Source organism: Prosopis cineraria, unplaced genomic scaffold (assembly GCF_029017545.1).
Source record: "Prosopis cineraria cultivar Desert tree isolate PC_DT_omini unplaced genomic scaffold, ASM2901754v1 PC12, whole genome shotgun sequence".
Classification (NCBI taxonomy): Eukaryota; Viridiplantae; Streptophyta; class Magnoliopsida; order Fabales; family Fabaceae; genus Prosopis; species Prosopis cineraria.
In genome coordinates, this window is record NW_026555343.1 from 41,869,269 (window position 1) to 41,941,357 (window position 72,089).

The 72,089-nt window shown below is 29.6% G+C and overlaps 2 protein-coding genes, 1 long non-coding RNA gene and 1 pseudogene across 3 annotated transcripts in view; 1 reads left to right on the forward strand and 3 right to left on the reverse strand.

Annotated features, from left to right (window-relative positions):
- The first annotated feature begins 2,574 nt into the window (after window positions 1-2,574).
- Window positions 2,575-6,335, forward strand: LOC129289370 (GRF1-interacting factor 2-like; annotated as a pseudogene).
- Window positions 6,336-17,095: 10,760 nt separating this feature from the next.
- Window positions 17,096-19,706, reverse strand: LOC129288951 (transcription factor MYC2-like). The gene has a single exon (XM_054925772.1). The coding sequence runs from the start codon at window positions 19,387-19,389 to the stop codon at window positions 18,052-18,054; it is 1,338 nt and encodes a 445-aa protein (XP_054781747.1). The 5' UTR covers window positions 19,390-19,706; the 3' UTR covers window positions 17,096-18,051.
- Window positions 19,707-60,446: 40,740 nt separating this feature from the next.
- Window positions 60,447-61,383, reverse strand: LOC129289533 (auxin-responsive protein SAUR32-like). Its single transcript, XM_054926307.1, has one exon. The coding sequence runs from the start codon at window positions 61,158-61,160 to the stop codon at window positions 60,822-60,824; it is 339 nt and encodes a 112-aa protein (XP_054782282.1). The 5' UTR covers window positions 61,161-61,383; the 3' UTR covers window positions 60,447-60,821.
- A 10,560-nt stretch (window positions 61,384-71,943) lies between these two features.
- Window positions 71,944-72,089, reverse strand: part of LOC129287709 (uncharacterized) — a 2,992-nt gene continuing 2,846 nt past the window's right edge. Inside the window, exon 2 of the long non-coding RNA XR_008587786.1 lies at window positions 71,944-72,089. This exon is cut by the window's right edge and continues 1,762 nt beyond it. This is a non-coding gene — a long non-coding RNA (uncharacterized LOC129287709).

A 72,089-nucleotide genomic window follows, 5' to 3' on the forward strand; every position in this document is an offset into this window, starting at 1 on the left:
TGAGAGGTGACGATGGCAGCTTTGTGCTATGCTAGGGTATTAATTTGAGAGCATTTTGAGTAAGATTCATTCTTGGATAAGTTTCCTATCCATCTCCTTCCTCTTCTATGCGAAATTTATAGAGTTTAGGTATGTTTGAGGTTTTATTTTGATTTTCTTATGTTGTAACCTAGCCCATTGTCTTAGCTAAGGTTTTGGAGAGTTAAATCAAGTTTTAAAATCTAGTCTCAAGGTTTTTATAATGATTTAAAATTTTTAGTTAGAATTTGGATGAACCCTAAGTAAAATTTGAGAGTTTGAAATAATGTGATAAATGAATGGTGTTATCAGTATGTTTGGGTGCTAAATGAAATTAATGGAATATATTAAAAGTATTGATGGTGTTAAATGGAATTTTTAGATATAGTGGGTACACAAAATTGGAGAAAAGGGATTAATTAGAGTGAGAATTGATGACTAAATGTTTAAACTTCTGGATTAAATCTAGTTGCACCCTGCTGTGCAAGCGGACACAAGCAGAGTTGGTAATGGACCACCGTAACCCTTTTGTGATAAAAGCATTAAGGTAACTAAATCATTAAACTTTTTATTATGTGTTAAATGGTTGTGTTGTTGCAAAAATTTATTCAACTATTAATTTTGAACTAGTATATTCTTAGTGAAAAATGATTATAAATTTAGAAAACTCTATGTGAAGTGGAATATATATTGCAAACATGAGATTTTGAAAGTTTTATGCTAATCCTATATATAGGTGCATAATATATGTAAGTGTATGATTGATGGATTGCCTTAGTTGTGTCAGCAGTGAATTAAACTAAGATTGACTTAATATAGTATAGGTCAACTCTAGATTACTCTTTCCAAAGAGCAATTTAAAGGTTATCTTAAGTTTTTTCGGAATTTAAAAACTCATGCAAAAAGATCTAAAAACTAAATGCTAGATTTTTACACTAAAATGCAAATGAGAAAATGCAATTTATGTCACTAAAACTATCTAAAAGGATGCTATACTAATGTCCACCTAAATGCTATTATGCAATGCATGAGTCCTAAATTATGATCAGGGGTTTGTGACAAGAAATGAAATGTAAATTAAAGAAATTATTAAACAACAAAAAGGATTAATTAATCCAAAAAGTAAAAAAAGTTTGATTTTTTCGGTAAAAAGGGACCAATTTAGGACTCATATGAAGTTGAATTTCCTAATCCAATTCAATTAGTTAGACTTAAGAGAAATGATAGGAGAGTAAAATTAATAAATTTAATACCCAAGTAAAGCAGGGAGGAAACCATAAATATAAAGTCTAACATAATTCACTAGAGAACTCATAGTGAATCAATGCTTATGATTATAAATTAGGCAAATTAAACAATTTAAAACCAATAATGATTAATCCAAAATAATTCTACAAATATGTTTAAATTATTCAATTGAATAATTAGACAAATTATCAACCTCAATTGAACAATCAAGAAGTAAAATGAACAATTTAAATTTGTAACAAACACAACAATGTAATTAAATCAACAATAAGAACTCAATCATAAATTTAATTAGCAAAGCAAGGGAAAACAAACATAAATTTTAGAAAATTATTTAACACAAAATCAATTCAAATATCAATTCAATCTAAGATTCAAAATATTAAGTCTAAAACTAGACTATACTCAAGCATTACAATTTAAAATTATTTTAAACTAAATAATCCTAAGCTCTTGAATTAAAAGATAAAAAAAAAAATCATTCTCCAATGGTCTTCAAGTGTAAATCTTAAGCTCTAGCTTCTTCAATGCTCATCCTAAGTTGTCTCCCAAGATAGCTTAAGCTCTCATAATTTTTGTTCTTCCTCCTTTCACCATTCTATCCATGGCCATGAAAGGATGATTAATGGAAATGAAGTATAATAAATGAATAATGATTTGTTGGTAAGAGCATATTGCTTTTACCAATAGTCATGGGTTGCACAGCCAGCATATGGAACTATAACATAAAAAATAAATTATATATACATAATATTATAAAAACATGAAACACACCATTTTAAAAAAATATGCAGTTTGGAGAAAATATTAGAGACGCACAAAGCGATGAGACAAAGCAATACAAGATCATTAATTTTTAAGTTAAAGACTTTTATAATCATAAAACTTATGTGAATCAACGTAAAATTATTTTTTTATGATAATTACTGTCACTTATTATGATGTAGTAAATAAATTATTGTAACAAATATGATGTGAATTCGAGTGTTGAAATCTTGAGACAAAAATGGAAGGTGGAAAATGATGAAGCAAAGGCTCATGTGTTAAAAAACAAAGTAAATATTTTCCTTTTAAAAGCTCTCCATTTGTAATGAGAAAACTTGAAAACAAATATGATAAGTCACACATTTCATTTTTCCTTTCACTTTTCATTCATTTTATTTTTTATTCTCATCCCATAAGAAAAATTATTTTTTCTTTTATTTTCTCCTCATATCTTTTTTCCTGCCATGTTTTCCCCAAATAAATAAAGAATAATTGAGGTACTCCTCCTCAGTAACGTTACTCGATTATAGTTTATTTCATGGTCTTGCTTGTCCTGTAAGTGTAATCCTTGGAACCGAGCCTCATCAACATCCCAAGGGTCATCAGAATCCTAAACAAATAATCTTTCCCGCATTGCTCAACTGCTCCCAAGTCCCAACCCAGGTTTTCTTCCCTATCTTTTCTCTAAAGTTATTGTCTTTCATTTTCTTCTGGTCTTTTTATCATCCATCTTAACATATTTGCATTTGATTTTGGGTAAAATTAGGGTTTTTATTCCCACTGCTTTTAGTGCAAACTGCTAGTCCAGAAGATGCAACAAACAACGCAAATTTTCCCTATGATGACTTCATTTCCACCCACAAACATAACTACTGAGCAGGTTCAAAAGGTATCCTTTTTAAGTACTGCAATAGTCCCTACTATCCCCTTCATAATTCCACAAGTGCCTGCAATGATAGCTGGGGAACATAACTTTGTATCAAAATGGAGGTTTTATGAGATAGGGATTGGTCCCACATCACTTTGCTTGTTAGTGTGCCATTCATTTAATCCGAAGCGTTTTCTTCAATTATCACTGAACTGGTGGTTATCATCATCATCACATCATCATCTTAATTTTAACATAAAAACATCGTGTGAATATAAAATAACAAACTCTATCTTTGCTGGCATTCGCATACACACCACGAACAATTTCATGGTATTTTATTGTTCTTTTGAAATTGAAAATGTTCACTTAACACTAGCAATAGCATTATAATAATGTGTAAGTGTTCAATGTGTGAGTGAAGTGTACATTTAGTGATGAAACATTTGATTGCTCTAATGGTCTATTAAAAAGAAAATTGATACGGAGCACTATTGGTAAATTAGATAAAGCATGTTGCGTATTCCTTTTAGCCTAAAACTTCTACACATATAAGCATGTTCCATATATATATATATATATATATATATTTTAATTTCATCTATCAGTAACTAATACTAGATCCATGCAATCAATATCAACAAGGGAGTCAACTGAGAAACGTCAAAACTACCAATTTTTTAGTTGGTCAGTAAGAAAAACCATTTTTGTTTTTGTTTTTTGGGTGCTATTTTGGGGAAAGAGGCACAAGCTGAAAATTTTCGAGGACAATTCCCTGTTTCAGGAGTTTTTCCATTCTCTGTTGTCTACCTAAGGGCTAAGTAGATGGACTTATGAATTTGTATATAAGATATTGGGGATAAAATATTGTTCTGGAGGTTTGTGATGAGAGTGGTGTTTGTCAATTAATTGATCCCTTGCACTGCAATAAAGAAAGAAAAAAAGCCACAAGAGATACTCTGTTTGACGTCACAGTTCTAATTCATGTATTCTCCGGCACTATTTACACCATGTTAATTTATCAGTTAGAAGTATGTATATTTTGGGATCTTTGAAAATCAAGCTAGTTTATGTAGGCTCTTTAATTGATATAGTTTTTGAATAATATTGGGATTTCTAATGTTTTTTCAAGTTTCTTGATGTAGGATGCCTTTGTGCGGGGATACATAAGATCAATAGAAAACGGTTGTTTGTGACTGTTTTTGTTAGTTGAGAAAAAATAGGTGACATTGTTCTCTTGGGGGTGTTAATCTCTTCACCTATTGCTTGATTGTAGCAAATAATTGAATTTTATTATGCTTGTTGAACGAATGGATTTGATATTAATTTAAGCCCTTAGATATTGAGCTGGTTTCTAAACACTTTCTATAAAGATATCTGTAATGAAATTGTCACATTTATTCTATGTTTTTCATATTGATTGATATGTTCCAACTTGAAGTTAATGATTCCTTATCCCTTTAACTATACCTTTTGTTTTTGTTTGTCAAAACAATCATTGCTTCAAACCATCAAAATGACATGATATATTTATGCTTGTTGAACGAATGGGATTTGATATTAATTTAGCCCTTAGATATTGAGCTGGTTTCTAAACACTTTCTATAAAGATATCTGTAATGAAATTGTCACATTTATTCTATGTTTTTCAGATTGATTGATATGTTCCACTTGAAGTTAATGATTTCCTTATCCCTTTAATTATACCTTTTGTTTTTGTTTGTCAAAACAATCATTGCTTCAACCCATCAAAATGACATGATATATTATGCCCAACTAGGCAGTGAATTTGTGTGATCTAAATGCCTGTGTGACAAAATGCAGTATCTTGATGAGAACAAGAAGCTGATTATGGCAATATTGGATATCAGAATCTTGAAAAACTTGCTGAATGTGCCCAGTAAGTGGATTCTCGGCTTTGTCTGAATGTTTTTATTCTCCAGACTTTCAATCTGCAATATTTTTGGCTATATGAATAGGGAGCACATTATCTTACCCTTCCCTGAGCCAAAACATTGTTTATATCTGTTAGTTTAAAATTTAGAAGCCTTGATCTAAAGGAGTTCTGGATTGAGCCTCCTGCCATGATTTTATGTTAAGATTTTGTCATTGTATTGAAAACAGGGATCTTTATATTTAGTGAGTTCAAGTTTTTCCCTCTTTTTTGTACTTTTTTTCTGTGTTAATCCTTTGTATGAAAGAACAGCGGTTTTGAAATTAGGAAAATTGTCCCATGGAGCAGTTGATGTTGTGTCATGTTATCTATGATAGATTCTATTCTATTCTATTCTAATATTCTATTTCTTAAACATGGTCCTCAGTTATTACTTGTTTTGATCTATTATAGATCATAGAAGTGTTTTTGCATGTATCTAGCATTGTTTCATGCAATGGTTCTCCAATATTTTGGGATCTCAGGTACCAAGCCCAGCTTCAGAAGAATTTAATGTATTTAGCTGCAATCGCCGATGCTTAACCTCAAACACTAGCCATGCCTCCACAGGTTCAATTTGAGCATATCCTGCATGATCATTAGTTTTGTTTTAGTGGTTTTTACATGCCAACGAGATCAATCTGTTTACTGAACACATTGGAGCGATTCAATTCTTCTGCTGTACTTCAAAAACATTGAAACATGGTTTATTTTGATTTGGCTCATACTTAAAAAAAATGATCGATTTGATTGGCTGTTTGGATTTGGTTTGATGTGATTGACTTAGATTGATTTCAAATGTCCCTAATGGATAGTAGCTAGTCATTTGGTAGTCTATCAGGTGCTGACAATCTCAGTTTTATTGCTTTGTCCAAACCCTCACAGATGGCACATCCAGCAATGCAACCGGGGTACCATATGCAACATCCTCAGGCCGCAGCAATGGCTCAATAGCAAGGTATTTTCTCCCCGAAGATGCCACTACAATTTGGTCCCCCGCATCAAATGCCGGATCCACAGCAGCAGCAGCAGCCGCATCCACAAGGCATTCAAGGGCAAATGGAATGAGACCCAGCAGGATCATTAACAGTATGCATCCAATGCAGGAGGCTGCTCTTGGAGGGGGCCCGCCTTCAAATGACTTACGTGGAGGCAGCAAGCAAGATGCTTCTCAGCCAAAGAGAGAATGGAATTGCTAAGCTTGGTGCTTTTGCAGTTTTGCTCTTGCACACTCACAGTACTGAACTTGGCAGTTTTATTCCCATTATTTTCTGGAGCGGTGTTCACTTGAGAGTGCAGTTTCCTGTTTTTTTTTTTTTTATTATGTTTTGGTTCATAGAGCTTGTTCATCCTCTACTCCTCAGATTTTAGCTTGGAGTTTTTGACGGAGGTTCTTCCTTGTCTTTCCTTAGTCTCTTCTTTTGTTAATGAAGTGATCATCTTATACGAACATGGGATTTCGATCTCACTGTTACACCCACCTTTGGTGTAATTGCTATTTAAACGTGCCTTGTATTGACTAGTTAGTTCCTTTTACCTGTTATTTTCTTTTCTTTCCCTTACGTTAGGTAGTGAAGTGGACGTCTTCTCCCCGTCACTGTTTCATGAATTTGATTAATCATAAATCAATAGATGAATCTTAAATATGAAAACATTGACAAATTATATTCGAACTCTATGCAAAGCATTTAATTTACATCTACAAATGTACGTTCCAGATATGTACAATAATTGCGAGAAAGATGGATACAAGAAATATCACTGTAGCAGTTGAGATAGGCGAGGTCTTCAGGTCTTCACTCAGGCCTTCAGAGATTGAGACGGATCAGCGATTAAAATTCCTAATGCTGTGTTGGTAAGTTCTGGGCCTCACTGTAGGTGGCGCCCCTTAGGCCGGTATTGTTTTCTTGACCCACAAGATCTCCTGTTATGAAAGAGGATTATTTAAATTTAATATACAAATCTGTAATTAATGAAGGCTTGTCTAATATATAACAATTTGATGCATAATTTATAAAGTCACGGAATGAAATGAAATATTTTTTTAATGATTTCAAAATAAAGTTATATTTTAAACATGAGTTAAAATTAATATCTATGTTAAAAGTAAAAATAAAATAAAATATGAGCTGTTTATTTTTTTATTTTTTGACAGATGGTGCAACAAAGTTTATTTCTGCGATTGGCCAACAAATCATACACTTTTTTATTTAGAATATGTTGATGGTGTTGGTTGGAGGGGAGGAGAAGAGAGATTTAAATGAGTTTGATTACAAAAATGAAAAAAAAAATGGGAATAAAGGCTTTTAATTATTTTGTCTTTATTCTTTTATAGGAATGAATAAAATCAAGTCACAGCCAACCCAATGTGTATATTTGATTAAGAACAATGGTGGGTAGGTTTCATTGCATCGGACATGCTTAATTGAAAGGGAGATTCCACTTAAACTTGATGGTTTTAACTCTTGACTTAATTAAACTCAGGCAATTAATTTTGACATTTTATACATGCCTTGTTTTATGGTGCATCTGTCTTTTCGAGTAACAAGTCGACCACAGATCCTGCTAAGAAGATTACATCTAAAGTTTCAGTGTCAGCAAATTTTTTACATATACGCTTTACAAGAAATAAATCTATCTAAAAACAAAACCATTTCTAAAATTAATCCAGTACGTATAGCATTTTTGAAATTTAATAAGAGGTCAATAATTTTCCAAAACTCAACAACTTCTCAATAATTCCTCCAGTCCAAACCAGAGAAAATTATTATCTACTTCATAATGATTAATAAAAGAGTTAAAAGTGGTTCCTTTTTTTTTTTACTACTTTTAAAATTACCTCCGATTAAAATCAATTTATCTTAATTACTTTAATTTTTTTTCCTTATATAATCTTTCTCTACCATACGATTAATGAGCATATTTATTGAAAAACAAAATAATGCTACTGACTTTTTTGCAAAGTGTCATTCATTTGTCATAGTCCTTAAGATCTTTTTGTAACTTAAAATAGACAAAGCCAGAGTATTTAATCATATGTAGTGGTAGTGATTTTTTTGTGGTTGGTTCCTATTGTGCGTGACAATAGTTAGTCATAATACGATGTATATAAGAGGCTGCTTAATCAGGTGGACACCTAATGAATATTGCGAAGTTGGAGTCGTGCATGAATTCGAAGTTGGCGTGATTATTTGAAAATTTAGGTCTCGTTTGATTGCTAGAATGAAATGAAATGAAATTGATTAAAAAAATTAATACAAAAATAAACTAAATTACCCTTTCCCTATTGTAAACATGATAAAATTTATTAATATATACTGTAAATGTGAAATTATCACACTTTTCAAAAATTTCATGATTCTTAACTCCATGAATTAAATCACTCCTTCCTCTTATATATGAATATGCTCATGTATCTTTTTTTAATCATCTTATTTTATTTTTATTTTTTTAATCCATTCCTTTCTAATAAGCAGACGTGACTTAAGGTTTCAGTGTCAGGAAAATTTTTTATATATAGGCTTTGCAAGAAATAAATCTATCTATTAGTGGATTTAAAAGAAAACCATTTCTAAAATTAATCCAGAGTACGTATAGCATTTTTGAAATTTAATAAGAGGTTAATAATTTTCCAAAACTCAACAACTTCTCAATAATTCCTCCAGTCCAAAGCATAGAAAATTTGTAACTACTTCATAATGATTAACAAAAGTAGCTAAAAGCGGTTTCTTTTTTTTTTTTACTACTTTTTAAAATTACCTCCAATTGAAATCAATTTATGTTAATTACTTTAATTTTTTTCTTATATAATTTTTCTCTGCAATACAATTAATGAGGATATCGTTAAAATAATAATAATTTAATGCTATTGACTTTTTTTTGCAAAGTGTCATCCATTTGTCATATTCCGTAAGATCTTTTTGAACTTAAAATTGATAGAGCCGGAGTACTTAATCATATGTAGTAGTTGTAATTTTTTTGTGAATGGTTCCTATTGTGCGTGACAATTGTTAGTCATAATACGATGTATGCAAGAGGCTGCTTAATCAGGTGGTCACCTAATGAATATTGCGATTTGCAAAGATGGAATCGTGCATGAATTCGAAGTTGGCGTGATTATTTGAAAATTTACTGACCCTTTGATAATGACATGACAGCTTGCTTTAAATTCAATGATTATTGATTTACCCTGTCGATTCTTGGCTGGCTACTTTTTGTGCGTAGTTAGGTTAATGATTCTTGGTTTGGCTGTGATGACCGCAAGGATAATAACGATTTTAGAGTCTTCGAAAACAAGTTCTTCAGTCTTTACTACCACAATATTTATTATTTTAAAAAAAACCCAATTAACCGTACACGTGTTCTCATGATACATTCTTATCCTTAAAAAATTACAAAACAAAATTCAATTATAAAGCTATTTTTGTCTTTATTATTAAAAACAACTAAATTTGTTTAAAACTATTTGAAATTCTCACAAATTTAAATAAAATAAATAATTATTTATAAACTTTTCGACGAGATAATAATTTAATGGGAAGCATATATACTTCCTGTGAAACTCAATAAAATGAACTCGAACTCCTTGTAAAGTATTAAAGGCATGACATGCCATATTATATGTTCGTGCACATCCATGTTGATATTTCAATAATTAAACAATAAACTAACTTTAAAAAAAAAATCTCAATTTGAAATGCTAGCTTTAAAGAGTGATAAAGGAAGAAATAATTAAACCCATTAAAATCAAACTAATTGAATAGGAGAGAATCAGCACTCTTCAAGCAAAGATCTCAAAATTCAAACTTTGGGACAAAAATTGATGTTTAAAAAATATTCTTTTTTTTGGGCACGTAAATATGGATTGATCAATTATTCTTTTTATTACAAATTCTTTTTTATAAAGAGTAGGCTCTGCTAATAATAGAGAATATCTTTTCTAAGATACTAAGAGTAATTGATAGACCTCTTTTAAATAAATTACTAGTACAACAAGGACTTATGTTTAAGCTCTCAATCATTTAGTTAAATGATAAGAGTCTTTATCACTTATGCCAACTTTAATTGGTATGATTAATCAATTATTCTTAACTGATTCAACTTACATTTAAAGATCCAAATCTTGAAACATTTAATTAAATATTTTTTTGTTTTTTTAGGGTATTCTCATAATCAGCAATCATCAAACTAGTCCCTCGAGAAATTTATACATCATTTAAGGAGTTATTCTCTCTCAATAAATGCTCTCCATATAAATTTTCAAGAATTAAACTCTATAATGCTCCCTTTGTTTTTTATTGTCCGAAAAACTACTACTTTTAACTTGTATTTTTTTATAAGCAAAATCACACATTCTAAAAAATATTTATTACACATTTTTTAAATTATCTTTCATAATTTATATTAATGAGAAACAATTCATGTAACGTTATGTTAATTAACACAGGATATTTTAATCTAATTTTTTTATTTTTAAATATAATTATTATAGTTAACTAATTTTTTTAAACTGTATGATACAGTTTTCTTCTTTTATTAATACAAACGGAAAAAGTAATACTTAAGGGGCTCTGACCACTATTATCCATACCAAACCCACTAGGTAAGTTAAATAAATTTTAAAGTCATATTTGTTCTCTAGGACTAAAATAATTATCGAATAAATACAATGGAAAATAATTACTGAATAAAAAGGTGAAAAATATTGCTAAATTATATAGAATAGAAGATAAATTAAAGCTACTAGGCTAAATTAAAATCAAATAAAGTCTATTAAAGGATCAAAGTAAAATGTATTAAAAAGTCAAATTGACTTGTAAAAAATGTCAAAATAAAACTAATTAAAAGTGAAGCAAGAAATGAAGTTATCTGGAAATTAAGTAGATAATGGTTCTAGATTCTATGTTGTCTCAAATTCTCTCACCTATTGAATGTTGACACTGCAACAATAAGATTTCATCAAGCCATGAAAATGTATAATTAACTAAAAATAAATGAAACGCTAAGTTAAAAGATAGATTATGAGGATGCACTTCAACTATTTTGTTGGCATTTATATAAATCATTAGACTAAATTATAGGTAAAGTCGATAAACGGCAGGCTTGGCCTATATAGGCAGCCAAGCCCATATAGGCTCATGTCCAGGTCACATAAGACTTTTTTTGTATTAAAAATTATTTTTTTACATTATATTATATTATGTATTTTTTTAAAAATATAAATTACAATATTCAAAAAGTAAAAATAAGTAATATAAATTCTAATTTTAAAATATAAAGATGTATTCTAAAGTTTTGAATTTAATTTAAAAATTTAAAATATTTTATTTTTTAATGACAAAATGAAAAATGGCCGCTCAAGCCCTTTTTTATTAGAACAAGTTTAAAAATTCAGTTATATTAAAAATTCTTAATTTTTTTAAATTTAAATTCCTATAAAAATATGTTTAAATGGGAAATCCATTAAATTCAACTTGTATTCTCGATTCTAGTTATAGGGCATATATAACAAAAGGTAGACATATGTGATTTGGTTTTCTTTCTATGTATTATATCAACATCTTTGTCAACTATTTGATTAAATTGATGATCTCTATAGTGCTATGTGAAATACTCATGAGATGAAAAGACATGGAACACTCATCAAATTGGTAGATATTAGAAAGGGAGGATGACAATTAGGTGCCAAAAAGGTTGAAGTAATAACAATAAGATCCCTGATAATTTTTTTTTTAAAAATGAGCTATGAATATTAATTCAATCTATTATAAATAGAAATTCATATTATAATACAAGAGTTACATTTGATAGCTTAAATATTTATTTACAATTGAAATACTAAATCTTTAATTATTTGAATCAATATTTTTAACTTATTTTTAAAAATTTTTTTATCAAAAATTTAACTATCGTTAATTTAATATTCTGTAGCATAACTATCTCCCTATTAAAAATGGTTGTTAAAAGAAGCTTGACTTCTTAGATTTATCAGAAATAACAATTATTTTTCATATTTTCTTCTTAATTAATTGATGTATATGCAATAATCCTTCTACTCTAAGTTATAAGAGGTTGTTTGGAGTGATTTAATGTTTCATAATATAAGATATTTTATGAAACATAATGATTTTATTGATAAAATTTATTTCCAAATTACTTCTCATTATATCACTTTAAATATTTTTAAAAAGTTTGGTGCAAAAAAATATCTTTAAAAATGGTTATTCAACTTAACATGGATAATAACTTCAAAATTTAAAATAATTATAATCTTGAAAATATTTTTTTAAAATATGAGTCTTAATTTTTATTTTTTAAAAAATAGTACTTCCTCTATTTTAAATAATAAGACACCTTTAAATAAAATATCGCATATCAATAAACTTCATTAAATATACCTAACAATTTTATTTTTTTAAAATAAAAATATAAACTTTTAAAAATATTCATCATTTAATATATTAAAAAGAGAATGGTAAAAATTAATTATAAAAAAAAAATAATATTAAAATTAATATATTTAATAAAATTTTAATTTACTTAAAGTGTTATATATTTTGAAGTTAAAATTTTTTTTTAAAAAAATTTTATAATTTAAAATGGAAGGAGTAAGCAAAAGAAATTGAACGCATATGGGGCAGGGACAACATTGGCATCAACGAATGATCCCGTGCTCTCTTGTTTTACCGAGAAACAGACAACATAGGGGTAGCTTTGCCAATTCGTCGATCAATAATTGCACTCTAAGCACGTTTCTCCACGCAATTTGTGCATATGATTATGTCGCCATTAATTTGGTGCCGCTTGGCCTTCACTGTTACACCAAATTAGTACTAGACTCCTAGTAAGAAGGTCTCCATCTCATTTTTGGCATGTAACTGTGTTTAAAGTCCCTCATGCCAAATCAGTTTATATATCCACGTGCTTTAATTAACACCTTGACTTTATGTGAAGAACGGAAAATGCGTTCTGTTCACAGCACCTCATCATTAATTTGTGCCCCATAAAACTTAAAAATTGTATATTCATGCATCGTTTTATTATATCTGTCTTATTTCTTTTTTAATATATTATATATTTTTTATTCCATTGCCCAATATATTGAGATACTTAGAGTTTAACACCCACCTAAATTAATTCAAATTCTTGTTGTGGGGGCTATTATTACCAACCATAATCTCATGGGTATCTCAAAATATATTTAAAATGTATTTAACATGAATAAGTGTATCTCAATATATTATACTGTACTATATGTATGTATTCATTCTTGTTAATTGTTATTAAAAATCTAATCAGGAAAAAAAGATATATAAATTATACATTGAAGGAGGTAGATATATAGGGTATGTTTGGTTTCTATTCTCATTTTTTGTTTTCAAAAACTATTTTATAATATAGTTTTAAAATTATTTTTTAAAAACAAAATAAAATGAAAATTTGTTTAGTTATGTTGATTTAAAAACAGTTTTAAAATTAAAAAATAGGCTGAAAATAATAATTATAGGAAATTAATGATTATGATTTATGATAAAATTGGTCAAGTTAATTGTAACTTACATTAATTAAATGTAATATATCTTGAAGTTGTTTTTATTTTCAAAAACAAAATGCAAATAGTTTTAGAAATAATTAAATCGAAAACAATTAGTCAAAGTTTTTAGATTTTTTTGTTTTCAAAAATAAAAAAATAATTTTAAAAAAAAAAAACAAACCGGCTTATATATTTCATGGTTTTAGAAAGGGATAGATGCATCTAACATATCCCCCTTTATTTGCATAAAATTGAAAAGCATGTGATGATTTATGTGGTATGATCTTGTTGTTTTCTTCTTTCAAAAATAAATCGTACAATTTGAAATGTTATTATGAGTATATAAATACAGCTAGTGTCCATCATTTTAATATCAATTTTCAAATTAAAATAGATTTTTGTCCGGTGTTTTTAGCCTAAAAATGACTCTCAAATTATTTGACCAGAAAAATGAGCCAAAAAGTTTTGATCTTTTCAGAAGATCAATGAAATGCCACAAAATTTCCACCTGTCATGTTCACAGGAGGGGGACCACTGCTATATCTCGTACAGAAATATCTGTGCCTGTGTGGAGTGTTTTAATTTTATGGAAACCTATATATGTACTTGATTTTTTATTTTCCGTTGAAACCTAAAACTATACTTGAAGTCGATGGATCACCGTCTACTATTCAAAAAACTCTTGAATAGATCAAGCGTCATTATTTATAGTCTGTTCAAAAAATATTACATCCAAATGCCATTAAATATAAATTAATTTTAATATTAATAATAATAGAGAGAACAAAATTAAAAAGTTAAATATGCATTATGTTATAAGAATAAAATCAATTAAAATAATATCATAAAAAATTTTACTTACATAACTTGTCACTTGATATGTTGGATCTATTAAGAACTCAAAAAGTAATTGCTTAAGTAATATATTAGAATATTGTACTTTACAAATGAAATCTCTAATTCTGTGATTGGATTTGGGGCTTTAGAAAACTCAAAATTTATCTATGGTGTTATAATAGTCAATTTAATTAGTGTATCTCTCTTTTCCTTTCTCATCAAGCCAAGAAGGTCATGGACTCATGATTTCCCTCCATTGAGAGAAGTCCTACTCCATACCTCCCTCCCATGAGGTTGATATCTCTTATTTTTATTTTAAATTTATTAAAATAAAAATGTATAGAACTATTCATTTTAAATTTGAATTGTTTAGGTTAATGAACATATTTATTAAAAAAATTTATATACATTTTTATTTTAATAATTTAAAATTAAAAATATTAGATTTAAACAATTCAAATTAAATTTAGACAATTCAAGCGGAGAGGGAAGCCAACTTCCGAAAACCAAGATTTTATATAGGGAAGCCAACTCCCCAAAAGCAAGATTGTATGCATCAAAAGATGGATGTTTTTCCCCCCATGTTTGGATAGCTTTTAGCTGAAATGATTTTTGTCTTAAACCTAGGTTTATTCATAAGATATTTTTATGAGCTTTTGAAGTGTGAATTGAATTCAGAAGCCAAGCTGACTTTTTTAAATAAAATATATATGTGTGTGTGTGTGTTATAATAACTTACTTTTACCTATTTTCAGCTTGTAAGTTTTAATATATAAAACCAGAAATTTTGTAGTAAAAGCTAATCCAAATATACATTAAAGAATTATTAAAAACTTTACTCTCCCCTCACTCCTAGTCCTCTATCCTTCCCTCTATTCTATTGAGCCATACATGTCTTAAATTAGTCATAACGACGTGAATTTTAATTTTGACGCTAATTTGATATTTTTTTCAGATAAATTTACCTACTGGCAGGGAAAAAAAAAACCTTACACCCAAAAAATGGATCAAATTTTTTAATATTTGAGAGTGTAGCCGGTTCCTATTGATATATAATAAGAGGCCTATCATTGATATACTAGGAATTTGTTATTAAAAATTTGAAAATTTATAAACAGTTTATCATTGATATGCAACAATATATTATTAACAAATATAATAAATTGATCATAATATAAAATATAATAAATATTAAATTATTTGCTTAGTTTGATCTTATAACATGACCTATAACCATAAAAACCTCTAGTTTTTTTTTTCCTCGACATTAATAGTTTAGAGTTTAGACGATGAGATATTGAATTTAATTTTGCCGGCGAAGAACAATGGGTTCACATAACATTTTTTTTTTGGGGGATACCAGCTGGAGACGCCCTGAAAATAATTTAATTAATTATATCAAAAAGGATTGTAAGATTATAAAATTAATTGCCTTGCAGTTCTTTAGTGCTCGGCTGAAATTAAGTTTTTATGAAAAAAGATGAAATCACCTCTAAAATTTAAAATATATAATAAGAAAAAAAAAACTCCTATGTAAAAGATTAACAATATTCCATTCGAATTTTGATAATACTTTATTTATAATTAATAACAATATATTTAAACTTTAACAAGATAGAACAATTGAGCACATATTTAATTGAATAAGTGTTCACTCTGCATGAACAAGAAGCCATTCGAGTTTTGAAAACTCATTCGTAATTAACAACAACACATTCGGAGATTTTTACAAGATAAAAAAATTAATAAAATGGTAAGTCCTTCATCAACATATATTCATTTAACTTTTGACAATATATTCAGATTTTAACAAGTAGGTTTTTTTATTTTTAATTTGAACTTTAGGGGTAATGTCATCTTTTTCTATAAAAATTTAATTTCAACTGAGTATCAAGAGACTGTAGTGTAATTTTAAAATCTTATTGTCCTTCTTTGATATAAAGTACCTCCCTCGAGAGGTCCATGGCTAATATTTTCTCTCTTTTTTAGGACAAAATTGAATTAAGTGCAGAATAATTTGTTTTAACTTCCTTATTCTAATAAAACTCTTTGTTTTTGTTTAAAAAATAAAATTGTTTGGATAACCGTTTTTGATGTGCTTGTCACAAAGCATGTTTATGCTTTTGTCCGTTTTTATGAAGAAAAGACCAATCTAAAGTTTTTCTCATTTGACTTGATTTTCTGTTTTTGGGTTTGCAAATTATAGGTCACCGATTATGTACAGCTGATCATCACGAACCCAACACCAATCACCACTCATAGCTACCCAACACCAACGCGTCAGCCACCGCCTTATCCACCACCGTACTCATCGAAGCATTGCTTAAATTAAATTTTGTAGGTGGATTTTTTTTTAGATGTGATTTTCAAAAAAGATTATAATTATTCAAAAATATCTTTTTATTTTTTGTCCTAAAAATAAAAATAGGGAAAATATTTTAATAACATAAAAATTGGGGAAAAAAAATGAAATGTCCTATACTTTGGTTTTTATGGTCATATACATGTTAGAGTAAATGATTAAGCAAACTGGAAGATATTACTTCCAGCCACCACCTTATCACCCGTTATACTCATCAAAGCATATTGTTAAATTATTAGTTTGTTTTTTTTTTGGTTAATTGAGAAAGAGAATGGATACTTCTCTCTATATTCAATCTCATCCATTCATTTAATTTAACAGTGTAAGATAGCTAATTATAATATTAAACTAAATATACTGTTCATTAAATTATTACTATAAACAAGCCTTATGATATTATTTTTAAAATTAAAATATTTAAATGATGATAATAAATGCATGATAAAAACCAAATAAATAATGGAATAGATAGGAATTATACATGTAAAAAAACACTGTTAATTATTGGAACATAATATTGAGAGGGAGTGGAGTGAATAGAGGCTCGAGGCTGAGGGCAGGTTGGGGAGTCGCACAGATGAGATTCCACATTCGAGAGAGGCATCCAACATACAACTAACACAATAAAACGTTGTCCCCACCTCTCTCTCTCTCTCTCTCTCTCTCTCAATCTCAAAGGTTCTTTCCATCTGGCCCCTACGTTTTGTTTGTGTTGGAAAAACACGCCACATCTTTCCTCATCCCAATTTCGTAATTATCTCCTCCTCCTTTTCTCCACATTCATTCCCCTCCCTGCCCCTTTGTTGACAACGTTAAAGTTGCCTTTCTTGTGCTCATTTCCCTCACATGTTTCTAATGTTGATTTCCCCCTCCCTCGCTTTTAGTGGAGATTTTTAGTGCTTCTCCTGCCCTTCCTGATTTTGATGCCCATCTTATTTTGTCTCGCCCCTTACCCCTCCCCCTTTTCTTTCCTCATTTAACCCTCTCTACATCTACATTTTCACCCAATCCATTCTTCTATGCTGCATCTATCTATGATTCTATCCCTGAATATGCATCTACACCATCAGTGTCGGGTTGATGAATTCATACTTCCAATAAAAACAAAACAAAACTGATGCTACAATTAACAATTTTATGCCAACTGTTGAGATAGAGATAGAGATGTATTCTCTTAATTAAAGAGAATACACCCTGTCTCAACACCAATCATTTAACATCTTCTCAAGTCGAACTCCATTATTTGCTACTAGCTACTGCTCTCTGTTCTAGTGATAACTCTTACTGTTAATACATGAGCTTCTTCCATGTCTTCCTGCTGACCTCCTTATTTCACAGACTCCAAACTGATCCAACAACATCCCTTATCACAGGAAATTAATTAATTAAATAACTTTTTTTTTTAGAAAATGAAAAAGGAACGGATATTTATACAGAACGTCTAGCAACTTATTAATTTATCAACAGATAACCCGGAATTGAATCTACTACTGATCCAGTCTCCTGAGGATAGCAGATTTAATCAGGCCCTCGTCGCTTCTCAAGCCTTGAGGGATCTTCACCACGACGTCTTGGAGCATTACCTCGTTGACGCACGACATGCTGGCGTGGTGCACCCGAAGCTCCAGGTCGCGCAGCGCGTCCATCAGCCTCGCTCCGGGATGGTTCCTGTTCTCCGATTGGACTCTGACCATCGCGTCCGGCCCTATGATCCTGACATCAACCTCTAGCCCCAGCCTCAAGCCCCTTCCGCCGGGGCCGGCTTGTTCCACCGTCGACTCCACCGTGTCCGTCATTTCCAGCTTCACCCTCCTACAACTATTCGTGCTGGCGGGCTCCCTCCGGAGCTGCGACTCCAGTTTCTCGATCTTGGACTTGAGCTCGTTGATGTAAGAGACGGCGTCCGATAACAGTGACGCCTTGTCCATCCTCGTCACGTGCGGGACCACAGCGCGTAGCGAGTAGAACCGGTGGTTCAGCTTCTCCCGGCGCTGCCGCTCCGCCTCCACGTGGTTCAGCGGCGTCTCGCGACCCAGCCCGGGCTTCCGTCCTCTCTTCTTGGGCGGTGTTTTTTCTATCACCGGACCGTCCGAATCCGAATGCGAATGCTCGGAATCCACCCTGAACTGGAGACAGGTGTCTTTGTTCCGGGACTTGCTGCAGGAACTGTCGGGTGCTTTTTCATCCTTTACTTCCGGAGTGGCGGCGATAATGCCGATGTCGGCAAAAGAAATGGTGTCGTCGATGTCCAAGAAATCAACTGGTTCGGGCTGCTTGTGAGAGGGGGAGACGACGGGGGAGAGATGAGAAGAGCCGTAGAGAGTTTTGACCTGCTGGATGATGGCGGGGCTCCTGGGGATGATCTCGGACGAACCCATTTCGAGGACTCCGTGATTGGTGGGAACGCAGATGAGGGTTCGAATGCCATGCAGGGAAGCTTCCCTGGCCCTGTCGCAGGAGGGAAAGGGAAGGTCGGGCTGGGTGATGTTCAACCAAAGGGGAGAAGCGGAGGAGAAAGCCTTTGCAGGGAGGGAGGAGGCGGAGGAATCGGGAGCGAGGGAGAAAGTACGAGTCAAGGACATGACGTAGAACCACTCGGCGTCGTTGAGGTTGTCGTCGAGGAGGGATTCGAGGCGGTGGACGGAGCCGTGGAAGTGACCGTGGGCCCAGGACAAGCGGAGGCGGCCGCGGTCGTCGTGGGAGGTTTGCCAGAAAATGGCGTAGAGCCAGGAGTGGGGCAGGGCCTGGAGCAAGAACTGGAGCTTGTGGTGGAGGGGAGAGGAGGGCGGGGAAGAGTGAGAGGAGGAGAGGAGGAGGTCGTCCATGGAGGTGTACGGACAAGCAGAAGCTTTTACGGGGGGAAGTGAATGGTGAAGAAGCAGAGGCTAAGAGCGAGAGGCATTAATGCGGAGAAAGGATATAATTTGGGGCTTGGGCACCACTCCCACGTGAAGGGAAAGCGATGAGGGCGAAAGCCTGCCGCTAGCATAAGGGGTACGTGGGCCCCTCTGCCCCGCTTTCCATCCATCGCCCCCTCACACTCCTTGCTAACGTCACTCCTAACATCTAGCTGCTTCCATTTAGTTAATCTAACTCCCCCTTAATTGATTCTCCTATTTTAAAATCACTTACTTTTCTCATTTAATGTTTCCCCAAAATCTTCACTATCCTTCATCCATGACGTCATATGTAGCGCCACTGATTAACGGGTGCTTGTCGCTTTGCATGTTGCTAGGAATACGCTGTCACGGCCCATTCGTCCACTCCCAACATACTGCCCCTTTCTCGTGCCTAGTTCACTCTTTGCCAGCAAACTCTCCATCTTCTGGGACCGTGTCTCTCTGCTACCACTATACACACACACACACACGCATACATACATACTTGGCAAACGTATTATATAGTATGAGTAATTTTTATTTTTAAACTGTATATAAAATCTCACAAATATTTTTAAACTTAACTATCAATTAATTTTATTATTTAATTTTAAATATTCTTTTTATCATCACTCTAACATTAAAAACATTTAACGTCTGTTAGTTATCAATAAATCTCACTATTATATATAATATATATTCAGGTTAAGAGTCATTTTTATTCATAAATTTTTGTTTAAAAGATTATTTTTACCTTTCAACTTAAATATTTTATAATATAAAATATAATGCAGGTCTCATTAACGCTGAGAAAGTATCAGGATAATGAAGAAAAAAATCCTTGAAGTTAAAAAATAAAATTAACTTACAGTTAAATTTAAAGACATTTGTAACATTTTATATACAATTTAAAGATAAAAATAACTATTAATCTTTAATACAGTTTATTTAGATTATATTACAGTTACATTTATATATCTATGTAATATTATTTAAATACATCATGAGTTAAGCGACAGAATTCACACAACAACGCAGTTGTATAAAGTTAACCATTTCATCTTTTTATACTAAAGGAAAAACTTCATCACTGTCGCCAATTTTGTGCGTTCATTCTTGTTTGGCCCATCGGTTGAACGCCTGCATCCTCATTTGTAAGGAACTTTCTTCTTGTTTCTTTTTTTTTTAAAAAAAAAAAGAAAAGAAATCATTCACGCGGTCAAACATGTGAAAGTCGTAACGCCCCCACACCACAGACCACACGGACTGAATCCGAAGTCCAAAAAATCCAACCCCGGAGGAAGAGGGTCTTGGGAAAAAAAAAAAAAAATCCGCTAATTACTGTGATGAGGACTAATAACTGTCTTGTCGTTGCCGGCTGACCCCCTTGGGCGTAAAATGTGTCTGAATTCAGAAGATTTTTTTTTTTTTTTAACCAGCAAAAGATTTTCGTTACTAGTTGAAGTAAACAGAGTCTACAAGGATTTCGACAATCATTTAACCATCGGACTGAATCAGAGAGTCGAATCAGTCAGGTTAACACTTGATCAAACCAAAAAAATTATTTTAAGAGTTGAACTGAATTAAATTATTTTAAACCAACAATCGAATTGAAAATAGAGATCAAACAGAGAATCAAGTTCAGTTTTTTAAAAACCAAACTAATAAAAAAAATTCTTTTTCTTTCTTTTTTATTTTTTGGCAATTTTTTAAGAAAATGATCAATTTTTAAATTATTTAATATTGTGTTGTGTCGTGTGGCTTGTTAAGTAATGATAAAATTAAAATATTTAATTTTATTTTTAAGTTTAAGTAATAATTTCATATCTACTTCTCATATTTAGATTATTACACACACACACACACTTAATTTAATTATTTCATAACTGATTCAACCATTAGTCCAACTCTATTAGACCATGCAAATCATAAACCGTTGGCTTTTTTGGTTCAATATTCAGTCCGGTTTTGAAAACATTCTAAAACAAACTGAGTCTATAAGAAAACAAACAAGAAGCAAAAGGCACGAAAGAGTCATTGGCCAACATGGCAAAGACATAGCAACAAAACTAAAATAAAAAGACCAAAATCATCCAATGCCTTCCTTATCTTTGTTAACCACAGGTTGCTGGTCTAGTGAATGAGAAGAGCCTGAATCATGTGATAAAATAATAGAAAGAGAGAGTGATGGGTTGGAAATCCAACCATTTGGAGCCACATCCTTAAGAGAAGAGGCTGCCAACCAATTGACAGCTAAGTTTCCATCTCGCTTGACATATGAGAGAGATAAAATGTAAAAACTTAAGGCTTGTAATAATATCACCAAAAATCCCTTGAACAAACCAAGGGTAATAAGACAAATCCTTGGATGAGATAGCACAAAATAGCTTTAGACAGTCCATGTCAATGACAATATTGCGATAACAAAGATCTGATGTTATTTGGATGGCTTTCTGACAAGCAAGAAGTTTAGACATGAAGCTTGGATCAGCATGAATTTGATCCCGCCATCCTTTTAAAAATGACAAGAGCTATCCCTTATTATAATTCTTATGGCTGCCTTCTTTGTATGTTGCATAAAAGCCCCATCACAATGAATTTTAACAGTATCAACATTAGAGGGAGACCATGTAGTTTTAAAATGCAATTAAGACGGAGAATTGATAAAAGTACAGCAATTAATCCTCCAGTATTCAGCCCTAGTAGAACTAATGACCTGTAAATGATTTAGAGTTCCAGTGGAGAAGATAGATACAAATCTGATCTTCCACATATTCCAATAAAGACAAGCTACATGTACGCCTTATCATATTCCTCAAGTGGGCTATCATTAATAAGGAAATAATCGCACAAGGATTCAAAAGATGAGATATGTAAAGTGTCCATAGTTAAAGTTAAGGGAGAGCCAAACTTAATTTGTTGAAACCATTCACAAAGCAGAAGCAAGTGTTCTATAATCTCAAGATGAATTTTACATATTAGACATAAGGGATTAGCTGCACATTTGTGAGAAAAGAGGGCTTTTTTCATCATAAGGGAGTGAGTAAATGAAATGATATATTGATTTATAAATTTAAGGCTTCCCTTTTTATTTTTGTAATTAAGGAGTTGAGCATTAAAAATATGTTATATATGTGGTATTAGTCACGTGGTGTATTGCACAAGTCTGAAATAGTCTATTGAGTATAATTTAAAGTGTAATTGAACCTTTTAGCTCTTGGAATGAGTTTTTGACACCCAAGATATGTGTAAATTGTGAAAAATGAGGGAATTGTGAAATAAGTATCCAAATCTTGGCTGAAATATAATTTGATTGTGAAACCAAATTCAATAGCTAGAGCTAGGAGAAAACTCTTCATAGACACCTAGATCACTTCAATTGGACATTGTATAAAGAAATGAGACATGTCAAAAGTTCATCCTTGAAGCTATCATTTAACAACAGAATGCTGTCAAATTTGTGCAATGTATCACGACGTAAGATGTCTCTACTATGGTGCATAGCATAGAGATATATAAGCCACGGCACATACCTTTATTTTGCATTAATTTACTGTTTTCAACTATTATGCAAATGTTTTGATTCTTTTTAAGATCCCATGCTTCTACATACTAGTTAAATATTTATTTTTGACTTGCATAGGTACTTTAGAGAGTTTTAAATTTTGAAAAAATGGGACCCTAAATTGTAATTTTTACAACTTGGCAATTGTACTTAGAAATAATCTCTTGATTACTTGAGTTTTGGAGTTGATCGATGAGTAGTAAGGGATACCTTACTTTAAGCTAATGAGACTAGCTAATAGCATTTATTTAAGCTTAATAAAAGTTAAATAAATTAATGAAAGTGAGTTTTAGGGCTGACTTTACTTAAGCGTTTCATGCCTTAACTGTGATTATGGTTAATTAATAATGATTAGTCATCAATACGGTCTGTTAATAATTAATTGTAGATTGACTGCTTGGAGCTTGTTGGAAAGCTCCCTTAAAATCCAAAGTATATTCTTGGGCTGATAACCTAAAGGTGGAGGTAACTAGGAGTTAAATTCTTGTAGACAATTATTGTGTGCAATTATGAGTTGTATGTTATTAATTATGATAAAAATGATAATGTGGATATGCAAGCATGTTGTGTGGTTATTGAGCATGATATGATGATGATATTGTGACTATTAAAATCTTAGTGAGTATTGATTATGGCATATGAATTAATAAGCACGTGTATGAGGATGTGGAGTGTAAATACATGACTTGATAGAGTGATATTGTGCATAAGCATTATTTTTAAAGTATATGTTAATGATATGTCAATGAACATGAGCTTATGATATTTATATAGAATTTAAATATTAGTTATTTATTATTGACTTGATAGTATATACTTGATTATGAGATATGTTAATTAGGTTTACAATTATGACATGTCATTGAGCAATATGTGCATGTTGCATGATCATGGATGAGTAAGAATTTACCTAATTGAGTAAAGGTATTATAGAAAATCCATGAGATGTAACCATCATCAAGATTTGAGCACAATGGTTGATATGTTTGATTACAATGTGTTTACGCCCATTGTTCCTCAAGGACTGCATATGTGAGCACGAGTATCATTGATTTCTTGCAGGAGATGGTATAAGTTATGGCAATTATGACACCCCGGTATTCAAAAGGGGGAATCTATAGTCCAAGAGTAGGCAGCAAGTACCTCGAGTGGATAACCCCCCACAATTAGAGAGTGGGTCTAATCTGATCACATGAGTTGATCTTATATGATTTGATAGTCTATGGATTCAATCAAAAGATGTAAGGAGAGGAATAAGGATGGAATGCATATGATCCTGCATAATTATTATCATTGTCTTATATTGCTTGTGATTAATGATTAATAGTGTTATAATACATGCTAAATATTGAAATATTGTTAATAGTAATTGCTTGCCTTACGTGCTTGTATTTGCCACACTTTTATATACTTGAATTTGTGAGCGTTGGTTACTGAGATTGTATAATCTCACTCCTGTTGTTTAATACTTTTTAGGAAATGCTAAGTGTGAGGTTAAGGGGGCAGTATCGAAGAGTAAACATACTTAACTTGATTAGTAAAGTCTTTAGCCTTTTAGTTTGTATAATTAAATACTCATTGCTTTGTAGGTGTTAGACTATTTGTTGCATTTGTATGAGCCTATGGTGTTGACTTAAGCTTTGTGGCATAAATTCTTTTATTTTTTTAATTGGGATTAATGATGCATGTGGGTGCATGTTATGGTTTCACAAATTGAGAGGATTTTTATTTTACCTCCAACCTTGAGTAACCTCTGAATTGATGGTAAGCCTTAGAAGGAGAGACAAGAATGTTCACAGCTTGTAGATGCAAGTCAATTGTTATGTATATCTAGTTATGAATATATTTTATGTGTGATGAAGTTGGTATTAATAATGGTTTGAGAGAGAAGACAATTGATTTTGGTGCTTTTAGTATAAATACTTGTTTTGGCACTAAGTGTTCTAATATCCTCATTTGATTCTGGATTAGAGTGTGACTAAAGCCATTAGTTAGTTTATTCAATTATGTTCTTGCAAACATTAAGACCACCTTAATCAGAAGTTCGAGCTATAAATTAGGTACCTCAAAAGTTAACAGTTAAGGCTGTCTAATCTTTATTGTAATTGTGCATGCATTATGATGTACAGTCTTATTAGCAACGACTGACATTACGTATGAGTTGGTCGCGATGAGTAGCCCTTATATCACAAGCTGTGGTGAACGTGCAATCGGCTGCGGCGGACGTGCTAGTTTTATTAAAATGTTTATTTTAACCTTGTTTTGGCCTATTTCTAAAGCTTAACTCTTTTTCCATGTTTCCATAAACTTTTATACTTTGATTTTAAGTATTTTCAAGTGTTTAGAGTTCATCATTCATTTTCAAATTATTTTGGGATCCTATTATTCCTATGCTTTTAAAGGCAATTATAAAAATTAACCTTAGCAAGGTTGATTTGGAGCTTTAATGATTATTTTAATTAATTAAATTTTTAATTGGATAATGATTCGAGATCATTATACCTAAAGTCAAAGACTAAGGAATCAGGCCAAAAAAGCATATCCACTTGAGGACAAGCTTGTGAATGTTGTTTTCGCTCACGAACATAACTCACCGTAATGATTCCAAATTTCTTGAACACCTTTGGTCATGGACAACTATTGCTCAAATAACATCTAGTCCTGAACAATTTCCTCTATCACTCGTGGACACGATTGAATTGAGCACAACTGCGGGCAGACAAAGATGATGTAACATCCTGAAATTTTAAGACTCGAATTTATAAAAATAAAATAAAATAAAATATCTATAATTAAACTAAAATTTAAAATAATTTGATAGAGGCTCAGAGTTTGAATTTTACTAAGCAAAAGCTTGGTTTTATTTGATTTTTAACTATGAAAAAATTACCAAAGTTGACCCGGGCTTTTGTGCAATAATAAAAAAATGTTGAGCCCTTTCTTGTAATTTTTTCCAAACTTTTTGACCAGCAATTTAAAGACCAAAACTGATGCAGAAACGCAGAAACTGAATTAGAAAGGAAAAGAAAGGAAAGGAAACGTACGAGAGGGAGAGAGGAAGAAGAGAAGAGAAAGGGAGGGAGTTAGGCTTGGATCTAGGAGTCTTTACGACCGTTGCAAGCTCGGCTACACGATAGGTAAACTTCCTACTTCAATCATCTTCCCTTTCTCTTGATTTTCTTCAATTTTTGGAAGAGGATATTTTTGAATTTTGATCTCAAAGGCTTTATTCTTGTAAGCTTTTGTTTCTTTGGATCCTAGGGAGCATGTTTTGAGTTTCTGTATAGTGATCTAATGTTTTGAGTGAATAATTGGATGAAAAGAGGTGTTTTGGGCACAAAATAAACCTTGAGAAATTGGGTTTTTGCTCTTCAATGGTTTAAGCTTATTGATTTAGTTATAATTTTTCTATTTGAGCCCAATAAGATTTAAATTAAGGTTTGGTTTTCATTATAAGGGCTAATGGTGAAAGTTAATGACACTAAGTGAAGGTTTTTAATTGATAAAAAATTATATAAATTGAAAATTAGCCTAATGATGGCTAATAAATGGTTTTGGTGGTTAAGTGATACTATGTGAATGTTTGGTTTAATACATGGACCATTAGGGTGGATTATGACTCATTGACCCAAGTTGTGTGGTATGAGTTATAGTCTTCATTAATGCTATTTGTCATGATAAGTGATGTAGATCACTTATATGTTGTAGGAAATTGTTGGTGGAATTTGTTCGGAAGTTAAGGAACAAGCCAAGTTCTATTTTGTACAAAAGGAACCCTTTTGGTACTAAAGGGTTGAGGTAACAGGGGAATTTATATTTCTTATTACTTTGTTTTAGCTATTTTTGAATAAACATTACTAGTTATCATGCATTACATATTTTAAAAGATTAAATGTACTTTATAAGGGGTTATGGGGTACTACTTTGATTATAGTGCAAATATGTTTTCTAATTGTTTAATAACAATGTTTTTATGGAAATGAGATTTATAAATATTATACTACTTTAGAGTGTTGAATGGTCAATACTTAGGAAAGGTAGACAAGAGTAAAAGATATGATCTCGGTGGGAGTTCACCAATGAGAAGGTGTGGATTTTTGATATTCTATGGCACACTGTCAGTACTCAGTGTTGTCTTACGTATTGTGGGCTCAGTGCACTAAAGTGGTTAGTGTATTGAGTATTCGACACCTCTCAGTGGGGGAGGGAATCCAACATATGAAGTGTGAGGTTGAGTGCCTAGGCCAAGGTAGCCCTCACATGGAAAGTAAGTTGGGCTGGCTCTAGGAGAGAGTTAGCTTCAACTGCTTAGGATTCACGTCGAAGAGGCATGGGAGGTTCGGTGGATTAGATCATGCCTTAGATTATGTTTTATGCCGGTGGAGGTACAAGTAGGTATAAGGTTTACCTGCGAGTTAAAGAGTGCCAGGGGGTATTCTGTTGGTCATGAAAGGCCATACCGGCCTAGGTCATGCATTCATGCATTTTAAATGGCTAAATTATATACTATGTTGAAATTTATTATTCGTTTATTTAATTATGGCTTACTTTATAATAATCAATGTAGATTTCGCTGTTACTGAGACTGTGGTTGTCTCATCCCTTTCTTTTCAATATTCTAGGTCCAGGCGAAGGATCCAGTGGTGAACGGGGAAAGGAGCAAAGCTAAGGGTTTGCTTGTGATTTGTAAAGAACTGCAACCCCTTTCTTTTGAAGAAATATATTGTAATGTATTTAGGATTAGGGTGCCAGTAGGATATGATTATGTATGTGTGTGTGAATATGTGTGGATTGTGTGCTTGTGTATGAATTTTTGTCTGTTTGTAGACTTGTGGCTAGGAAACTTAGTTATGGTGTGTGGTTTTGATGGATTTACTTAGTAGACCAAGTTTCTATTACAAGCAGATATTTATTTTGATATATATGTGATTTTATAAGCAAATGCAAAGTGGTTGCATTGCAAATGGTGTGCTATGGGCAAACATACACCTTGAATAGAGAGAGTAGGTGTGTGGGCCCCACAAGGAGCTCTGAGCCAAGTGAAAATATTTAGCATATGTATTTATATAAATACATGATATTTAGATTGATTTGTGACCACTCTTGTATGATTTGTGCATTTTGGAGGTTTAGAGTCCATTTTGGAAAATGGCACCCGGGTGGTCAAATTTTAATGTATGGGGTTTTCCATTATTTTAATGTTCTATCAGGTGTTTTTAGTCTTATTTGACGTGTCCAAAGTGTTCCCACAGGTTTGTGACCATTAGGATGAGATTTGGACAATTTTGAAAATGGTTTTTACCAAAAAGCTGCACTTTTGCATCCGGCTGTCCAAATCTTAATCCGACCGTTGGATTTCTCTAAAATTTGGGTCACAAGTAAAACCTTTTATAAGCTTCGTGTGGGATTTGAAATCATGTTGATCAGATATCGGATGAAGAAATGGCGCACTCCAGAATTTGGTCTGGAGGTGCTGTCATAACAGCATTTCATTGCTGTCATGACAGCTACAGTAGTTATATTGTAACCTGCACAAAATTCAATCCGTCCGTTGGATCTTTTCAAAATTTGGTATGCTAATAGCATTCTTAAAAAGTAACATGTAGGCTTTGGAATCACTCCGATCGGCGATCGGATGATGAAATGGTGCACTCCGGAAGTTGGTCCGGAAGTGCTGTCATGACAGCTTTTTAGCTGTCATGACAGCAAAAGTGACCAAATTTATAACATGTCTAATTTTTAATTCGACCGTTGGATCTTTTTGAAATTTAGTACACTTATAGTACCCTTTGAATGTGACGTGTGAGCTTTAAAATTTCTTAGATCGGAGTTCGAAAGACAGAACGGTGCCTTCCTGAAGTTGACTCGAGAGGGCTGTCATGACAGCAATTTAATGCTGTCATGACAGCATATTTTTACTCTTCTTTTGTCTAACTTGCTTCCGTGCACTATAAGTAGAACCTATAAAAATTTTTTAAATGGCTTTAAATGTTTAATTTGCAATTGTGTATTTGCTTAGTGATTTAAATGGTTTGTTTCATAAGTTGGTTTTAGGATTAATTCCTTAACCACACTTAGTTTATTTGAATTGTGTGATTTTTGGATAACACTCGGGGCAAGTGTTACAGATGACATAAAGAAAAAATTAATATTTTAGTATATCTTAATTCAAATATCAGCAAATCAAATAAGATTAAACGTAATCTAGACAGGTTCTAGGCTTAAGGGGGACAAATTTATTATAAATAAACATTCTAAAAGCCTCTCAAAAGCACCCAATCTCATATGTGAGGATTAAGAGTCATATTATGGAGTCCGGAGGAGTTCTTTTGAGGTGGGAGCTTGCTCTCTTTGCATGTTCTTTAGGTTATTTTTATATCTTTTATCTAGAATTATAGTTTTAACTCTATAAATTCTTACTAAACTCTTAATTAGGATAGAAAGTAAATTGGCTGAGATGGATTTTATTTTTTATTTGGTTTCGATTATTTTCTTGTTGATCATCAATTTTTGTCTATGAGAATTTTTGTTTTGTTTATACATATCTCTCTTGTTTCAATTGTCTTTTGATACAAACGACAACGATATAGATTGTCTATAGGTAGTTTGATGAAATAGAAGGTGAAAAACTCATCTAAACTTAGAGAGATAGACATTAATAATTAAATTAAAAATAATTTTGTAGTAGATGATGTCTTAGATCATAACTTCATTGTTTAGTTAGAGAGTAGAGTTTAGTAGGAGCTAAATTTAACTCTAATTAAGTAAATCCTAATTTACTTGAAGGTAATCAGGACACCTTATAAAAGGTTGTCACTATAAATAAGGGAGGATAATTAACCAAATTATAATGATCCATCTTGGTAGATAAACCTTAATCTCTGTTACTTTTCTAATTGATTAGTTCATTGATTTCATTGCTTTTATCATTTTTCTTATTTATTTGCATTATTTAAATTAGTCATTAAATCCTTTTCAAAATTATTATTTGTTTTTATAAACAACAAAGATCAATACCTTCCTTTAGGTTTGACTCTTAAAATTTTTCAAGATTTATTACTGCATCAATCCCGTGCATTTTTGGGAGTGATCAACAATCTTTTTTTTTAAAGATAAAAATATAAATTCTCAAAAATATCTTTCATTTAATATCCTATTTGCAAGCAAATGTTAAAGAGAGATAGACAGTATAATGGGAAGAGTAATAATAAAAAAATATCATTATTAAAAATTTATTTTTATTAGAGTGTTTTGTATTTTAAGGCATCGAATCTTTTCAAAAGTATTTTATAAATTGGAATAGAGGTCTACCCCATAATATCTCTATCTTTTCCCTATATAATGTACTCCCTTAATCCTAATTTATAAAATATTTTAAATAAAATTACATATATTAGTAAAGCTCATAAAATACTCTTTATAACTTATTCACCCACATTCATTTACCTTGCAATAAATGTCATTGCAAAAGAATTTTTTAATTACCTTTTTTTCTCACAAAAAAGTTTTAAATAAGTAAGGTCCAGTGCTCATCAATTATATTATCACAAGAAGCAATTACAAAGCATCACATGTTATGAAATTAACCAGCAAGGAAACGAGATACTCCTTTCAATCCAAAATATAAGTTAAAAATAACATATCAATAAAATCTTTATTCTTATAAATACATATATATATATATATATATTATTTTCTTTTTTTCACCCCATTCTCAATTAACAATGCGCTTCATGATGAGTAAGATAAATTTACACGAAGATCATTTTTTTTTCATGCTTTTTGGTCCATCCGTTACACTCTTATCCATTCAATTTAAAAGTTTTCTCCTCTACCATAAGTAAGTGGTTGATTAAGGGTCAAGTTGGAAAACGTTTATTTTTAACCTTTAATACTTTAAGGGTAACGCTAGGAATTTGGATAGCCCAACCTGAATAGGCTTGATCCTCTGAAAAGTCTAAATGGCCCAATCAAGTAAGAATTCCTTCAAACTTTGGCCAGTCTAAATATTCAAATTTTTTAAACTTATTTTAATTAAAAATTTTTATTTTAAAATTAATTATTTTATTTTATAAAAATATAAAATATATATTTTTAATACTTAAATAATATATAGGACTTAAATGTATGATATTTTAGTATAAAATGACCTAAAATATAAAGAATTGATTAATATTTATTATATTATATATATTTTTAAAAAATAATTTTTTTATTCTAGTATTCGAGCCAAATGGCCCCAACATTAAAAAAATAAACCTGATCCTAAATTATTTTGGGCGAGTTTGAACTCATCTGTTAGACTTGACTTGAATCTTTGGCTGAAATATTGACTACTGTTATCAGGCAAGTTAAGTTAAAGGATGCTCCTGATATCTCATTGAAAAAGGATAGGAAAATGATGTACCCTATCCGTCAAAAAAAAAAATCGTTTTGTGGGCATAACATAAAGTGATGGATTAGTGACGCCGAGCGCATTTTAGTCAAAGCATATAAAGTTGTTGAACAATTGCAATTGTAACAAAATTTAATTGATAGCCCCCCGTAATAAGATTTTGATTTCTATAAGAATTAGGTGGCAAAAAGAAAAAGAAAGATTTCTAGAAAAATAATAAATAATTGATAAAATCATAAAAAGATAATAATAAATGCAAGATTACAATTAAAATTATTCCCAAATTAGAAAATTTCTTAAAAATCTCTTCAAATAAATCTATAGCTATTCTACATCGTATCAAATATAAAGATCCATGATTTAAAAACTAAGCCAAATTGAATGATCGGGCTATCAATTGAAACTGTTAACAGCTCAGTTTGTATTAAAAAATTATTTTTATGATTGAATTGGATTGAGTCAAAGTTGAATTGGGAATTAAAATGATTTTTAGAACATCAAAGGTTTTAAATATAATATTAAAAAAATTTGAAAAAGTAAAAAAATTAACAAATTTTTAAAAATTAGATCCCACTAAAGATTAAATTTATTTTTGGATAATTTATATGTATAAAATATGATTTGAGACTATTTTTTTTATAAAGATAGTGGCAATTATAAGTGCAAATGTATATATTTTTAAATATACTCATATCTAATTTAACCAATACTTAATTATATTTAACAAGTTATAAAATTATAATTTATAATATTATTAATTTAAGGGTATGTTATGTCATTTTATTAAAAAATTATATATTTTATATATTTATTTTATCCATATTTAATATTATTTTTATTTAATTATTACATCACTTATCTAATTGTTAATCTAATTAATTATATTATAAAAATTAAAAACTGTTAACTTTTTAAGTTCAACATCCCAATTGATTTTTAAAACATTGATGGAGATAATATGTGGATAATATTGAAGAAGGCTTATCTCTTAGGAGGGGAGGGACCGGAAGGTGGGGAAGTGGTCCCGTTTTTCCTTTTTTTTGTTTTTTGTTTTTTTTTTCTGGAGCAAAATTGAGACAATACTTAATCTCTTTTTTGATCATTCTGGTAAAGAAAAAAAAAAAAGAAATCTGTTTTTGATCATCTACCACTCTGCTCCAAAAACATGCATATGGTGGGTGCTCACAGCATCAATCCCATTTTTAAAATCTGCATCTGGTGACAGTGGAGGCACGTGAATTTTGAACCCATTCACGCACGTGCTTAATTCCTTCTGATTCTGCCCCTATTGATGGCAATTATGTAATTGTCATTTTCATTCGCTGACGCAATATGTGTCCACATATTTATTGAATTGAATGCCACGAAATTAATTAATTAATTAAAACGGATGTGTCGTCTGAGCTAACAGCGGAAAATTGACAACACAAAAATTGGGCCCCCGCCAACTGCATTCACTACTCATTCAAGACGGTTGACTCCTACCTTATTTTGATTTGATCGATTACAAAAAAATTATGAAAAATCTCATTACAGTCCTGCAATACACATTTATTTGCAAAAAAAAAAAAGGGTTCAAACAAACCTCTACTTAATCTGCTGGATGATGAGATTGAAATCAAAATAATTAATTTTGGCTGTGAAATAACCAACATAGCAAGTTATGGTTCTGGTTTTGGTAAGTCATCATCTTTAACAATTGTCTCGAAAGCATGAGTGAAACAAAAGTGAGTGTAGAAAGTGCCGATTACTTTTAAAAACCAGTGCCTGAAAAAAGCGGGCCATGTAAAAAAAGAAAAAAAGGTAAATGATGATTTGAACCCCAAACAATAGATTTAGGAACGATATGAATTTAAAACTTATATTTAATATATTTTAAATTCAAAAAAAATTAATAGCATCATAATGTTTCTATAGTTGAGTCCATTTTAAATTTGATAAGTGCATTGCTTATGAAGTATGTATTCATATATATCTTATAGATCTACATATTGTTGATTGGAAATTGAAAACTGATATTTAAAAAAAACAATTGCTTAATTACAATATTGATTTCATAATCTGTATATTTTGTAGCATTAAAAAAAATAAAACGTCACTAATATTAAATTTAAAATAGAGAGGTAGCATTTTTTATATTAAATGACAATGCTCATAAATTATTTTTTATTTATAATTTTAGTAAATAATAAGAGGTGGCGTTTTAAGAGTAGCGAAACACTTCTATTCTTTTTCACTAAATTAATATTTTGTTAATAACCAAAAACGAAGAGGCTACTCCATTAATGATTTAACATTTTTTATTACATTAAATAATTATTTTATTATAATTTTTAATTGGTAATTTTAATTAGTATATCAAATTATTTAATAAATGAGAGCAGCGAGGTTACGCTTGTTAAATTTGAAAATATCACCTTTATACTTTGTTATTGATTTAGCATTTGTTTTATCATATTAAATAATTATTTTATTTTAATTTATTTAACTAATATTCATAATTAATATATTGCAATATTTAATAAATAAATGGAGGTAGCATTTCCTTATAAGATGAAATAATTATTATTTAATTTTTCTTATTTTTTATTATTTAATTTTCTTATAAGATGAAATAATTATTTTATTATAGTTTATTTAATTAGTATTAATTATTAATATATATTATTATTTAATAATTAAAAAAATAGAGAGGTGGCATTTCCTGAGCTTGGAAACGCCATCTCTCTACTCTGTTATTGATTTATTATTTAGCTTTATTAGATTAAATAATTATTTTATTATAATTTATTTATTTAATAATTTTAATTAGTATATCATAATATTTAATAGGGTTAATATATAATTTGTACTATGAACTATAAGTTCGGAGATAATTTGAACCCTAAACTTTAATAAGATGTATTTAAAACCTAAATAGTTAAAGTTGGGGTAATTTTACCTCTACCGTTTACTTTCAACAAACGTCCGTCAAATTCATTTGAAAAAAATTACATTTTAAGCTCCAATTTAATAGACATTTGTTGAAAATTAATTATAGGAGTGAAATTACCCCAACTTTAATTGTTTAAAGTTTAAAATGCATCTTTTTAAAAGTTTAGGATTCAAATTACTCTTGAACTTATAGTTCAGGGTCCAAATTATATATTAATTTTTTTATATTTTAAAAAATATAGTCCAATCAATAATCATTCAACAGTAATGAAAAAAGTGTATTTTGCATATATTATCAATTTTTAAAAGATTTTAAAAGAGTGTATAAGTTTTCTAGTTTGAATTGATCGATGAAAATAAAAATTTATAAAACAGAACTAAATACTTTTATGATAAATAAAGATATAGAGAAACAAGTTAATGAAGAGGAATCTATTCTAGATTTTTTTTCTAACAAAGATTAATAATATTTTTTCACCAGTATTATTATGAGATTCCACTATACTAAAGAACAAACAGGAAAAAATATGAAAGTGCACTTATAGTTAAAGATTATGTTACGCTCTTATTATTGTCACTGACAGCCTATTAAAATCCCACCTAGCAAGAACAAAAATAATCAAATAAATATCATTTCATTCACACCCACCATAATCTCCATAAAAAACCACTTACTCAATATTATAATTTACAACCTTTTTTTTATATAGTTTCATCATCATCATCATCACCACCATCATTATTTACTTTTTTTATTCCTTCTTCTCATATCTTAAAAAATTTGTAATATTATCACAGGTTAACATGTAATTTGAATCCTAAACTTTTAAAAAAGTGCATTCTGAATTATAAACAATTAAATTGGAGTAATTTTGTCCCTACTATTAATTTTCAACAAACATCTATCAAATTAAAGTTTAAAGTATAATTTTTTCTAAATAAATTTGACAAACATTTGTTAAAAATTTATAGTAGAGGAGAAATTATTCTAATTTTAATTGTTTAGAATTCAGAATATATTTTTTAAAAGTTTAGGGTTTAAATTATTTTTAGACCTACAGTTTAGAATTTAAATTATATATTAACCTTATTTAATAAATAAAAGCAGAAAAGTGTGGTTTGTTGAGCTTAAAAACGTCACCTTTATACTTTGTTATTAATTTTTTTTTTCAAATTAAATAATTACTTTATTATTTATTTAATTATAATTTTAACTAATATTCAATAAATAAATAAATAAATGAAGAGAGGTGACATTTCCAAAGCTTGAAAAGGCCACCTCTCTTGTTTTTTATTATTTAATTTTCTTATAAGATGGAATAATTATATTATTATAGTTTATTTCATTACTATTAATTATCAATATATAATATTATTTAATAATTAAAAAGTAGAGAGGTGATGTTTTTTAAGCTTGAAAATGCCACCTTTCTATTCTATTATTGATTTATTATTTAGTTTTATCAAATTAAATAATTATTTTGTTATAATTTATTTAATTAATAATTTAATTAGTATATCATATTATTTAATAAATAAAAGCATAGAAGTAATATTTACTGAGCTTAAAAACACTACCTTTATATTATATTATTAATTTAGTATTTCATTTTATCAAAATAAATAATTATTTTGTTATAATTTATTGATATATAATAATATTTAATAAATAAATAAAGAGAGGTGGCATTTCCTCTCTTGTTTGTTATTATTTAAATATTTTTATAATATAAATAATTATTTTATTGTTATGTTTTTTAATAAATAAAAGCAGAGAAGTAGCATTTCTTGCATGGAGAAACACCATCTCTTTGCTTTTTTATTGTTTGAATATTTTTTTATTCACCAATTGTATACCTTTGTGAATCATCTCACACTTAAAACTTCTAAATCCTAATCTCCAGTAGTATGCTTTTTGCCATTCTCATCTCCATCTTCCCTCTAAAACTCGGTGCTTCATCATCAATGTAAAAAATGTAGGAGTGAGTTTCTTCTATCGTCATCATCGTCTCGAGCTTCCAATCCCTCCTTCCTCTTGATTTCTATTTCTTCGTAGCTAACAATATCAAATTCCAAGACTAAATCCATTTCACAAGTGTTGCAGTGAAGACGTTCCAAATTCTTTTTGGACACAGAGAAATTAGAGCAAGATTCAACTATTGAATTTGAAGTTTTGTTGCATAATTGCCAGATGATGGTGACATAGGTAAGTGCTCTTTTACTTAAGAATGATTTTTTGATGTTAGTCATGGTCGATCTATTAATTTATTAGGCAATATCAACTTGGTTGAAATGAGTAGTGATATTGTTAAAGAAGAGGATACATTACCAATTTTTTGATTTGTAAAAGTGGACTCTCTTCTCTTACTTATCGTAATCCTAGCTTATCTTTGCTTAATATAAATTTGTACACTATGACATTCTTATTTATTTCTTTAGATTCCTTTTGATGGATGAAAGTTTTTTGATTAAGAATAGTTTGACACTTCAAGCAATGTGAGTGGAATATATGATTCAAAATATGCTTTGTTAATTGAATCAAAATACTAACTTTCATTTCATTTGATCTCCTCTATTCCAGGTCTGAATTTGGTCTCCTTTTGGCTTACTCTTATTTATGTGATTGCACAGATATGTTTAACTCATCTAAAAAGGTTAGTAAATTTTGGTTACTCTATCTGAATGGTTTAGTAAGAATATACATTGTTCATTTTTTATTCTTTTTTGTTTGGATACATTGCTCTATGGTGTTTTCTTATCTTAGTCATACTGCTATTTGCTATAAGTTCAATTCAGAGGCAAGTTAATTTTATATCTTTACCTCTGCAAAATATATATATATATATATAGTCTTAAATGTGCTATTACTCTGACTTTGATTCAAATTTTTGGTAGATTCAATAAATATGCAAAAGAAATATATGAGGTACTCTTGCATAATTTTTTTATGACCTTGCTAAATTTATTGATGTATAGTGTAAAATTGATTATTCAGTTATAATAACTGTATAGATAAAATTTATTATATAAATTAATTGTATATTTATTAAAAAATTATATATTTGAATTGATCGATGTATAAAAAATTATGTTTCATATGAATGAAACACCACCTCTCCTCTCTTTTTTATTTAAAAAAAGGTATAAGAGGTGGCGTTTCCTACTGGAGGAAATGCCACCTCTTTCCTTTTATTTTTAAAAAGTAACTCGAGAGATAGGGTTTTTTATTTGAAGAAACATCACCGTTGTGTCAATTTTTTATGGTGTTTCATTAATTAATGAAATATCACCTGAGACTTTTCATAACATTGAAACTTGCAACATTTTGCAGACGTTTCAAAGTTAAAATATTAAATGTCACCAAAGCTTTTTTTTTTTGTAGTAATGAAACATAAGACAATTAATCTTGCCCTATTATTAACTTCTAATTAATATCCATTACTTTAAGCATATGGAACCCACATTTTTTCTCACCCACACCATTTACTTTGCTCACATTCTCTCTCTCACTCACTCACCTACTCCATTTTCTTTTGCAACAACATTAACATGGGTACTCAAAACTAGCCTACCTAGACGGTGTCGATGGCAAGTTGGAGAGCGCTCCTCCTCTCACCAGGCTCAGACCTTATTGTGTCTTTCTTTGACTTCTGGCATTTGCACTCACTCTCATTGTTGCCTTCATTGTCGGCCTCGACAAAGAGAGCAAGACCGTTTCCATTTCCACTTGCATGCACTTCCAAGTCATTGCTCCCAGAAAATACATGTTTGCTTTCATGTAAGTTCTACCTTCGTCTCCATCTCTTGGATTAATATAGTCTACTTTAGTGTAATCTTCCGCACTATATATGTGTGTGCATGTGTGTTACTGGATCAAGTATTGTCTAGTTTCGGATGCTATAGCATGCCTCAACGAGGGCAACTTCTCTAGCAATAACAGAAGTGGATGTGAGAAGAAGCAACAATGCGAACAACTTGAGACTTAGGTTGGAGAGGTGATGACATGGGACCTACTTATCATGGCTCTGTTGTTGTCAACTAACAGAGCAGTGGTCGTAGTAGGACTGATTGTACATAAGGGGATCTCACATGCATAGTGGGTGAAAGTTTGCGATGTGTTCGATGCATATTGCCAGGACCATTGCCATTATTCTCTCTCTCGTCGGCTCTACAACATTCTTCTGCCTGTTAGCTTTCTCTCTTTTCAAACTCAACTAACCACCCAATCTGTGTTTTTCTTTCTGGCTACTCTAGCTCTTTCTTTCCATCTAGCTGGCTTGCCATTGATGCCATCTATGGTGGTAGGCTAGTTCTATGTGCCCATGTTATCATTGTTGTAGAAAAAATGGAGTGGGTGTGCGTGAGAGAAGGGGGGAAGTAAATGGAGTGGGTGAGAAAAAATGTGGGCCTCATATACTTAAAGTAACACTTGTTAATTACAAATTAACAGTGAAGTAAGATCAAGTTTAATTGTTCAAGATTTAAAATATATCAAATACAAGTTCATAATTCCAATCGTTCATGAATTTATTATTCAAGGTCCAAATTATCATTTAACCAAATTTTATTTAGGGGGGAAATCACACAAAGGTTTCATAAAAAAAATTTAATAACAAAAAGTCCCCCAAAAATATAAAAGTAACTCTAAAATCCCATAAGCTTTGATTACAAATGAGTTTTAGTATGCATTTACCAAAATGTCCTGAATTTTAAAAATAAAAAAAAAACTCTATCCAAGGTTGTCTATGATGATCACCGTCAGCCATTGAAAATTGGGCACCACCACCACCCGTCATCTACCATCTCCATTGATCACCTACTAACCGGTGACAAGCAACGGCAACCATGAGAAGAACTTTTTTATTTTTAAAATAAGGATATCTTGGTAAATTTACTTCAAAATTTTTTACAATTAAAGTCTATAGATTTTAAAATTGTTTATACATTTCATGAAATTTTTTGGTGATTATTAGAAATCTTGTGTGGGATCCCAGCGTGATTTCTTTCTTTCTTTGTCTCCATTTTCCTTTGTTTTTTGGGAGCTGATGAAATCCATGGTAAAGGACAGGTGGAGGTCTGGTGGATTCCTATATGCTGTAAGTGGGCTGTAGATTTATTATTATTATTATTGATTATTTTGGGTAAAGGGCTCTAGACTTATTGTTAGTTAACGAGATTCATAAATAGTGCCTTTCCCGGTTAGGTTGCCGGATGATTTTACTCCCTTCCCTTAAAAAAATAATATTTTTAAATCAAATTATATTTTTAATAAATTAGTTAATTATTTTTAAATTAATATCATATTTTTATATTTTATCCTTATTTAATAGAGTATCCTACTTAAGAGTGAATAGTTAGGTGGTTTATTTATTAAGTGTATTTTTGAAAAAAAAAACTCATTAATTACATATTGAAAAACTAAAAATATTTTATATTTTTAAACATCTAATTTAAAAAAATTGTACTTATATTTTTGTACATTTTAACTTCTGCTACAGCATACGTTATCCAAAATTCCCAATGGCGAGTGGCTTATATCTATTACACTAACTAGACATGTTACTTCTGGGATTATAAAAATACTGAGAAATGAATAGAATATCTTATTATATATAATATTTTTTAAAAATTTATACTCAAGTTGATGTTGATATTTTTCTCACATTTTGTTGGGTCGTCATAATACTGTTATTGTGCATATACTCTTTCCTGGGGCAAAATCTAGGCCAATGAATTTTTTTTTTTTTTTTCTGTCGGGACCTGAAGACAGAATCTAGGCCAATAAAATGCTTGACCTTTTCTGAGTTTGATCCCGACTTCGAAAGTTGTTTGATCGAGGAATGCAATGACGTACAATGTATAATATTAAACTAAGGAAGAATTATTTTTTATTACGAGGTAGAGCCATTTGTGACTGGATTAAAATATATGGCGTCCATAGGATTTTATTGTAATGTTTATCTGAACACCTTCTTTAACATTCTTATTATAATATTGATTAACGTAAACCATACGAAAACCCGTGTTATAATTGGACGATGATAATGTGCACTAGTTGAATATATTACTATATGGTTAATTTGTTTATTATATGTATCCTCCTCTTACGAGGCTAAGTTCCTGTTGATTTTGCAACTGACTTTTGTCGATAGTACATTTGATTCGTTTAATATATGATATTCCATTATAATTTATAATGACCGCATTATCTGATATATATATATATATATATATATATATAAACACGTGCGGCGCTAGTGATATTGCTGCGAGCAGTTAAAGTTCCTAATAATTGCATTAAAAATTCTAAAATCGTAAAGACTAGGGATGAAAATAAATATTGTGACGTGTATCTGTTGGAAAGTATATAAATAATAAGTAAAAGTAAATTAGAGAAAATAATTTAAAATTATAGAGAGGAGTTAAAGAAAATAATAAAAGATAACATGGAAAATTTAAGATGGAAAGGGACCGAAAAAAACTTACGAGCAACGGGCGAGTAATTTTACAATAAAAAAATAAAAATTATAATATTATTTCTACTATTAGAGATAGGGAAAAAAGATATATATATATATATATAGCTTTTTATCAGTTAAAAAAATTATTTGAATAATAATAAATATCTTCTAAAATATTAAATAGAGATATGATAGACTCACAAAGATAATATATATATAAACAATAATTATAAAGAATTATAAAAATTTGAGACATAATCTCAACTGTAACTTTTTTATTTAATAGTGAATAGTAAATTATCTTATTAAAAAAAATCACTTCCTTAAAACAATGATAACGTTCGAGTAAGAGGGAAGGGTATTAGAGAAACATATATTTTTTTTTTTATCTGACATTAGAGAAACAAATAAGTGTATTGAATCTTAGCAAAATTAATATTGTTCAGGCCAACTCATTCTTTTGAATAATTTTTAAAACAAAAGGACTAAAGTTTCCAACAGAATAAAAAAGAGAGATGATAAATCATCACCATAAAGACTAAAACTAAAATCTATTTTCCTTTTTTCAAGAGAATAAAGGGGGATAAATTTTTTGAAATAGCATCAAAATGAAAAAATAATATATAAATATGACGGAAAATGAGTCAGAAACCTAATATACAGAACATTAAATAAAACACAAAATTGAATAATTTTTTGTGGTATCTTAAGCCTATCGGAACCTAGCATATGTCATATCACGTTTCAATTATGTCGATAAACTTAGTTCATTAATATAAACTGGAAAAATATATTAAAAAAAAACACTTCCAATTATTTATTCTCTCTAATTTTTACTCCTCATTCATAGGCCAAAGCAAACATATAAATGGGACACAAACCGGTAGCATGCATACAAGAAATAATAACAATAACCATCGAATAATGCTGCGCTGTTCACTCTTTATTATTATTGTTATAAATATAAACTTTATATGTAGATGTCAATCTCCCTATGTTAATTTTGGCCCAAGAAAAAAAATCTTCCTATGTTAATTATATGAATGTTCATCCCCCCATATTACTTCACATTCTTCAAAGGATGTAACTCATGAGATTTTTGAGCTTCATTTTCACATGTAGAATTGATATGTTCTTTATGATACACTATTTCACAATCAATTGTTCAGACTTTTGAGTTATAAGTGTTTGCCTATATATGTAGGGTCTTATTTGTATTGGAAAAATAAAAGAGGATATAAGAGAAGTCATTCATGACAATTATCTCATTATTAACTTATTAAATTACCAAAAGAAAGAAAAAAGAATTAGTATACAAGTGTATGACCTTTAATTATAACATGTTTTAAATTATGTCCAAACAAGTGCAATTAATATTACATGGACGGCACAAAACTGCTTCTTTGATTGTTTATTGCCCTTTTATTTTAACAATTTAAGTCACGGGTGACAAAAAAAGTGAAAAAGATGGTGAAATGATTAATATTAAAGGAGCTAGCTACTGAATCAATATTTTATTGAAACATGTCTATATACCTTATGAATTTAATAAAATATTACTTCGAGGTGATACCGACGCACGATATTGATTTTAATAGTTAAGAGTTTAGATGACGATGAGCAAGCGTGGATGAATTTAATCTTAATACCTGATAAATCAATTTTTTTTTATTTTGTCCCATATTTTCCATATGTTTTAATGATAATTTTAGGCTAATTTAGGTATGTTAGTTATTATCTGGATTGTTAGCCAATTTTGAAGAATAATATATTTTTGGATTAATTATGAAAATTTTGAGCTTAATTATTAATATTTTATTTTTCCTTTTTTAATGTGCTTTAATTTTATCAATATTTAATTGAGCTTACTTTGAATTATTACACATTATTTGAGTTTTTGGTCATTTTGTGAAAAAATTACAAATGCTGAAAAAAATTAATTTGGAAGTATTTCTTAAGACATGAGATTTATTTTGAATATAGCATACACTAACGAGTGTATTTGATTTTTTAGGATTTGGAGATAAAATTAATGAAACTCAATGCTAAAGATTAAATTTTTAACAATTAAAAGAGCATTCAAAAGCTATGAAAAAATAAGATAAAAAAGAAATTATTAAGGTTCATAAAGAGTTTAATGGGTACTTTCAACCTAAAAAAATTAGAAAATGTTTACACTTTTTTTTATTTTTTTTAGTCGCTCTTTTTGAATTTAATAGTTGAATTTTTTTAAACTCTCTATCCCTTTTCTAACTATTAGATCATTTTTCTCAAAAACCTTCTCTTCTTCGCACCAATTTACACAGCTGCGCGGTTCAAGCTTCTTTCCTTCCTGCCGTCCGACTCCTCGTCACACCCACAGCCACTGAATTTAATCATTTATTTCATCATCACATTCACATTTTCGCTCCCTCTCTTCACGTCATCACTCCAACTTCAATCATCCTCTTTCATTTGCCATTCCATCATTCTTCTTGCGCCACCTCACCTATTCTCTTCTTTTCACCACCAGATTCATGGACACAAAAAGTACTCCACCATTCCCCAAAAAAAAAGAAGCATTTCATCCACCGACCTATTAATCTGCATTTATCATCATCTCATGGCTGTGATTCCAAAGGTGCAAGGAGGAGGAAGAAAATTCATGAGAGCTTGAACTAGCTTCAGTGACAACTTGAGATGAGCATAAAGAAAGCTAAAATCGAGGATATGCATTTGAAGATCGTTAAGAGTGATCTTTCATTTATCTTTTTAATTCAAGAGTTTAGGATTATTTAATTTTAAATAATTTTAAGTTATAATGGTTGAGTACAATTTAGTTTTAGGTTATAAATATTTTTTAATCTTGAATTGAGTTGATATTTGAATTGATTTTGTGTTAAATGAATTTTTAAAATTTATATTTATTACCCTTGTTTTACCAATTAAATTAATAATTGAGTTTTCATTATTGATTTAATTGTTATTGTGGTGTTTGTTGCAAATTTAGATTTTTTTTACTTTTTGATTGTTCAATTGAGTTGGTAATTTATCTAATTATTCAATTAGATAATTTAAACATATTTTTTAAAATTATGTTGAATTAACCATCATTAGTTTTAATGAATTTAATTTGCCTAATTCATAATTGTAACATTTGGTTCACCATAAGTTTTTTAGTGGATTAAGTGTTAGACTTTCTATATGAGTTTCCTTTGCTTTAATTAGAAAATTAAATTTGTTAATTCCACGATCTCCTATCACTTTCTTTTGATCTAATTAATTGAATTGGGCTAGAAAAATTAACTCCATGTAAAATTCTAAGTTGTCCTCTTTACCACATTTGAATCAAACTTTTCTTAATTTTTGGTTAATTAATCCTTTTTATCACTTAATTAATTTCTTTATTTTCCATTTCATTTTTCTTGAAATGAAACTCCCAATAAAAATCATGTGTTGCATAATAAAATTTAAGTTTTAGACATTAGCATTAGCAGCGATTTAAGTAGTTTTAGTGGCATAAATTACATTTTCTCATTTGCATTTTAATGTAAAAATCTAACATTTAGTTTTAGATTTTTTATATTGGTAATAAAATACTTACAAATAATTTAAGATAATCCTTAAATTGCTCCTTAAAAAAAAAACCTAAAGTTGACCTATATTATATTAAGTCAATATTAATTTAATTGAGTGCCGGCACAGCTAAGGCAACATCAATACCTTCCTAATTTTCTTATTTCCCAGTCCAATTATATCGAAAAAATGAAAAGTCTATAATTGTAGAGGTGTTTTGGCCATGAAACAAGATATCGAAACCTCTATAATTATATCTTAATGCGCACGATATAGTTTTTCACTATCGAGTAATAATGCTTAAAAAAATCTGACAAAAAAATAATGCTTCAAAAAAAAAAAATCCAACAGATATGTATTCTGTGAATCCCCAGAATGATATGCTCCATGAACCAAGACATAAGATGTTATATTTAGAATTGTTCCAAGGCTGTTTAGATGTCTTAGTTCAAAGTCCCCGTTTTATGTCCTTTGTTCATAGTATTATATATACGGAACAATTCTTTTATCATTGTCCTTTAATTTGTCAGTAACTGCACGTGGATTTTATATCATGCTTCAAGTTTCAAAGGATGTTCAAACAAATAGATTCATAATTCACATCATCAAGTAAAGAAAAATAAAAGGTTCATTTCACTGTCTTGCATGACTTCTTGGTTCTATGATAGAAGTCAGTGTATAAAAAAGTTAATAATATGTTTTGTTTTAACTTTGTTAGTTTGATTTTCATCGTGATGAAATAATAATGAGAGATAATAAAACTTTCAATTTCTCAAATTCATGTTTGCATTAATTATTGAAATTTCATATATATATATATATATAATCAAGTTATTAAAATTTCAAATTCTATACACAAGTATTTTAGTTCTTATGGTATAATTTTTCTTAGACTATAAGAACTAATTGTGTCTAGTTATGAAACTGCATAAACTTGATTAATAAATACTAACTTCAAGTGTTAAATGGATAATTGGGACAAATTTGAAGAACCAAAAATGTATTAGCTATTAGCAACCTTGTCTAATACAAGATTCCTGAATATACTGTCAGTTTGAAAAAGGTTTTGAAAAGAAAAGAACATAGGTTGTAAACAGGGGACCTTATGATGAATTTATATTTACGTAGATTATGAATTTTGTTAGCATTTGAATAGGAAATTAGATTTCCAAATTGCGCCCAGATAAATAAACAGGGGACCTTATGATGAATTTTAATATATCCAACAGCCCAGGGCACCGTTTCACGATACCCAAATTATAGTTTATGAATTACAAGCAATAAGGTTGTGTTGTCATGTGTGAGAGTGAGATTTGTAAATTAACTGACCACCCATTCCTCAACATGTGCATATAAAGAATGTGCAACTCAAAGAAGAGATTACAATTTATACGTTTTTTATTTAATTTTAAAATATATTTTTTCCTTTCCTTCTCTCTGTTTTTTTGGGAGAAAATTACAGTTATGTTCCAAAAGATGGAATTAATAATTAAATTTCTGATAAAATTTTTCAAAAAATAAATTATAAATATTAATTCAAATAATTATAAGTTAAAGAGTTCCAATTGCAATTAAGATACTTAAATTCTAAATTTAACTCTCAACTTATAATTAGAATTCTTATTTGTCACTGTCTAATTCAATATTTGCAACTTTTTTTAAAAAAATTTGTTTACCTATCAATAATTCTCTCTTTTAGAGTTTACTATCATCCTCCCTTTTTTTGCCCCAATCTAAACATATTTGAAGAGAAATAATTAGGTAGATTGGGTGCACTACATTATTTATGATCTATCAAACAAAAATATAACATTTAGATGGCATTAAATATAAATTGATTCTAATATTAATGATAGTATAAAGTGAAAAGGCAAGAAATCAAATATGCATTCTATTATAAAAATAAAATCAATTAAAAAAATATTACACAATATTTATTTAGATTATTTGGAACATTTTAGTTGGATAAGCCATAAATAATATAATACACTCAATCTACCTAAGTATTTTTCCATATTTGAAATGAAAAGGTACCATAGTTAAGTCTAAATCGAAAAAATGATTTCCACTAATCTTTCTTTCTTCCCCAGTTTTCTCTCAATCCTCCCTGAAACTTAGTAACAATCGGGTGTTGCTGGCTAGTCTTGTGCCAGCACCTTCCAGCTTCTTGCATAAATTCAACTCAAAAGTCAAAACTAAGGCCCAAGCTTGTTCTCCTCCTGCTCCCTTGTATTTAGAACGCCAAGATTTCAAGTTGCAAGATCCTTACTTTCCTTGCTCCACAAAAATACAGGGTGCCTCCATAGCTTGTGCAACTTTTTTCTCAGTCTTGGCAAATGATCCCCGTCATACCTCCCACGTCTATTTTCTAAACAACCAATCTCACGTCTACAAGGCGTATCATCTATAACACATTCAATTTCCTCAGAATTCAGGAGCTTCTCCTTAATTCTCCACTCTGTTCTTCCCAAAGTTGAAGTCCTTACAAAGTTATCCGTCGGAGGACAAGAATCTTCGTTTTTCTCACAAGATTCCTCGCTGCTGAAGTTTAAACGAAAGGATCAGTTCCGAAATGGGGAGAATCTGAGCACGGAGAAAGCTGCCTTGTCTTTGCATTTGTATCCTTCCTTTCTCTAGGGACCTTCAGAATCAATATCTTCAGGAAATTCACAACTTGAACTGCATAAGTCAATGCAGTCAAAAGATCCGCTATCTGCATGACACCAGCCAATAAACCCTAAATACGGCCATATACAAAGTCTGAAAGAGTCATGCAGGATAAGCACTTAGATTTTCTATCTATTCTCTATCACTTACACGTGTTTTAGATCATCTGGAAATATTATAAATCAGTAATTAGTTAATTTGGGTAACGTATCAGTTGTCAGGATTTACTCAAAAAGCTTCTCAGCGTAGAGAAATGACATCATTAATGATACTTTATTAAGATTAGGCTCACACATTCATGCATTTGAGAGAATAATCCCCCAAAAAATGAGTGTGCGCGTAGTGTCCAAATTGATTAATGAGTTGACAACAAGCACTCCTCAAATGAGTATAGTTGGAAGACGTTGTTGAGGAGGCTTGGTTACAGTTGGTCTCCAAATACAAGAAGGTATGCATGTAAAGAATCAAATATGATAAACTAAGACTAACCTGTGTCAAGTTGGGCGCATGTTGAACTTTCAAATGGTAACAAAATATTTTTAAATGTTGACATATTAAGGTTAAATTTTTTAAAATAATAATTATTGACACAAAAAATAATCATTTGAAGCTAACAATATTAGGGTTAAAGGACTAAAAATATATTTTATAAAATTAAAGAATCAAATTGATACCTTACATAGGGTTAGAGAAATAAAAAAATATTTTAGCCATTTTAAAAATAATTAAATTCAATACACTTATCAAAATGAGTTTTTAGTTTTTTAAGTTTTAAAAACAAAATATTTCAAAAACACAAACCAAAGGCAAATAGATCTCAATACCATCAAAAAATCTATTTACTCATATACTATTCTTTTAAAAGTATTTTTCCATATTCTATAAATCTAGAACTTAGCTTATATAAAAAACTATTCTTTTAAAATAAATAAAAAGTATTGATTTTTTTCAATTAAAAACTTAAATAATTTTAATCAACCTTGATTATTGGGAAAAGACCATTATCTATTTTAAAAAAAGTGAGATTCCTGATGTATTAATTTACATTATATCATCTTATCAAAAAAATAATATACATTATAGTACTTTGCACTAACTCTCTTCTACAATATCACTTTTAATTTAATTTTTCATCTTTATATTAATATATGATAATAAATATTTTTTGTGTTTGAAAGGGACGATTACATGTACTTGATTTTTCTAAAAATTTTGTCTTAGGCGTTTAAATTTCTTCACACAGCTCTGATCACATCAAAACCAAAACTTTTTTTTATAAAAAATTACGAAACTTGAACTGTCAGGCCGAGTTTATACTCAGGAAAGAGGGGGGAAAATTCCCTTTATAATTTAGTTATTGTATAATTTGTATAAATTTTTGAATTTCATACCTATAATTATAAAATTAATATACTCCCTCCCTCGATGGCAAATCATGAAACAACTTGCATAAACTTTTTATCCTAGAATATAAGATAATTTGATAAAAATAATATTTTATTAATAATATTTTTTCAATATTACCATTCAATTGGGGAGAGAATTGAAATAATATTATAGCATAATGATTAAGTGTAGAGAGGTATTTTTGAAAAATTATAATTTTGTTTTGAAAAAATACATTTATAAAGTGTCTTTATTGTGTTTTATTTATATATATAATCTTATATCAAACTATCTTAAAATTTAAGATAAAGAGAATATTATTTATATTTATATTATATATAAACACCCATTGTTTGCTGGGAATGAAAAAGCTACACAACCACGAGGGGGAGACAAGCAAGTGTGGGTGAAGAGAAGAAGTAGAGGGTGGAGATGGTAGGGCATGCCTGCACTGATTCCCCCCCCCCCCCCCCTCATGAGTACAAATTGGGTTTAACAGAAATCCGGTTTTGTACTTCCATATAAAAAAAAAAATGCTTAGATCTTGGTGTGATATAAGTCAAATTCTAGATTTATAGTACATAGGAAAATATTTTTAAAAATTTAGTTGATGGTTAAAGATTATTTTTTTTTTTTTTGGGTAGTATTCAGATCAATTCGCCCAAACGAAACATGCCTTTAATATATTTTTTTTTCGTGTTATAGTTTAGACTTTTAATGAGATGGGCAAAGCCTCACAGGTGTCTTGATTGTATTAGTACATCCATGCATATATTTACTTGTTCTCAACTTATAAGTTACTTTGTATAAATGTATACATATATGGTCGATAGGTTGAGACCTACTAAAGAGTCGATCATCCCTCGTTCCCCCTTTTTTATTTATTTATTTTTTGTAAATCCCTCGCTCTCTTGTGTTGAGACTAAAGGTCAAAATAAGTTAGGCTCTTTGTAACCTATTTTAAATCCAGTTTAATCTATTTACCAAATAGACTTAGGCTATACTCAGGCATTTAATTAAATTTATTTAGTTAAATAGACTAAGTTTATTATTTTAAAGCTTAGCCTACTAGTCCAACAAGCCGACATATTTACACACATATATATTATGTAATACATCACACACATGGTAGTTTTAAGATTTGATTTTTAATCAATCTTTTTTTATAATTATATTTTTAATTTAATTATATTTATATATTAATTTTAATGTTATTACTTTATTATTATATTGTATCATAGTTAATAAGTCATTTTAATTATTGTATATTACAATTGATAAATCAAATTTTATATTATATACTAATAGCCCTAACGTATATTTGAAACATTTAAAATTACAATACAATCCTATTTAAAATACTTATTTTTAAGTAGGCTTTTAAACAGACTTTCGGGTCAAGTCATATTTTAGATAGGCTCAGGTTCAAACCGTGTGAAAAACCTTATATAAATTTTAGATCAGATTCAAACCTCTAATTTATAATACAGGCTCAAATCTATTCAATTAAACCCTCACTTAACCAGTTTTCACCCGAGACTTGATACCTGAATTACTGAAGGTCTTGGGCCACATTTTCATGAATATTATGATTTGGGCTCAAAAATTGAGGCTGTAAGTGAAAATCCATGCATATGTCTGACACGGCCATTCACACAAAGATGTTTGGGCTTGGGCTTCAAGAGGGGGAACAAGCGCGAATCCAGGTCACGCTTTGTTAAAGAAACATGGAGAAGCGCGAGTCCATGTGTTGTATGAAGGCAACAAAATATGTGGTGAGTGAAAGGACGGATACATGGAACAAGCCTCATGACTTGGCACTGTAAATATATGAAGTCAGAGATGGAAACCCTAATTATGAGAGATTCAATAATTTGAAAGAACCAAACAAGGTGGGGTTTCTCTCTGCCCTTCGTTCCGTTCCATTTTATTTTTTGTGAACTTCATTCACGTACATGCCGGTCCCATCTGCCCTACACAAAATCTCCTATCCCATTAACGCCGAATCTTTTTTGCCAAACACATATATATGAACACAAATTTCATGTTTCTTATTCTGAATCTTGTCCTATTTAATCACCCTGCAATACAGTGACATAATGTGCTATATAAAACCATTCGTGCGTTCGAGTATAGGCCAGAGATCTAGAGAGAGATGAGGCCTTTGAGGCTGGTTAGATTAAGCATATATACGAATCTATAATTATTGCTTGAGCTTATCTTCAACGCATTATTGTGCTTTCTTTGGCGGCTTGCTTAGCTTTGATTCATTTGATCCTCATCACTTTATTGTATTAATTAATCTTTACTAGTCAGTTGATTTGACTCACGTGCAATTTCAGTTTTTTATTCGTAGAAATAAATAATGATATCTTTGATTAAAAAAAAAATGATATATTTGCGCAGGACCCCAGCTATTGCCCTTGAGTAAATGTGTGGACTTTTTGACATGCTGAGGTAAGTACGACGCCCAAAAGATCAAACATGGGCCCCTTTACATTTTTTCCTTTGAAATATTATTACTCTTTTAAGCATAATTGTGCTGATGCCTCATTCTTGAGGAATGGGATGGACCGTGAGTTCAAACTTATTATCTATAATTTTTTAAGTGTATTTTATTTTTTATTATATCATTATTAAGAATATTATTTGTTAATATTGAGAGATATTATTTGATATGATGTTATTGTAAATAATCATTATCAAGTTTATCTCTTTTTCCATATATATATTGTACTTTTTACAATAGTAATAAACATGATATTTTTTAATCTTTTTTGGTCTCTCTATTTTGTCTTTGATAGTTTTCATGATACTAGAGCTACAAATTTTTTTTTTACCTTTCACGAATAATCAATTTTCAAAGAGTGACAACCTTTCTTAGTATTAGTATTGCTGTCTTTGTTATGAGTTCAACTCCACCTCTTTGGCCTCTTTTTTGGATGACACACGATGGCTCCTCCATCTTGCCACCCTCCAACTAGCTTTGACCTGAAGTTTGGCCACCATCCTCCACATCACATGTTCATATGTGAGACTACAACAAATTGCTTTAACCACCTCATAAGCAAGCGTCCGACCTCCTTCTTTGTCATTGTTTGGTTCTTCAGTCTTACCTTGACGACCTTGTATGCATCCTATAGTTGGTTCTTTGATTTGTGCTACTTTGTGATATTTGATTTTTTTTATGGGTGCTTTTTTAGTTCTTTCTTTTCTTTAAAAATGGCAAAGTTAGATGTTACTCAGCTTATTTCAGCTACTTTGAATGATTGCAATTACCATCTTTGGTTGAAAAAATATGATCTCACTTAATCTCCTTTAGGATCCTCCCTTGTTGCACTTGGGGCTCAATCTACTTTGGGATCTTCTCTAGTTGAATTTGAAACTTTGCTATACATACTTATCCCTTATTCCTTTAGCACATCTGCCATGGTTAGTTTTTTTTCTTAATTGCAATTAATTTCTTTCTACCATGGTAAGGTGATTAGAATAGTTAATCCCTAATTACCATGATAGTATATGGGTTTTATAGTTAAGTTGTGGATAAATTCGGTGATATTACAAGAAGCAAACATTAGCCTCTTGCTCCAATGTTGAACAAAATACTGTGTACTAACAGACACGACCATTGAGGTACTTTGACTCCATTGATTACTTGATGAGTTGGGAGCATATCATTGCTTCTTCACATACATCTATTGTGATGGTCAATGTGCAATCAAGATTGCTTATAATGATATGTTTTGTGAGAAACCTAAACATATTGAAATTGACTATCACTTTACTCGATAGTGTAACATCTTTAAAATTTAACCTCTGATTAATTAAACTAAATAAGGGTAATTGAGTAAGTTAATATGGTGTGTGGTTAGAGGAAGAGGGCTAATAGGCTTAATGGGTTGTGAGAGACTAGCTCTGGAATGAGGTTGGGCCACCTGGGCTTTGAAAAAAGAAGAAAAACTCAGGAGGTCCCTGTTGTGTCATGTGTTGCAGTAGGTATAGCATGAGTTGAGTGCATCTCTTGAGTAATAAAGGGATAGCCTCTCTCTACTAGATATTATAGCACGTGTGGTGTACACCACGGCCCATGGACTAATTCTAGACATAAGAGGTCATGAGTTTAGTATGAAAGTTAGAATAGAAACAAAGAGAAAATGCGGTAACACATCAAGCTTTGCCAGGGAAAATAAGATTCAAAGGTTTGGGAGTAATTTAGAGCTAATAAACATCAAGGGTAAGTTTTGTAAGCCTTCTTCCTTCCTCTTTCATTTTATTATGAGATTTTTAGTTAGGATTTATAGCGGAAAGTTGATTTTTGGGCTTATAGGGCTATGGATCTAAATTTATTAACCTAAATAGAGTTAATAAAAGTTGTTTAAGTTATTTATACCTAGAGTTTATAACTTTATGCATTTTTTATGGTTAGAGGTCATTAATTGCTAAAAAATGACATTTAATGTGGTGGTTGGAGGAGTTTTTATGCCATTAATGTTGAAAAAATAGTTCTACAAAGCTAATGTTATGTAAAGGAAGTTAATAAACCTAATAGGTATATTTGAATTCAAGATATTGGTATTTTGATAAAGTAAAGTGTTGAGATCAAGAGTTGAGATTTTATTAATAAGGATATTAATGATTGTTGGTATGATTAATTATAGATTAATCATTTTTAGTACCATTCGAGCTTAGTAAAGCTTTGAAAGTACTTGTATTGAAGGGTAGACCTTTGACTTTTCAAAAGTTTGAGGTAATCGAAAAAAATTTTACTTTATAATTTGCTTGTTTAATTGATTATAGTTGTTTGTAAATTGTATTGAAAACATGGATATGCTTTTAAAAATGAATACAATGCAAGTGTGACATGAGGTGCATGATTTTTGTAATTAGGATAATAGTGAATTGACTTATGTTAATATGTGAATAATATTTCATAGAGCATGTTTATGGAGAGATGTAAAAGAAATATGAAGGGTAATAATATCGTGAGTATGAAATGAAAGTTTGAGATGTAATGACGATTTGGTATACTTTGTTGATGTGTCATGATTGATGATGTAATGAATATGATTTCTGAGAGATTGCATGCTACAAATATGATGCTTGTGTATGTTGCATGCAAGAACATATTGATTGTGATTGTGCATGCTATAAGTTAAGTGTGTGTTGCATTACATAATCATATGAGGTGGAAATTCTCCTTGATTTTTAGTTAGATGTGTTTTCAAAGTTATAAAACTTAGGATCCTGCTTTTATTATTTTGATCCTACTGAATCCAATGCTGAATTGAGACATCAAATTCAAAAAGGGGTACATTTATCTAAAAAAATAAAGAAAAGTTTTCAAAAATTTTGGAATCGCTAAATCAATAGAAACAAGCAATCAGACAGGAAGAGATTGAAACTCCTACCTAAAATTCAAAGGAGTCTATAGTGACCTTAATGGAGCCTAATCATAAGAGTAGTATATCTATTCCAGCACCTTTATCGCTGCACGTTCCATTAAGAACTCCAATAAAAGCTGCTCTATTTCCAAGTTGTGATTAGCCAGAACCAACCTCACCTTACTATATATTCACCTTATTTACAAGCTGCACCTGTTAAGAATGTCTTGTCACTTAACAAGAAACTTCAACAGTATCTTGTCTACTGGAAAGGTTTTTCAAACATTTCAAATAATTAATATTGTCCTTTACAAGATACAGTTCGTCATCACTGGTGGAGCTACGTATCTCCAAGGGTAGGCAGATGCACCTCATAAGATTTTGCAAATTAAAGTGCTTATATATTAGTTTAAAATCATGCCCTTTTAAATGTTTTGATTTTGCACCCTCTACTGTCTATATGTTTTCAGCTTTGTTTGAGAGGGAAGGAAAAAGAGAGGAGAGGGTGATTGATGTGAGATTGAGGAGATGAGGATATTTGGCGAACATAGTGGTGAAGATAATTTTTTTAATATTTTATTTGTGACATTTGTAAAACTTTATTTTTATATTATTTTTTTTCAAATACTATCTTAAATTTGTGTTTCCTTAACATTTTAATTAATTAAAGATATTCATTTTAAAATATGATTTACATTAAGGTGAAATTGTCACTAGAGTTTGAAAGAGCAATGATCTCCATTTATACAATATAAATCAAATTTTTATAACATGGAATTAAAATAAGTTTTAAAAAATTACTGTTAAGCTCCAGTTATAAGATATGTAATTTATATATAATTAAAAATTAATCTGGACAAAAAATTAATTAATTGTTATTTAAATAATATCCTGTCCCCTCTTGCTAAAGGTCCTAACTTCGCCACTGTTCGTCTCTACCTCACTTGTTAGAAAGAATTTTCAGATCTATTCACATGGATGAAATTTTATCCCGCTCATCCCTCCCTAACTAATTTGTGTCTCAATTTTAACTCACTAGGAGACGAGTTCTTCAAGTAAGGGAGAAATGATGAAATATGTGAGAATAATTAATTAAAATAATTAAGATTTATTTAAGATATTAGAATTATCCATTAGGAATATTTGAACAAGGATTTTATTCATTGAAATCAAGATTTATTATTTATTTTATTATTATCTTAAATATTAATATTTTTAAGATTAGATTTAGATTTAAGATTTGAGATTTAAATTTAAATTATTATTATTTTATTATTTTTAGAGCTATATAAATAGAATTAAGTTTTTTTATTTATATTTAGTTTTAAATATTATTGAATAAGAGTTTTTGAAAGTTTTGGTTTTTTCTTCCTTCTTTCTCCTTCCCTCCTCCTTCTTTTCTCTTTGTTCCGCTCTTCCCTTCTTGTTTTACATCACTTTATTAATAACATATGATTATTTAACTATTGAATATATAAAGTTATAGTTGTAAAAAGTTAAAATTATAATTATAAAATATTAATAAAATAGTTATAAATTAAGTGTATGATTGATGTAATGTATATTTAATAAAAATATTATTGCCTTTATAATTTAATTTTAAATTATAATTAAGTTTTAAGAGATTTGGATATGGTTTTTGAATTTTATGAAATTGTTTTATAATAAATTTGTTTCAGGAAAAGTGAATGTAATTTTTCTAAAAAAGAGGAGAGAGAAAAAGGTGGGGTTAGGGGCAGACGTATTTGACAGATTAGTTGAACCCGGGGCACTGCAGTCAATGGCTGCGTGTATATTTGTTGACAAACATGTTCCGATTCTATACTTTGAGATCGTTCTCACGCACTGTTCCGGTTTGAGTTTCCCCGCTCCTATTTACAAATCATTGAGTTCCACAGTTATTATTCAAATCAAGTGTGCTGACACTACATGAATTATGAGTACTATTTTTGAATTATCGTGTCAATAAAGTAGCGGTAAGTAGTCACTCAAGTGATGCAACTTCAATAGGAGACTGCCACAGCTTCATTGTCGTCCTCCAGTTTTATACCCTTTTGACTTTTGACTTACAAATGTTTTACATATTTCATATTTCAAAGGATCCAAATTAGAATGCGCATCAAACTGACATAATAATAATATAATAATAATAATGAGATCATGGGAATCAGGAAGGAGTACGATAACTTGGACTATATATAAATTGTGATCCGAAGTCTAAGCTCGTTATAGAAAATGGATGCATTTATCCATTCGAACTATTCACCAAATCCGGACAACAATTTTGGATTTACTTCGTATATAAATTATGTCAGTTATAGAAAATAACATAGTTCATATATAAATTGCATGAGAAATGAATTCTAAAAAAAAATCATGCATTTACTTCGTCAATAAACATTACATTACATATTAATTATGCAATCTAACAAGAAAAATTTAAATAATATTTTGACTTATTTTTTAAGATAAAAAATGTCATCAATCATTAAACACTAAGACTGTTCAAATCGCTTGGAAACTCGATCAACTCAACCTTACTTGAGTCTTTCAAGTTTATTAGGCCGAGCTTCGGGCAAGAGTCAAATCCTACCCAGCTGAACATATCATTTTTTTAAATATCTTTTTGTGAATAAAATTTATTTTATTATAATATTTTTCATTAAACGTTATCATGAATTATGTTATTTTTATGACGTTTTTAGATATTTCTTATCATTATAATTTTTTAATCTCTTTCAATATCTAAAATTTGTATTTAACTTAATATAATGTAAAAATAATTAAAAATTATTGACGATGTGTTATTTAAAAAAATTACTTTTGATTCTAATATGAGTTTTATAAAAAATATATTTTAAATAATAATAATAATATTTTTTAAAATTTTTTTATATAATATTAAAAAAAATACTTGCAAAATTTTTTTCAAGCCAATCCCGACCCACACACTTAGCACTGGGCTGGCTTGAAATGTGTATCGAACTAAGCACCAGGCAAGTGTGATGCCCAACTTGAGTGCTTGACCCTGCCTATCTACAGCCTCATTAGACACTATTCTCCCTGGTCCCTAGCTAGAAAGAGGGCGGAGAGTATTCTAACTTATTTAACCAAGTGATTTTTTTTTTTTTTGGAGGGTAGATCTAATAAGGGTAGGTTTGAGAGAAATAAAATATAAAAATTAAAGGAAAAGATAAACTAAATCAAAAGAATATTTTATTTTTTTAGATATTTAATCATCTAATCAACTGAAAAACCGGGATGTTCCTGAATAATAACCTCATAAGAAGAAATAAAATTGAATGTGAAAAAGGTCAAAAAAATGTATTCCCTGTTTCGATCTTGTGTTTGAGTCACTGAATGTACGTGGGGACCAGGGTCTTCCAATTCGTTGACACCACAGCGAACCAAACGTGGAAGTAATACACAGTACAACGCAAAATTATTACTAAAATAGTTAAAGATTTATCATTTCTGTAATTAATTTGTTTGTGGCGATTTTAAAATAGTTAAAAAATTTTGGGCAAAAATAATAAAAAATTGCAATTGAAAATTTTAATTTAATTGTATTGGCTAAAATTTTAATCTTTTGCAATAAAATTTTTGATGTTTAGCTCTAAATTTATTCCATTGTAGCAGTCTGTATTTTCAAAAGTAGAATCCTTTTAAATTTAATATTATTAATATGAACATTTTAAATTTAAAATTGTTATTTCCCCTTAGTTTGGGGTTTTAGATAATCCAATTTTAGGAAAGTTAGAGCGGCCCATCTATTTATACAAAGTTCCTAATTATGTGTGAAATTTATGACACCATGTTTGATTCTGATAATGCTTCTTGATTTTATAAAATTTCCATGTCACCAACCCAATTTAGTGCGCTACAAATCACGACGCCCGTAATTAGAGAAATTCTTAGATTTGCATGACGTTATTTATATTTCATCTAATAAAAACATCATATTTAAATAATACAAAATATAAATAAATTTTAATATTAATGATAGCAGAGAAAAAAAAGGTAAGAAATTAAATAGGCTAGCCTTATATACTTAATGATAAATTTTTAGATAGATCAAGTGTATCACATTATTTATAGTTTGTCTAATTAAAATGCCTCAAGTTATCTAAATAAAATCTTATATGATATTATTTTAATTGATTGTATTCTTATCACACAATGCACATTTGGTGTGTGTTTGGTTTTTAATTTATTAAAAATTTATTTAGCAAAAGTCATTTTAGTAAAATTCAATTATTGTAATAAAATTTATATTTAAATATATATTTTTAAAATTTAATTTGATAAATTAAAATTTATTTGAATTATGATAGTAAAATATACTCTTAAATATACAATTACTAAAAAGAAAATTGATTTATGATTATTTATAATTTTTATTATACAAATATAATATATTTGAAATATTTAAAAAATATGATGAAGATTTTAAATAACATAAAATTTGATCTATGATGCTAAAAACTTGATATATAATTATTTATACTTTTTTAATTTTTAATTTTAAAAAATGTGATAAAGATTTGTAATATTTATTATACATTATCGCTAAAAATTAACATGATTAATTATTTAATTTATAATACTAAAAACTTGATATTTAATTATTATTATTTAAATATAATTTATTTTTAATGAATTAACTATTTTTTAAATAAAAAAAATAAGAGATTGAACTTGGTATAGTATGATTAAATAACATCCCACTTTTTAAATTTACTTTGTAAACAATATCTGAAAAGGACTTTTTAAATAGACTTCTTAGAAAAAATTAAAAACCAAACAACATTTGGATTTAAAATCCATTTAAAAAATTCTTTTGGAGATCCTAACTGAAAATCAAAGGGGCCCTTAATTTTTTATGTTCTCTTTCTATTGTCATTAATATCAAAATTAATTTATATTTAATATTATTTAAATATTATATTTTTATTAAATAGATTACAAATTACATGGCGCGCTTGGTTTACTTAAGAATTTTTCTATGCATAATATAATTTTCATCCAATTAAATCAAGACATATATATTTTAATATGATAATGATAAGAATTTGTTATATACTAGTTAATTTATAAAAAATTTACATATCTTAATTTAATAAAAAATAAGTACCATAAATATATAAAGTTAAATGGATAAATTTTTCAATAAAAATGAATTTATTAAAAAAAGTAATGGCACATAAAATTTTATTTTATTAAATTGGCATAATTTTAATTCTCTCTCTGTTTTTGTGACACATTCATCTCTTTCACATAGAAACTCGCTCCTTCCAGACTATACAAATCCTCATGATTCAGTGCAGCACCCTGAACCTTGTGATTCCAGTGCATGTACCCAAAACAACAGATGAGGTAGGAAAATATACAGTATATATATAATTTGAAATCTATTAATTTTCAAGGATTATCGTTTTAAAGATTTCATAAGGACATGTCTTAATATCAAACCATGAATTTATTCTTAATCTTAAACATTCAGCCGAAAAAACACATCTTTTCTGGCTATTGGCTATTTTATTTTATTTTATTTTAAAATTGTGTTCCTAGAATACGTTGAGGGATAAAGTGAGATAGAGAATCCAATACAATTCGTTTCATGTCACTCAACTGCCCAACAGCCTTCAAATTTTCTGGAAACTCAAAACATCGCCATTGAAAACTGAAAACTAATCCCCGATCCAAAAAATAAAAGCGATAAACCGATTTTCAGCCGCATCAAAATTATGGGCAACAATTGCTCCCTCTGCAGTTCTATTTATAAGTGATTTTCATCATATTTGACTGAAATAATGAAAAAATTTAAAGTTTATTAATTCTATTTTAAAATTTAATAAGTTTTCTATTTTATGATGTACATCCTTTAATGATATAATAGTTTGTCTTACCAATATTTAATTAATTGAGTGACTTATAAATAACATAAAAAAATTCTTCTTCCTAACCTTATAATTAGGAAAGGTAATTGATTACTAAAAATTGGCCCCGAACAAGAAAAAGATTACTAAAAGTCTAAAATGCTTATCATAAACAAGTAAACTTTTTTTTTGTGATTTTTAAGTTTGAATTAAATTAAAATAGTAGATTCATTCCAATCCAAAAAAAATAAATAGTAGGTTCATTGATCGATGTTATGATGATTTAAGACAAAAGAAATGAGATTAATGAATTGAGAGGGAAAAGCTAAAAAAAAAAACAAAAGATAGTGCACACGATTGAATGAAACTGATGACAAACATAATCACAACTAATGCTAAAAGAAGAAGGAAACAAATTCTGGGGAAGACAGGGAAGCGTACGGCAACACTCAAGACTCGCAAAACTGTTTCACCGTGCCTCCACGGCTCCACCATTGATTTTCACTATATGCCATTCAATTCAAGCCCTCATTGTTTATTTATTTATTTATTTTTTGCCTTCCTCTCGTCCTTTTCCCTTTCCTTTCCTTCCCTTTAATTCCGTATCTATCACTCACCTCACCTCAATCAATTTTTTTTTTTACCCCATTATCTATTCTTTCCCGTGCTCCGTCATCCGGTTAAAGTTTAATTCCCCAAGTTAAAGCCATGATAATGCTAGATTTGATATGATGGTTTAATTTGAAGATACAAAAAAAAAAAAAAATCATTCAATCCACAAAACCAAAACACGCACTTCTTTCATTCCCAAAGTAGTTTGGCCAAAAAACAGAAAAAACAGAACACCAAGGTACATACAACTGAAAATTGATCCAACATTCCCTCGTCACTGTCATCATCAATACCAAAAGCAACCTAACCAGCCACTAAGAATTTACAATACTGCCTTCAAGATCTAACCCTACAGATTTCATTTCTGGATCATCCACTTCTTTTTTTTCTTTCTTGGTGTGATCGGATAATTCATCGATCGTCAGAAACGGAAAACCTTAGCACTCAAATTTTTGTACAACCCAAAAACAGATTACTGATTCCTGGGCAAAGATCTCTTTAATTTGTATCAGCTTTTTTCCTAACAGGGTTCGATCAGAGTCGTCAAAAGCCGAAGCAGCTACCGTGGTGGTGGTGGTGGTGGTGGTGGTGGTGAAGGGACCATTCCCGGTCGATGATGTCCTGGACGGACCTGAACTCCTCGACGTGGCAAGGAATCTTTATGATCCCTTTCTGACTGAACCCGAATTTTTCCTCTGCCTCCTTCATCAGCTGCAAGAAGAGAGGGTGGTTGAAGTAAATCACAGGCACCACGAATCTCTGCAACTCGTCTTCTCCTTCTCGACCCACCATGATGGCCAAGCACCCTTTTGGGATGTCTCTGAACTCGTGCTTCTTCCCGTGGATATGAAAGTTCCTCAGACTCTTCGGTCCGCTACCCATTTCTATCCGTAAAACCAGGGCCAGAGCCGGATGAACAAGAAAGGGGCTCGAACTTTCCGAGCTTTTCCCGAGAAAACAAGTGGAAAATGAGAGTTCGAGATGCAAATCTCAGAGAGCTCGGAACGTTGGTCTCATGACTGATTCAGAGCAAACCAGAAACGCACACCAACCACAATACCCTGTGGATATATAGGACCAGAGGAGAAGAGGAGAGACAAGAAATACAGTGTGATTTTACAAGCTGTGCGTATGAGGGCAGTTTCCTGTCCCAGGAGAGATAGCGATGGATTCTATACCGTTGGATGCTCATTATGATCAAATTGTATATGGCTGAGCTTAAATCTTAATTATCTTATCTCACAATGTAAACATTTTATTAATTAATCAGACCCCTCATTAAAAAATATAAAATATTTTTAACCAAATCTTACCTCTAAAAAATAATTACTACTTTTAAACTAACTCTATCTTTTTATATTTATCCCTATTAACCATCTTACAATAAATATAAAGTCATTATCAATAGGGGCACTTTTAAAAAAAGACAGTGATTACAACTCAAAAGACTAAAAATACCTTACATTTTTAAACATTCAACTCTTTAAAAAATACCTTATATTTTTAAATAGAGAGAGTACAATTTATAAATACCCAAAAATTCTTGAAGTTTTTCCTCATCCAAACTTTTTCCACGATGTAGGAAAAGAAATAGGGTGTGTTTGGATTCAATTAAAAAAATTAATTATTAAAATGTGATGATGTTTAGATAAATTTTTAGAAATTAATTTTTATAAATTGAACATGTTTGGATGATTTTTTGAGAACTAATTTTGAATGTGCAAATAAATAATACAAAGAAAAGGAGCCAAATAGAGTTTTATAAATGGAAGAAATTTTAACTTCTCTAAAATAAAGTTTTTCCAAACCAAATGGAGTTTTATAAAATGAGGGTGTTTGGATAAATTTTTACAAAATCGTAATTTTGATCCCAAAATTGATTCTCAATGAGTATCCACACAAGCCTACAGAAGATAGAAAGATAGAGTTAGAATTAGGTGCACCACATTTATTCTCTCATAGTGTCTATGATGATCGCAAGGGGAGATGGCCTTGTGTGAGTTAATTCCTTCATTTCTATAAATAAGATATCTTTTAAAAGCTTACTATATAAGAAGTGGCAATAATATTTTTGAGTAATTAAATAAGTTTATCCTTGTCTTGAAAAATAAAATAAATCATTAATTGTATATTTTTCTTACCACTATCATGATATTATTATGGGTAAAATTAAAAAATTATTGTGTTTTTATGTGGATTCAATTAAATAATAAACCTTTATTAATATGTGAAATTTGGTTAAAAACACTTTATATATAAGGACGGTACTTATTACTTTCTCCATTTCAAATTATAAAATACTTTTGACAGAGATTTGTTGTCCTAAAATATAAGATACATTAAAAAGATTAAAATTTTATTTAATAGACTTTTTTCAATATTATCATTTTTCTCTCTATTTAATACTCCCTCTGTGCATTTTTGAAAGAGTTTCTTCGTTTTAAAATATAAGATACTTTGAATAGGTTAATTTTATTAAATGCACCAATCTCAATATTATCTTTTTTCTCTATATAATTAATTTTTTTCTTTTCTTTTCAATATATTAAATTATGTATATTTTTAAAAGTTTGTATTTTTATTTTAAAAAGATAAGGTTATTAAGTATATTTAATAAAATTTATTGATATGTGATATTTTATTTAAAAATATCTTATAATTTGGGGCAGAGGGAGTAGTAATTAAGTGTAAATTTAAGATTATTAAATGAAGGGCATTGTTAAAATTTATATTTTTATTTTTTAAAAAATAAAATTATTAAGTGTATTAAATGACGTTTATTAGTATTTAAAATTTTATTTAAAAGTGTCTTATAATTTAAAATAGAAGGAGTAGTTATTAGTTATCACATACGAAAATAGAATGACGGTAATATTTATTACTAAATATTTATTCTTCCTAAATATTACATGAAGATAAATATCTGAAAAAGTAAATTTGTAATCCAATTTATAATTATATGAATCAACATTTAACTATTATTTTTTAAAAGAATTTATAAAAGAGTTAACTGTCATTAAATTTTTTTTTTTTTTATCAATGTTGTCGTTCTGCTTAAAATTAAAATGATGTAGTCGGAGACTTGGGGTGATGGCGAGCAAATCGGGTCAGATGATATGCATCAAAGCCTCAAATGAGGATTTAAGAAAAAGGAAATTTCATTAAAAGCTCCTGGATATGACATAATTTTAATTAAAATCTAAAATATTTTGAAATTTTATTGCAGGCCTAAAAAACTGAAATGAAATAAATTTTTTTAATTGACTAATTAAAATACTCTTCAATTATAATTAATATTATTAAAATAATAAGTCAAATCATAATTTTTACAAGTAATACTAGAATAATAGGTTAAGTTATGGGTTTTACAAATAACATTATTAGAATAACAACTCAATTTATCGTTCTTAGAGGTAATATAATTGAAATAATAAGTTAAATTATAATTTTTAAAAATAATACAAGTAAAATAAAAGGCTCAATTACAGTTTTTACAAGTAACATTGCTATACTAATAAATTAAATTATAATTTTTATAAATAATATTCGTAAAATAACAAGTCATGATTTTTAATCACATTTATTCTAATAATAATATTACCTGTAAAACTCATAACTTGACTTCTTATTCTTATAATATTATTTGTAAAAAGTCATAACTTTATGTGTTATTTTAATAATATTAATTATAATTGAAGTATATTTTGATCATTTCATTAAGAGAATTTATTTTATTTCATCATTTTAGTTTTGCACTAAAAATTTGTTGAGTCTCAATTGAAATTATGAGTCTCAGGGATTATATAAAATTATTTTTATTTTATTATTTTAAGAACTGATATTTTATAAAATATGTTATGAAAATAAAAAATTAAAAAATATATGTTGTTCTCATTCTTTTTTATTTTTTAAAATATTTTTTAAAGATATGTTATTAAACAGATTTTTTTTTATTTTTAAAAATAAAAAAATTTTTAAAATAGATTGTCGAACCCACCCTCAAGTTTTTCAGCTCTGCTCTAGAACTTTTTTTTTTTTTTTTGTTGCCAAGTAGAACGGTTTTAATTAATGCCATATTTTGCCCTCTGGTTTACAGAATCTTAATTCTTTTCCTTTTTTAGGCCAGGAAAATCTAAACGGTTTATGTCAACAGATTCTTTTTTTTTTTTATAAACATTATGTCAACAGATTCTGCATCATTATCTTATTTAACTTATTTAATCAAACCTTTGCCACTTCCGTATAATCTAGAAGCTAGGATTTGGATACAGACATACAGTGATGGACCTAAATTGATTCATGTGTCTCAATTATGCTCTCACGTTAAAAAATATAAAATATATTTAATTAAATTTTATTTTTGATAAAATAATTATTTATTTTCAAACTCTATTTTTTAATATTTAATACTATTAAATACTCCACAATAAATATAAATTCATTATTAACAGAAATACTTTTAAAAAAATATAATAATTACATCTCGAAAGATTAAAAATATTATACATTTTTAACATTTAATTTTTTAAAAAATGTTTTATATTTTTTAATGGAGGGAGTAATTGTTAAATTTTATTAATATCTAAAAATTTTAAAATAGATTATATTTAAAAATTTAAAATAATTCTTATAATTAAAACACTCCCCATGTATTGTTTTCCCCTAAAAAATTAAATTTTTTGAATATTATCTAATAAAATTTTTAAAAATTATTTTATTAAATTAAACAATTATTATCATATTATGATTTCATTTATTAATTGAGTAAATTTAGACTCCTTGCTGAAGGATGAACCATAAACACCAAGACTTTCCAAACCAAGATATTCTATAAATTACTTTTATTATGGCTATGCTTTCATTATTAATATTGAATATTTTTATTTTAATAAAAAAAATCAAATCCAATTCTTGACAAGGAAAAATTTTTCCATATGAAGAGCATGCTTTTTTAGAAATAAATAATATTCTGCTCTGGAGTCTGGAAAAAGGATTCGCTCACGGGTCGTGCGCAAGAGGACAACACCAGTCTCTGACCGTCCGATGGGTTTAGAAAAGAATGTCATCTATGATCTATAATTATGTATGAGAACTTGAGAAGAGGAATGAGTCCCACAGGCGAGTCAAATAGAGCCTTTGTTGTACACGATGCAGGGGATCATGAAATATCAGAAGCGCAGTGACAAATTTGTCCTTTTCATATTGTGTCATTTCATATGCATGTCGTCGGCGTCCACCGCTGATGGGCCCCACCGAAGACTGTTGGGCTACGTGAATCTCCATGGACCCCACAAGCTGCTATCCTGTGCTCGTCCTTTTCCTGCGGGTCCACGTGCTCCTTGGAGGCTTCGACCTTTTTTAAATTTAAAAATAACAAAAATGAAAATCGAAGCATTGGTTTTTTTTTTTTTTTTTCAGTGGTATCACTATCAGTACTATAAATTTTATTATTGAGACTCTGAAATTACGTTAGGTCCATTCTATGAGTACAAAATGGATTGGATGCCATCGAGTTGGAGAGGAGTATTTCTTTTGGGCTTAGAAATTAAATATTAAATCTTTTTCTTAAAATTATGATGGTGCACATTGAAAATATCCACAAATCCTCCACTATGAGGAGGGTGAAGACACACGAAAACATGAGATGTCAACCATCAATAAAGTTAGAATTGATAATTTAAATCTGTTGGGTTCATTGGGGGCTAGCATAAACTTATAAAGAAATTTGAATAATCAAGCCCAACATTAATTTTGACAATGCAGGATGCTAGAGTTGCCAAATTTTTTTAAAAACAAAGTTTAATTTTTATTTTAAAATTAATTATTTTTATATTATAAAAAATTTAAAATATAGTTTTGGGATGATTAAAAAATATAGAAGACTCGTTTTTTTTTTGGAAATGTGGGTCTTAGAGTTTAAAAATCAATATTAAAATATATTTTTTAATATTTTCTTGAAATTTTTTATTGATTAACAATAATAAAACTATAAAACTGTGAACATTTTATTTTTTTAGAAAATATCTATAATAATGTAGTCAAATATATGTTCTCTTAGTATAAAATGAACTAAAATTTGAAAGATTAATCAATATTAAATATTATATTTTTTTAAAAAAATATTTTTTCATTTGAGTAATTAAGTCAAGTCTAAACCTACTGAAAATTTTTTAGACTTATTCAAGAAAACATGAATATTAAAAAATGGTCATTTTACAAAGCCCAACTCTAAATTTTTGTCAAACTTATTCAAACTTGGTTCAAATTATCATCTTTAAATGAAGGGAAAGGGATTAGCATGGGTGATGATCATAGATATTACATTCTTCCGACCCCCCATTTTTATAGTATATATGTTTTTTTTCAATCTCGATCCTTACTGTTAAACCAACCAACAATAAATATCAACATGTCCAATTAAGTTAAAGAGAGATAAATACAAAGTGTGATACTTAATCCTAGAGTATGGAAATGAAATCACAATATTTACATACAAGTGATGAATAGTGCGGGGCACTACGAATTCAATATAAAATATTGTTAAGCCAACAATAAGAGTCAATGGATGAATTTCCTAGTTAGTTAATTTTATTTTAAAATATTATTTTCTTATTTATGTGGTATGGAGTTTGAGAAATGAATCGTAAGGTGGTTTGACATCAATTTTTATCACGCATATAATAGACATATTCTTAATTTAAAAGTTGATTATAATATTTATATCCTATAAATAATACGAATTGTTATAGAATTTGTGTGTGTATATTAATTATAGATATTGGTATAGATAGACTTAGGTCAAATAATAATGTGGCCAACCCATCCTAGCAGACAAACAGATGTGGGAAGTGCTCAAAAACTGAGATTGCAAAAGGTTGGAAAACCATCCAATGTGGAGAGCACAAGTAGCATCACTTTTTCAAGAAAGGAATACAGATTTAATTACAATGCTTATAAAATATTGTTTCCGGGCTCCATTCTATTGCTTTTGCTAGATTTTCTTTTCTTGTCCAATTCAAATAAAGAATGGATAGACATCTCTTCTGGAGCCAAAATTGACAATAACATTCATGAGAGTCGTTCGACTGATTCACGATATTATAGTGGAGAGATTTAATTATTTGAAGGATTAAAAGCACTTGAAGGATTAAAGGAAATAAAGAGCCTGTGAGCTTCACTTGGCCTAAAGTAAATGAACTCATTTAACATTTGACCAATTCATAGTACTTAGGAGGGTATTGGTGAGATACATTTTGCACAACCACACAGGTCTCAACAGGAGTAGTCAATGAATGTTAACTAGAGAGAGTGACGAATATCATCATCTTCGCCATATAGCAGGCGATTGTCTTTATATAATAATAATCATTAATGGTTGAAAAAAATAAAGAGTAAAAAGCATCCATAGATCACACTTTATTGCAAGAAGCTGCTAAATAGAGACAAGTTGGAGAATGAAACAACAGGACATTCATTGTGAAGGCTCAAGGCAGAGAGAGGAGAAATAAGTCAATATCAAGAGTGGAGATAAACAATCCTTTACTGTTTCACCTTGGGTCACATTGTTATAACTTATTACTCTCGTTATTTCTAAATAATTATTATTTAAACTTATGGATGCGAATTAATTAAGAAAAATATAAAATAGCTTACTCATAACTAATTTAATTTTCTGACTAGGAAGATCTTGTTGGTTTTATTTCAAAGTGACAATGCTCTTGAAATAAAATAAGAACTCCGAAGTCACATACAGTTTGAAGCAATTGAAGTAGGAGTGAGTATCTTTGAAGGCCTTCGTGATATCGAAATTAATTTTCTTAAATTCCTTGGTATGTCCAAACATGCTTTTGATTAGGAAGAATTCAAGGCTGTCAGCAAAAAAAATGGAGAAGTGAACAGATTCTGTCAAAAAGGGGTCAGTTTTTTGGGCTTAATCTTATCAAGTCCAGAAGAACAGATAAGGCTGGGTTAGTCAATTGATCTCTGGACTTTTCGCTCTCCTCCACTTTGATCTTTATCCGGTAAGGTGGGTCACAGGCTAAGCCCCTCAGGCTGCGTTGAACGTGGTTGAAGCGCTTTCAGTGGCAAGGAATAGCTATGGCTCCTTGCTGATCAAGTAAGTCACAGGCACCACCACTCTCTCTTGTTCTTCTTCTCTCCCCACCTTCATCGCCCTCAGAATTTGAAGAAGAAGAAGACCAAGTTTGGTTCAGAAACTAGGAAGAAGGCTTTTTTGTAATTGGCTGCATCCTGGACAAGCTTCCACTGCAAGAAATCAAATGGCAGTTTAGATGTGGCCGTCGAAAACGTCACACCCACTGGCACGAACGAAGACCCAAAGATTTTTGTTATTTAACTGTGTGCTTGAATCGACAAACTGGGATGCATTCTTCACATTTATTAAGCTTCTTGTCGGCTTCCTAGACGATGACTATATATTTATACATTTTGGGGTGAGGGAGTATTTAATGTCTTGAATATTTCAAACGTTTGGTTGTTTGTTTGCAGGCAGTGGATAGCAAAGCTGCTGGGTTTGCAGTGGCTATAGAGATGAGGTTGAACGAGGGCCCAGGCTTATTTAATTCGGCCTCATCTTAGAATAGGCCCTGGATCTGGGCTGCTCCAAATTGTTGCCCAGTAGATTGAGGTCAGCTCAAATCATAAAATGAAGATGAGATGTGTCTTGCTTTCCATTAAATCAAGACGCACGAATCTTTTATATATTATTATTTACATTTATTCCAACCTTTTTCTACACTACTCTTGCAATCAATTGATGCATGGGATACTTTCCTTGACCGATGTGGTAATTACCAAAAATAAATAGCATATCAATGTCAATAGTCCATAAATCCAAAGATATATTTAAATCTATAAAAAAAAACTACATATAGACAATGAAATTTATTTTTAAGACTTCCTATTAAATCAATATAACAAACATTTGTAATTTATTGATTGGTTTTTTTTAGGCCAAAGAAACAAGTTATTTTTTTAATATAAAAAAATTGATACACGCACTAATAGTCAAAGCCAAAACAAAAAAACGAAAAAACAAAGGGACTATTTGAAACTATTTTTATTTTATTATTTTGAATACTAATGTTTTGTAGAATATTTTTTGAAAATAAAAAAATAATGAAAATAGGTATTTTTTTTATTCTTCCTTATTTTTAAAACAATAATCTCAAAACACCTAAAACTTTAAAAGTTATTTTTATTTTTCTATTTTTGAAAATAATATTTTATTTTTTGTTCTCCAAAATATTTTTTAAAAACACATTACCAAATAAATTTTGTTGTTTTCCTATTTTGAAGAATAGAAAGTTGTTTGCAGATCATGTTTCCAAACAAGCCCAAAAACACTCAAAACCTTTACAACTATAAGCTAACAGACCGAACTCACAAAGAAAGGAGAAAAAACAACAGATACAGAAAAAACAGTCAAAATAACAAAAGAACAACAGAAACAAAACAACCAACTAACAATAAAACAGGACCAGCAAACAGTAAACAATCTCTTAAAAATAGAGACACTAATTTATTCATTGCTTAAGTTGTATAAAATGATTGAAAGGGAGCTTGTTGGGAAGATATGATAAAAGCCGAAGAAAAGAGGGCATGCATCGAAGAGTGTGAATAATAATAGTTGAGGGGGTGGTTATAGCCTAAAGAGTGAGAACAGAAATTAAGAGAAAAAGGTGAACCAAAGATGCGGGGATAAGAATTCCACAAGCATATGTCAAAAGGTCTAATTAACACTCCACAAACTGTACCCTACCAATATTTATTTGACTTTATGGGTCACCTATTGTCACTTCAGAGTTCAGACTCACAATGTGGTACACCTACCCCTTTGCATGCAAACACTACGACCTCCTCTCTTCACTGTCCACATGCATAGGGCAAAACACTTCTCCAAGTTTTTCTACTCCTCGGTTAAATATGTCTTTTTGTTTCTCTCAATTTAGAATTTTATATAAAGTTCTTTTTATAATAAATGAAGTTACTTTCTGCAAAAAGAAAAAAAAATAAAGGCATCTCCAAGATGAAAATTAAAGGTGAAGCTCGTTTGCTCACTCAATGCTCTTTCTCAACATTTTTCGTTCACTTTAAGAAAGTTAGTTCATTTTAACAGTTATATCTGAAATTGAAATAATATTTGGACTAATATGTACTTGAAATTGATGCTTCTTTTTTCTTTAATTTAATAATACTATCCATTCATGAGGGATAATTTAGGAAATATGTAATTAATACTTTTTTTTACCAAAAATATTAATACTTCTTGAAATTTATAATTTTTCTTATAATAAAAAAAAGAAAGCATATAATAATTTCTCTTATATTTAACAACAAAGGAGGTATATTACTATAACCCATCAATTTACATTGAAGTAAGTGATAAAAACTCTTGTTATCTTAACAAGTGCTTGGAGGTGCCATTTTTTATATTTGTTTATGCAATTCAAACAACACTTCAAGGAAGTTTATCCTTTCTGCTTTAAGTAAAAGGGAGTGTTAAAGTCATAAAATCCAAGCGTAGAAGCATGCTTAATTTATACTCTCTCTATACATATAAATGAAGTTCTTTAAATATAATTTACAACCCTAACTTTTTATAAACTTTAAATAAGACTTATTTAAGGTGTGAACTGTAAAATAATGAGGGATAACATTGGAATAATCATTATTAATGATTTTTTTAAATGCCTTCTATTTTGGAACATCAGTAAGCAAATCACCTCAAAAATGTTTTATAACATGGAATTGAGGGAGTAAATTTTTATATACTCTTTCCATTAAAAAATGTAAGGCATTTTTTAGAGAGTCAGATATTAAAAAATGTAAGATATTTTTAATTTTTTGAGGCATAATCATTAATTTTTTTTAAAAGTGTCTCTATTGATGAATGACTTTATACTTACTGTAGGGTGTTTAATGGAGGTAAATATGAATAGATATAATTAGTTTAAAGGTATGTAACTACTTTATTAAGGGTAAAATTTGGTTAAAAATATCTTATATTTTTTAATGAAGGGAGAATAAGTTATGATTTCAATATATTTAAAATTTGATTTTAAAATATAGGGAAAGTCATATGGAGCAAATTGTAACATACTCCTTTGTCCCTATATATAAGGTATTTTTAACTAAATCTCACATACCAATAAAGGTTTGTTATTTAATTAAACTCACATAAAAATACAATAATTTTTTAATTTTATCCCTAATAGTATCATAATTAATATCATGATGGTGGTAGAAAACATACATTAATTATCTATTATACTTTTCAAGATAAGAATAAAATTATCTAATTATTTAAAAATATTATTATGACCCTTTATATTTAAAAATAAAATAAGTTTTTGAAAAATGGCGGAGGAAGTATTCCGTCTTGAATTATTTTTGTGGAAATGTCAGGCTCAAATGAGACCATAAAGGGGGTGTTGTGGGCATTGAACTGTCATGGCATGATTCATGAGTCATGACCCCATTCTTCAAAATTCCAGAACACGTATCGTGAAACGCAGCAGGGTTGGTTGGATCAACTTTTATGAATCGTGAAAGGTCAAAAAGATCCAATTTCCCAAAAAGCCTCTTCTTTTTGAGACATCACTATTCTCATTTTCACAACATGCTAAAGTGGGTTCAGGAGACAAATTTGAATACTCGCTGCTTTATGTGGGAATCAAGTCTCAAAATGGGTTTCGTAATATCTTTCGTTTAGATCGACACATCAGCAAAGATAGACAATGTAACACGGTATTTTTTTCATCCATTTATTCACATTCTTACTTGGGACTA

Coding starts and splice junctions, on each gene's coding strand:
- LOC129288951 (XM_054925772.1), bottom strand. CDS start 19,389: ATGGACGACCTCCTCCTCTCCTCCTCTCACTCTTCCCCGCCCTCCTCT.
- LOC129289533 (XM_054926307.1), bottom strand. CDS start 61,160: ATGGGTAGCGGACCGAAGAGTCTGAGGAACTTTCATATCCACGGGAAG.